The sequence below is a fragment of the Empidonax traillii genome, unplaced genomic scaffold, assembly GCF_003031625.1.
Source record: "Empidonax traillii isolate 1590-97213 ecotype Southwest subspecies unplaced genomic scaffold, ASM303162v1 scaffold1283:size300302, whole genome shotgun sequence".
In the NCBI taxonomy this organism is placed as follows: Eukaryota; Metazoa; Chordata; class Aves; order Passeriformes; family Tyrannidae; genus Empidonax; species Empidonax traillii.
The window spans coordinates 183736-249490 of record NW_020956476.1 but is presented as its reverse complement, the minus strand read 5'-3'; the positions used below and the strand labels follow the sequence as shown (position 1 = coordinate 249490).

General features: G+C 50.1%; 3 protein-coding genes across 5 annotated transcripts; all 3 read left to right on the top strand.

Annotated features, from left to right (window-relative positions):
* Window positions 1–8354: 8354 nt before the first annotated feature.
* HOXB3 (homeobox B3) lies at window positions 8355–16477 on the top strand. Of its 3 annotated transcripts, none has more exons than XM_027906354.1 (3): window positions 8355–8389; window positions 14080–14633; window positions 15656–16477. In XM_027906354.1, exons 2-3 carry the CDS (start codon window positions 14198–14200, stop codon window positions 16417–16419), a joined length of 1200 nt encoding a protein of 399 aa, XP_027762155.1. In that variant the 5' UTR covers window positions 8355–8389; window positions 14080–14197; the 3' UTR covers window positions 16420–16477. The 3 variants fall into 3 exon arrangements, with proteins under 3 accessions (XP_027762155.1, XP_027762157.1, XP_027762156.1); XM_027906356.1 differs by lacking the exon at window positions 8355–8389 and adding an exon at window positions 10931–10976; XM_027906355.1 differs by lacking the exon at window positions 8355–8389 and having other exon boundaries at window positions 13853–14633.
* Window positions 16478–21417: 4940 nt separating this feature from the next.
* HOXB2 (homeobox B2) lies at window positions 21418–23890 on the top strand. Its single transcript, XM_027906357.1, has 2 exons — window positions 21418–22000; window positions 23163–23890. Exons 1-2 carry the CDS (start codon window positions 21607–21609, stop codon window positions 23729–23731), a joined length of 963 nt encoding a protein of 320 aa, XP_027762158.1. The 5' UTR covers window positions 21418–21606; the 3' UTR covers window positions 23732–23890.
* A 7437-nt stretch (window positions 23891–31327) lies between these two features.
* Window positions 31328–32965, top strand: HOXB1 (homeobox B1). The gene is made up of 2 exons (XM_027906353.1): window positions 31328–31943; window positions 32640–32965. Exons 1-2 carry the CDS (start codon window positions 31343–31345, stop codon window positions 32963–32965), a joined length of 927 nt encoding a protein of 308 aa, XP_027762154.1. The 5' UTR covers window positions 31328–31342.
* Window positions 32966–65755: the final 32790 nt, after the last annotated feature.

Here is a 65755-nt window from a genome sequence, read left to right as displayed (position 1 = left end):
TGGGAGAGCACCGTGACCCCCGGAGCGCCTCCTCGCTCCCTCAGATCCTCAGGGCTCTGTCTCCCCACCTCCCGTCAGCTCCATCCTTCCCCAAACCCCAGGTTTGTACCCTCTGGGCTCAGCGGTGACCCGAGGGGAAGGACTTGCTTTGGCTCAGAGCTGGGAAGAGGAGCCCGGAGCAGCAACTCCTGCCCCGCGCAGCGCCCGCGCATCCCCCGCGCAGCCCCCACGGCCTCTCCCAGCTCAGCAGCTTCTCCGCCTGCCCAGACCCGCTACAAACAACGAGCTGAGAGTTCCTTACCATTTCAAGCTGTCTTTCTTTATTAACTCGTTGAAAACGGGTTTTTCTAGAACCAGCTTCTGTGCCTTATGGCCAGAAACGGCAGAAATAACATTCGAGAGGCGGGAGGGGATAATTGGCTACTTCGAGTGGCTCGAGCGAGAGGTATTTCATTGATTTCTGGGCAATAAGCCTTTCTCCTTGCCTGTCACCTCCTCAGAAGGTCCCGGTCCGTCAGCGCTGCGAATCCGTGTTTATCACATCGCATCCCCCAAGAAATCTCCCTCCCTTCCCCTCTCGGCCAGACGTGCCCTATCTTTTCCCAAAGAGGAAGCGATTAACGCTGTAAATATGAGTCAACGGCACCTTAATTCATAATTTATTGCAGGCGGTAGGAGAGAGTTATTTAAGATCAAAGCATCGAGAGCTGCAAGGCGTGGAGAGCAGGGAGAGGAGCAAGGAAGGGGGATAACGGGAAAACCTGTGACTTAGGAGCCAAGAGGAGCCGAGTAGGGCGGGCAGGACAAGGCAGAAGCTGTATCTCGCCCTTTTTTAAAAGTGTTTTCCCCTGGAAAGGGATTGGAGGCAGAGTTTGCCCTGCCCGGCCCCCCAGCATCACCCTCGGGCTCGAGCAAAGCGGTTCGGGGCAGAAGAGCCCCGGTATCACCCCGGTCCCACCCGCTGCAGGCCGAGGAGCAGCCGGGGAGGGCCTCGAGCCAACATTTTCATATTTAAAAAGGGAGTAGAACACAACTCCCGGGCAGCCAAGACAAAAGGGAAGGGCTCGGTCGCTTTTCAGTTAAATAGGAAAAAGTTTGGAAACAGGGACGGTTTGCTTTGAAGTGTTCTCTTTTTTTTTTTTTTTTTTTTTTTTTTGGCGGGGAGGAGTAGAGGAGGGAGACACGAAAGAAATAAAAGGCAACAACCACGTTTCAACACTTCCCTGCGCGTAACCATCCCAAGTTGAAAAGGAGGGCTATAAATCAGAGGCGATGGGGGAGATTTGACTCCCCCTTTTCTTTTTTTTTTTTCTTCTTCTTCTTTGTTTTTAGCGTAGATATGAGGGGAGGGGTTAAGGAGAAATCCCCACTCGTTGCTCTTTCGTCTCCTTTTGATGTCCGTCTCAATGTGAAATATATCAGCGTTTATTGGCAGCGGTATCTCGGGGTCAGGGGAGAAGCCCGAAAAACTTCGGGTCAAATCCTCCCCGAGCATGTCCCGGTGAAATCAATCGGGAATGGCAATCCTCAACCTCGGGGATGGGGGGAGAGGGACCGACCACCCCCTCCCGAGCCCTTCTCCCATCACCTGCCTCGGACTGCGGGGCTCCGGCCTCAGCATCTCCCCAGTTCGGGTTGGGTTTTTTTATGGATGGGGAGGGTTCTCCCCCCCACCCCTTCCATCCCCTCCGGGTTTTGGGGAGCCCACGCCACGCCACGGCCCCTTCCCCGGCACCCAGACTCAGGTTTCCTCTCCCCGCGCTGAGATCAGCTCAGCAAAGCCGGGGCTAAAAATAACCTCGGGATCTGCTTTGTTGCTACCGGTACCTCTCCCTCTCTGGGTTTCAAACGCTAGAATCCAAAATATTCCCTGAAAAAAAGGCGAGATTTAACGGCAGGGCTTTTTACCCGGGACTACTGGGAAGGGTGGGGGGGATGAAAGAAAGTAGGAAACCCGGTGGGCTTTGCATAACTTTTATTTTCCCCCCCTCCCCTTTCTCTCTCTTTCTTCCCTTCTTTCTTTCTTTCCTTCCTTTTTTCGCCTTTCCCCGGACGAGACATATGGAATCAATTTTGAATCCTGACATTGAAGGCTGGCCAATTCCTACTGGCTCTAAAAACCAGAATCCATTTGGTTCTCTTCTCTCCAGCACCCCTTGTCACTCAGTATTATAACCCTCTTGCAACATTTTAAGTCTTTATAAAGAGAAACAGCTTTCCAGATAGATACCGAGGATTCGGGAGTGGGGGAGGTTTTTGGGGGCTTTTTCTTTTTCTTTTTTTTTTTTTTTAACCTCCCTCCCGACACCCCCATCTCGTCCCCCTCGGCTCGGTGTCTCCTCGCAAGGAGCTCCTCATCCTTGCCATGCTTTAAGCTCTTTTGGAGGAATTTCTGGTTTTCTCCACGTTTGAATCGAACGAGTCAAAAAAGAGAAAAAAAAAAAAAGAAACATCTTTGGGGGGAAAAAAAATTCCAAACCATCCGACAAAGCTGCCGGCAAGATCCAGCGGGGTGCAATAAAGTAGTTTCTTCTCCTTAATTTGCCTGCTCCACTTGCGAACTCGCACCACCCCGATCCGGCTTGGCTCCTTCTTCTTGAAGTCCTGGGTCGGACAGTCTCGCAGGTAAGAAGTTAAAAAAAATAAATAAATAAAAGAATGCTGCAGCTCTGCCTTTCCTACCTTGGCAGCTCCGGGGCTGGGAGATGTAATTAATTGCTCCGAAAGCTTTGACAGCCTTCAGCGGTCACCGTGAGCCGTAGCTGACTTTCTCCTGCTAACAAATTAAGAGTGATGCCTCGGGGAAGCTGAAGATGAGCAAAAATCATCTCGCCGGGGTCCATAACCGAGCCCGGCCGCAAACAGCTTCTTTCCAAGCGCGCGTTTCCCCGTGAAGTTTGCCCGGGCCACATTTGGTAAAGGTTTAGCACCTCTGTCTCGTTTGAAAAAGGAACTACAAAAGCCCATTGGAAAAGCGGGGTGTTAAGCTGAAGAATGTATGTGATGGTGATTTATGGCCCTACAAAGTTTTTTGTTTACTTGAAGCAGACCCTAATTACAAGGGCTTCCAAAAAAAAAAAAAAAAGAAAAAAAGAGAGAGAGGGGGAGATTTCCCAAGCTCCGTGTCTGTCTGGAGAGGCTTTTCCCTCCCCAGGTCTGGGTGTAGTGGCCAGATGTGACTAAAAAAAAAAAATCTGGTCACTTGAGCTGCTTTTCCTTTTAGTATTTCAGCGAAATGGGTAAGATCGAGGCTCTCCAAAATTCACCATAAAAGCCACGGCTGTTGAGGGAGTCCCAGCCTGAAAATATCAGGCTTTGAGAAACGTTCAGTGTTTGTTCTGGATGGAAGGGGGGGTTGTCCTCGAAAATGGGTCATTTCGCTCAAATGCTGTTGCAGGGATGGAAAGAGAGGGCGCGATTCCGCGTGGGAATGTGGGACGCGTTGTGTTCTGTGGATCTGTGCTAATAATTTCTGCCTCCCCAAAAAAAAAAAAAAAAAAAAAAAAAAAAAAAAAAAAAAAAAAAAAAAAAAAAAAAAAAAAAAAAAAAAAAAAAAAAAAAAAAAAAAAAAAAAAAAAAAAAAAAAAAAAAAAAAAAAAAAAAAAAAAAAAAAAAAAAAAAAAAAAAAAAAAAAAAAAAAAAAAAAAAAAAAAAGCACCCCCTCCACCGCGAAGGCCCGATGGGTGTTTTAAAAACCAGACAGGAAAATCTTTTTTTGGGGGGAGAAATGGGGGGGAGGAAAGGAAATCTCGAAGAAATCGAATTAAACCAGGAAAGTTTCTCTAAACATATATATACATATTTGTACTCTCTGTTCTCCTCTGGCTCCTTTCCCTTTCGAACGAGATAATAACTCACTCCCCGGGACAGGTTACCAGATCTAAAAATGTCCTCATACGTTGTGAAAGTGGAAAAGTTTTGACTCAGTGTCTAATATTTCCCGAGGTGAAGTGGTGCATGGGCAGAGAGCAGGAGTTCGGATACACGAGCGTCTGTCTTGGTTTTCTTTCCTTTTTATTAAGATTTTTTTCGTTGTTTAGTTTTTCTCCTGAAAATTGCTTTGCATTGCGTTTCCTCGGCTTCAGAATTATCTTTACTCGCCTCCAGCTAAAGCTGAAATTTTTTACCAAGCGCTTGATCTGTTGGCGAATGAAATCTGAGAAGAAACCGCAGGCCCTAAGTGGCCGTAATTTAATTGATTTTATCATAAATCACCAACTTCATGAAGAACCAAAGTTTTCATTGAAGTAAATTGATATTAATGGACACTTTCTGATCTTTAACCGTATAGATCTGTATGGTGGCGGTGCTGTTGCTTCTGCCCTTTTGGGACAGGAGAATTTAAGGGGGGAGTTGGTGTTTTTTCTCACCCTTCCGGTTTGCGTTTCTCCCACCCTCCCTAAAAAAAACCCGAGACTTTTATTTCCAGCGTGTGGAATCTGATTCCCGGTGTGGAGTTGAGGATTTGAAAGCTCAGCTCCTGAGTGGGACTTATTTGGGGGGGGGGGGGGGGAGTGAGCACCGAATTGATGGGTTTCTTCGGGTTGTCCCCCTAGGTAGGTTGTCCCTCTGTCCGGGGGTTCGGTGAGCCTATTTTTGGGTTATTTATGTCAAAAACACGCGTGTCCTGGCGCGGCCACCGCCTCTCTCGCATCCCTGTTAAAAATAGAAATAGGATTTAAATCGCCCCGCTTCCATCTCAGTGCTGCGTTGAACCGCCGCTCCCAAATCTTTCCCGCCTAATTAAAAATTAACGAAGAGCTCGGGGTGGGTGGGAGCCCTTTGATATGGTGATGAGGGTGCCCGAGCGAACACCCTCGGGGTGAGGGAGGGTTTTAACCAAGGGCAGTGGCTCGCGTGGGTGTTTTGGGGGGTGTTTGCAGGGATGCCCCGTGCAGGGAGGATGCAGCTCGCGGTGGTACCCGCACAGGTCTCTACAGGACAGAAATATTCAGTGTAAACATCCCAAACCAGAGAAATATCATCCCTTGACACTCCTTTCTCCCTCTCCCGAGGCTTCCTCCTCCGACCCCGTTAGTCTTTATGAATTATCAGAAGGAAGTAGGTAAAATGGAACTCGTTTCTTCTCCCAGGTCCCTTCTCCCCTATGCCCAGCTCGTTCTGCAGCGCCAGTCGGGTCCCGGATTCAGGCGAGTATCACCAAAAAAAATAACCGAATTCCTTCCTTTCCTCACAGAAACGGCCCCGGCGGTGGCGTGGGTGCCTGGTCCTGCCGGGGGGGCGAAGGAATTGCAGTGGGAGAAAAGCTTTGAATCCTCATTTTCTCACTCCCTCGCTTTTTTTTTTTTTTTTAATTTTTTTTTTTCTTTTTGAGGAGGAGGAGGAGGAGGAGGGTGGGGGTTCCAGTGGGAAGAAACAGAAGCCTGGTTGTGAGAGCAGGAACCTCCTCCTGGGTGCCGGGGCCAGCGGCGGAGCCCGGGGGGCGAGGAGCGCATCCCCAGGGTCTCCAGGGGAGGCAGAGAAACCCCTCTCCGCTTTCCCTGCCCCACAACCCGTTATTTCTCCCTCGTTTTCAGTCTTCTCGGCCTTCTTGCTGGATGCTGAGGCTTCGGGAGCGGTGCTTGCTGCAGGCGCCTTCCTCATGGGCGTCCCCTTCGCCTTCGGGCTCAAAGATAAAAAGCAAAAAGAAAACAAAAAGTCAAAATAATAATAAGAAAGGATAAAGCGGCCCAGAAGGTCCCAAAGGCCAGGGCAACCCCAGCTGCGGCAGCAAGGAGAGAGGGGAATCGCCTGTCCGGCTACCCGGGAAGTTTGGGGAATTTGCTGATGGGGGAATTCGTGGGACTGGAGGGGGGAGCCGCTCATTTACCAATTCTCTATAAAATGGGCAAAAGGTTGACGTGTCTCGGTCACGTGAGCGCATAATTCAGGCTATTATTTTGGCGTTTGGAAAGGCGGGGGGGGAGGAGAAGAAAAGTGGGGCTGGTGATTCCCAGCCCCTCTCCGTGAGCTGCTCCCAAAATAGTTACTTGTGGCTCGCTGATACCGCGATCCGCCGCCTCCTCGCCGCCCCCTCTCCTCCGATGCCCCCCCCCCCAAAGTCTCACCTCACCCTTCTCTGGGGCCAGGAGAGGTTTTGGGCTGCCCCATAGCAGAGGGGTTCTGGAGCGGGGGGCCGATGGGACCCAGCCCGAGGAGGGGGGTGTGTGGGTTTTTCTGGCCCGTTGTTGTTTTTATTTTGGGGTGTTTTGTGGTTTTGAGGTTGTTTGGGTTTTTTTTAAGACAATTCCAAAGCGCTTCCGCTGATTGATCATTAACCTGGTGAGTTATTGCTCTTCCAAGCAAAGGTCAGGGGGAGAAAAAGGTCTAATCTGTCAAGGCAAAGCCACTACTCACTCAGCTTCATTTTGATTTCTTATCCCGGCCGGCTTCTGTTTGGGGTTTCAGGAGGTCCTGGACCCTCCATAAGTCTCTCCTCCTCCTCGCAGCTCTCCCCTCCCTCGTGCTCTCTGGTCGTGGAACAGGAAAACCCAAACTGCTTCTCTTTAGACAAAAAAAAAAGGGCCGAGGGAGGGGGAGCGGCCCCGTGGGAGGAGGCAGTGGGTGCTGCGCCCTGTCCCGGGGGGCTTCAACCCACGGGTGGGTGCGGGAGGAGCGGGGCCAGGCGGGAGCAGCACCGCCCCTGAGAGAAAAATTAATAGAGAAAAAAAAACCAAATCAAAACAAAGAACACGGGGAGGGGGTGGGGGAAACCTCGCTCCATCCCTCTTCTGCCCGCGCTGCGAGGGAATAAATTAAAAACAAAGGAAAACACCCCCCACCCCTTGCCGGAGCCGTTATTTATTCCAGCTCCTTTTAGTTGTTTGATTGTTTCTCTTTTCCCCTCTTCCACTCCAAATAAACGCTTTTTCCCCTCTTTTCTGCACCTCCTCGTGCCTTGCCCACTTCTCCTCTTCCTCCCCGTGCCCGGTGTGGGAGGAACTTGCCAAGCCTCGGTTGGCGTTTGCTGAGTTGGCAGAGCAGAAAGGGTGCTGTGCTTTGCTCTACTTTGCTTTGCTTTGCTCTGCTCTGCTTTGCTTTGCTTTGCTTTGCTTTGCTTTGCTTTGCTCTGCTTTGCTCTGCTTTGCTTTGCTCTGCTCTGCTTTGCTTCATTTCCCCCCCTTCCCTGCACCAATCTCTGTGTGCGCTCAGCAGAGGGACCTGAGAAGCCCCATTTAAGCGGGGAGGGTGGTGATGTAAGTGGAATATTGCCAAAGCTGTGTATTAAAGCGTGCGCGCATGTAATAATAATACTAATAAAAAATACAGCTACAGGCCGCCGACTGGAGAAGGTCACGAAGCATCCGCGGGTGATTTATGGACTCGGGGATGTTGTCACAAGCAGAGCAGGGGTGTGAGGGGAACATTTTTATTTGAGATTAATAACATCAACATACAGAACGGAAACAGGATTATTAAAGCGACTGAATGTTTCCCAAAACGAAAATATTTTTAAATGAGATTGCTTTTTCTTTCTCCCTTCCTTTCTCCCTTCCCGAGTCCTCCGTGCCAAAGTTGCGGTGATAAATCTCGGCGTGGCTTTAAAAATGTTTACGGCTCGAAACCGTTAATTCTGATACCAAATCACTGCTGTGTGGATGGTGTCCTCCAACACTATAAAGCATCCCCGTCCTCCCCTCTCTTCGTGGAGATCCTCCGAGCGCATTGTGGAAACACGAAAAAAAAAAAAAAAAAGAGAGAGAGAGAAACATATTCCGAATCCTCAAGGATTTTCTGCCTTTCAGGAAAACGGCCTCATATTTTCCCTACTGTTTTATTGTTGTTAGCCTCAAACTAATTAACTGCACATATTTAATCTCTTAAACGCCTTTAACTGTGAAAGGACCGGCAGAATTTAACCAAAAGCCTTCATGATATATTTTTTTTTTAAATTGTGCTCAGAGTTCACCCCCAGCCGTGGACAAACCACCCACGGGTCACGCCGAAGTGTTTCCATCCCTAACGCGACCCCCAGGACGGGGGAAGCGTTTCCCTCACCGGGGGGGGGGTTGCACGGAGGGAAGGTGGAAGGAAACCCCGGAGAGAGAGAGAGGGGGGATCTCATCAAATCTGCAGAAATAAGCTGGTGCCCCCCGCCCCCGAGGAGTCTGGTGGGTTATCGGTGGATGGAGAGCGGTACAGTCCCTGGAAATGCGCTGCTTGCTGGGGTGGGAGATAATGCCAGAGGAAATGCTGGGGCTTTTGTTCATTAGAGCCTGTCTGCTCCCCACTTCCACCCAAGGGTCTCCCTCGATGATGACTCCCCTTGGCCACGCTCTTCTGACCCAAGTTTCATACTTTTTTTTTTTTCCTTCCCCCCCCTCAGTCCTTCTCCTTCCTCAAAGTCCACCGCTGCCTCGAGTTTGCTGGACCAGACATCCGAGACTTGGTGAGTTTTGCTGAATATCCTCCCTGGGCCCTGTCTGTGTGTCCCGCTTCTCCCTCCGCACCAGCCTTGGGAGCCATTCCTGCTCCAAAGTCCCACAATGTGACTTTTTTTTTTTTTTTTTCCCCCCTCCCCTCCACCAACCCCAGAATAAGCAAAAGCTGCCCTGGATTTCAGCTGAGTATTTTCCTTTTGCTACTGGCTTGTCTTTAAACTTTGTGATTTATGGCCCTAACTTTGAGGGAGTGTTTTAGATGGAAGATATTTCCTGTACTCCCTTTGAAGGGAAATCCAGTCAGATTGCAACATTTGCTGCTGATTTCGTGACGAGTGCGAGGGAGTTACAGTTTAAAGAAAAATAAGCTGCAACCAAAGCAAAAAAAGGCAATACACTGGGAGCCTAAAATAACTACTTACAGGAGCTCAACATCTAAACGTGCAACGACCTCCTCAACAGGGATTTTTTCAGCTGGTTAAGGTTAAAACAAAATTTTGCACTTCAGAGGAGTTACTTGCAGAATCCGAGGTACTTCTGATTGTCCAAGTACTCTAAATAAGTCAGTGGAGATCCATATTCAGAAATCTAGAGAGCACTTCATCTACAGAGAAGTCTTTAAATAGTCCACTACTGTTTTTCCTCTTTTCTTCCCTGGGATTTCAACGCCGGGGTTCCAAAATGGGAACTGTCTTGTAGCAGAAGATTTATGTTGGAGCAGTTCATAAAAAGCCAGATGAAGGGGGGAAAAAATAATAAAATGGCAATAATGGTGTCCCCTGGTCGAAACCCTCCCATCTGGGATCTGAAGGCTGTAGCCAGAACAATAGCTGGAAACACCGTAATCCTTGGGATAAGAGTTTATCCATCACCTAGAAAACCTTGGCTGTCCGACCCACAGTGAGTCCTCTTAAAAGTCAAATGTTTACTTGGACATCCTTCTTTTCTTTCCAGAGTTCTCAGCCTAAAGGTGCACACTTTAAAAAAAAAAAAAAAAAAAAAAAAAAAAAGGAGTTAAAAAAAGGCGACGGAACCCCCTCGACGGGTCGTACCTTCCCAGCAAAGTCCAAGGAGCATTTGTGGTCCCTCTTTTTCTTGCTTTGCTAAACGCAAATTCCCCCCCACACCCACCCCCGTCAGCACTTAAGGCGGCAGAATTAAAGGAGGGGAGATAATTGAGATGTGAAACAAAAGTAGCACTTAAAAAAAAAAAAAAGTGCAGACACCTAAATTCCTCGCCCTGCCTTCCTCCCACTCGCCGGCCCCTCCTCGTCACGGACTTTCCTCCAAAACGCATCTTGGCGAGTCGGTGCTCTCGGCAGCCGTGTGGGAGCGGGAGAGGCGTAAATCTCCCGTGGCGACAGCGGCAGCGCCTGGCATGGCAATAAGGGCGTTATTAATAACAGCAATAATAATCATCTTTATTGTTAGACACCTCGCTGCCTCGGCCTCCCCCGAGGCCCGTTCGCCTCCCCCCAGACCCCGCACCCAGTGCCCGGCCAGGCCGGGGGGAGCCCCCGGGCGATGGGAGCGCAAAGTTTACACCGAAGTTAAGCGGAGTTGCAGCAACACCGGCCTGTCCTCCCCCCTCATCCCCTCCGCCCCTGCGGATCCCGCGGCTCCCGTCCCACCCCCCCTCGGGCCCCAGAAAAGGGGTTTTAGGCTTTCGGGGGGGCTGCGAGGAGCCAAACGCAGCCGAAGGGCCGGCGAGGGGGGGTGTGGAAGCATCATCAGCTCTTGAAAGAGCCGCGACCGCCGCCGAGGGGAGGGGGGGACACCATGACTATGTTGAAACGGTTTATTAGCATAAATTGACACCTAATTGTTAAACACGTGAATCAAAGGACAGCTTTGCTATCTTTCTGCCTAGGCCTCTGTCCACCACGTCTGCAATTAGCATAATTTTTCACTAGTGACGCTGTTTGGGAGGCTCGTTGGCTTTGCCCGGCAATCCGAACCAAATCTTTATTTTTAAATACCCCCTCGGCTTTATCCCCCCCCACCCCCGCCCACCCCCCAACTCCCCCGTAGCCTGGATTCTTTTCGTTATTATTTTAATCCCAGCCAAGCATTGCATAGTTAAAAGGGGGGTGGGGGGGGTGTTGTGTTCAGCTTTTCTTTCTTTCTTTTTTTTTTTCCCTTCTCCTTTCCCTTCTTCCCCTTTGCTGTGGTAAAGCAGAGGCCATTGTTATCAGTGAGCAGCGCGTACCAGTCCATAGGGCAACTAGAATCTCAGGGTTTGTCCATTCAAAGCCAGCAGCTTTTCTGCACATCTTGGAAGCTGGAAAGCATCTTGATTTTTTTTTTTTTTTCCCTCCCCCAAACGGAGACCGAGAGACAATTTGAGCTGCCGTAACCGAAAGCTCCACTGGCTGAGCCCCCTCCCCCTCTGTTTTGGCTTTTTTCTTTTTTTTTTTTTTTTTTTTTTTTTTTTTTAATACACATATCCATGCCTATGCCGGATTTTTTTCCTCTCTCGAGTATATTCCTTTAACGTTTTTAAAGGAAGGGGGTCATTCCTTGCTTATTGATTGCGTGGATGCTGGATGTGAAAATATATTATGTCTGCCTGGGCTTTGCTCGTCAGAGACTAAGGTAAGCCGGACTCAAATAGGCTATCACTTTGTGAATGGCGGAGTATATGTCCCAATGATTTATGACCATATGACTCCAATCTCGGTTCAAGAAGAGTTCACAAGCTTTAAGCTTCCTTCCACGCAGAGACTCTTTTGCAGCCCTCATCCAGGGCCCTTTTCCACCCCCCTATTCCCCCCCCCCCCCCCCCCCCCCCCCCCCCGCTTTACAACTGGGGAGTTCTGGTTGGGGTGAAGCTCGCCGGTGGGGGAGGGAAGAGGGAAATTTTAGGAATGTCTCTCTATTTTTCAGGCAGAACCCAGCGCGAGGCGGTCGCTGCGATTTGAGCTCTTTCTGAGCGGCCGACCTATTGTTAAGGGCACGTTTAGAATATTTCTTATTAATAATAATTGAAATTAAAAGCGGGGCTATGCCTGGCTTCTCCGGCTCTGGGAAACGTACCTTAGGTGGGGGCGGGGGAGGGGAAAGACGCTGCTCTTCTTCACAGACACACTCAGGTCGTGAATTTAGGATTTCCAACATGGAGGGGACGGCTTCCCAGCAGAATACCTCTGCCTCAGCTTCCTTTTATCTTTTTCCCCCGGCCGCCTGATTTTTTCCCCCTCCGAGCATCCTCGTGCCCGCAGCCCTTTCCGTCTCGCACCTTCCCCCGATATCTATTTGTTTGGGTGGTTTTTTTTTTTTTTAATCCTAAATCCTGGTACTCCAAAGTTGCAGGCGAAAGAGTTTGTGGTTAAATGTTACCGCTCGCGAAGTGAAACTTGGAGCGTGGTGGAGCAGCCGGCGCGGCTCCTGCCCGGCTTTAATTGGAACGGGAGATCATCGAATATTTATTATTCCGCTTGAGATTTTTTTTTTTTTAAGCAATTCCTTGGAGTAAATAATTAGGATTGCGGCCGTCCTGGGCGAAGATAAATGAGCGGCATTTGTGAGGCGCAGAGAGATGAGGTACAAAGCAAATCTGTGGAAGCCACAAGCCAGGGAGCTTTTGGGCGAAAGGGATTGTAAATTTATTTTATGGACATGAAAAAAAAAAAAAAGAAAACAAATCCAAAAATCGTCGCTGTTATTTTTAGCTGCTTTAGCTGAGCCTCACAGCTCTGGTTTGGGTTTGTTTTGTTGTTTCGTTTTTTTTTTTTTTAAAAGAAACCTTTGCCAGACAGGAAGGCCTTGGAGAAATTCCCACCTCTGCCCTCGTAGATATTTTCAGCAAACCTATTCATAATAAAGGCGCTGCTGTTTGTTAATTAATTCACAGCTCCTCGGCTCGGGCCGGCGGAATCTACTTTTTAATAAGACATATTTATCACGGCGAGGAAACCAAACGAGAGTAACTCCCAGCAAGGGCATCATCCTCTCTGTAGACAATAATACATCTCCGTGGAAGAGACAACACAGATCTGGGAATGCAGCAAGGATTTAATCAGTGTGAAAAAGCCAAGCAGTCCCTTCGTGGACGCGTTGTCTGAGGCTGTGGTGGAAGTAAACGAAGGGTTCACATGACGTGCCATAAGAACACAGCAGTCAGGGAAGGGGGGGAAAAAAAAAAAGATGTTATTTATTGTCGAGCTGTGGCTTCTGTTAAACCCCGGTACTTAGAAATATCGCATTAGACTTTATCTCCAAGGAGTTTATTTTATTTTATTTTCCAGAATGAAAGAGCCCAGATAAAATTAAATATACAAGAGACACAATTAAATATACAGTGGATATCAATTGCCAAACAAAATGCACAGTGGCTCCTCACAAACTCCTGGCTGCCTTTTTAAAATCCGTGTGCTGCTCCATTGAGCCTCACCCATCAGATTATTTTCAGGTCAAGATAGTTTTACTGGTTTTGAGGGTATTTCTGTGCTGTCTTTGTGGTAGAGAAAGTTTATGCTTTGAGGAAAGAAAAAAAAAGAGAAAGGAAGAGAGAAAAGAAACATAAAAAAGATCAGAGAGAGAAGGGAAAAAAGGAAGGTTTCATTTTGTAATTTTAGGGTTTGGAATGGGGTTTTTGGACTTTTTTTAGAGCTTGGATTGAGAGAGGGAGGAACGATGAAAAATCAAAGGAGTAGAAAGTTAAGAGCAAATGGCCTGGTGACGTGTTTGTTTTCCAAGGGGAGGAAAAAAAAAATAACAACAGCAATTGAACTGGTTTTGGAATCAACATCTCGCCAATGGTAGTTCCAGATTCAGGACTGATGAGCACAAAGCCATGCAGGCAGTGAAGGGGTTTGTTTTCTAAATACAACCTGTGCTTCCAGGGGCAGAGAGAGACAGACACTCAGAGCAGGCCAAAGGCAGCACGTTCTTGAATTCATGCCCCTGCTTCAATCTGCTGAAAATATTTGCACTGAATTCCAAAGACATTGTGAGTTCCTGTGTAAACAGCAGAGGAAGCCAACTGTGCCAGGACACTGTTACCTGGATAAAACATATTGACTGTTTGCTGTTTTCAGTTTAAAAACAAACAGACCAGACAGAGGCCCTGTAATAACCCTACCAGACTTCTAATTTCGGAAGGTACAACATCTCGCTGCTTGTTATGTGTGTGAATGGCTGATTTGAATAGGTCAGGGGTAAGAAAGCAAGACTTTCATTCCTTTCATGCTTGTGGCCAGCAATTATCTGTTCTGTATCCCAAAATCCGTGTTATTTTCTGTGTTTTCTGACCGGGGATGGGGATATGTGCACATGACACACGTCTCCATGGATATCCACCCACGTCTGATGGGGAGTATGTGTAGGGATATAGAATTGTGTAGTATAAATACAGGAGGAAATAGATGTGTGCAGATGAAACCACGTGTACCTTTGGAGCATGTTGTACAACCTGGCTGGAGAAAAAAAAAAAAATAAATAAAAAAAGATGCAACCAACAACCCACCAAACCAACCAGGAAAACTGTCCCTGTCCTCCCCCCCCCTCCAAAATCAGCTCAGCACTTTTGCACTGTAACATTTGTTGAGCCTCCTTGGGCTGCACACAGGACGAAATCTGCTCCAAGCATCTGTTCCTCCTGTTCTGCGGGACCCTATTCATGTCATGGGCCTTTCAGGCCCCAAGATGGATTCATAGGCCGGGTACTATTATTGTGTGTTTTCTCCTAACCTTTCAGGTCAGCTTCCAATAGACAGCTGGAAACGGCCTGTCACGTGGCCTCGGGGTGCCAATGTTCTGCCATAGGGGTGGCAAGACCCCGGTAGCCGGAAAAATCCTTTTGGGGAGCCCCAGAGATGCAGAAGACGACGTACTACGACGGCTCCACGCTCTTCGGGGGCTACTCCTACGGCAGTGCCAATGGCTTCGGCTACGAGGGTCCCCAGCAGCCCTTCCAGGCGGCCTCTCACATGGAGAACGACTTCCAGAGGTCTGCCTGCTCCCTGCAGTCTCTTGGCAACACGGCCCCGCACGCCAAAAGTAAAGAGCTGAACGGGAGCTGCATGAGGCCCAGTTTGCCCCAGGAGCACCCCCCGCCTCCCCCCGTGTCGCCGCCCCCCAACCCCGCCACCAACAGCACCGGTGGCAACAGCAATAACCAGTCTGGGGGCGGCAAAAGCGCCCCCGGCAAAGCCAACCTCAGTGCAAACGCCAGCCTCGCCAAGCAGATCTTCCCCTGGATGAAAGAGTCGAGGCAAAACTCCAAGCAGAAAAACAGCTCCCCCAGCACAGGTACTTCGTTGTGCTCTCGTGACCCTCTCCGGTTTCCCCTGTGTGAGGTGGGGAAGCCACCGGTCAGGGTGACCTGGTTTGGAGGGAGGGGAGGATCCAGGGAGGATCCAGAGAGGATCCTGGCGCCGGGCAGGAGGCAGCCCTGGCCCATCCTGCAGCTCTGGCTGTGCACACGTGGTTTGTTTTAGGTATAACGGGAGCACCGCAGGGAAATAACGAGCAGGTGGTTGTACACAGGTGATGTCCCACTGTGTGGACACAGATACATGGAAATGTGCACCCAACTGCTCAGCCTGGTGCTGCTGAAGCTGTTTGTTCTCTTCCCACCTCCCTGCCCCCAGACACGGCAGTGAACACGGTGTAGGTGTGCATATGCATAAACACATGCACCTCCTTGCACAAAGACACACCCAAGCCCAACATGATCCAAAAAAACCCCCAAATCACGTTGGGAATATCACTGTTTTGACAAATACATTCGTGTCAACTTTGTGGCACATGCTCCATCCTACATTAATTTAATTTATCTGTTACATCATGTTTCTCTCACAAAAAAGGTAGGTACAAGTGCAGTCTGGTGTTTACCAGATTACATGAAAATATTTGTGTTGCACAAATATGAGACACACAAGATGTGTTTGTGTGTGTGTGTGCATTCACACCTCAGCAAACAAAACACCTCCCAACACCACCCTGTGTTAGTATTAATTGGCTTTGCAGCGACTGCCCCCCTGCCAAATATTATTTTCTCAAAATTATCTGCTGGAAATAATCGACTCCTAAATAAATGGCCCTGGAATCCTTTTCTACATGACATGATCAAATTTTCATAAACCAGGGGCAGCTTTGGAGAACAGAACTCTTAATAAATGACATGATTATGGAGTGCAGGCTAATGCAGAGGGGTGAGGGAAGGGGGGGTGGGGTCGAACTCTTGTGCCTGTTCCAGGATTTATTAAGAAACGATGCATTCAATTTCTGCATGTAAGTAATTATCTTTTATTTCATTTTGGGGCCGGCAGAAACCTGCAGCGGCGAGAAAAGCCCCCCAGGCTCCTCGGCCTCCAAGAGGGCCCGCACAGCCTACACCAGCGCTCAGCTGGTGGAGCTGGAGAAGGAATTCCACTTCAACCGCTACCTGTGCCGGCCCCGGCGCGTGGAGATGGCCAACCTGCTGAACCTCAGCGAGAGGCAGATCAAGATCTGGTTCCAGAACAGGAGGATGAAGTACAAGAAAGACCAGAAGTCGAAAGGCATGGGGTCTTCCTCCGGAGGGCCGTCCCCCACGGGCAGCCCCCCCCAGCCCATGCAGTCCTCGGCCGGCTTCCTGAACGCCTTGCACACCATGAGCAGTAACTACGACGCCCCCTCGCCGCCCTCCTTCAACAAACCCCACCAGAATGCCTATGCCATGTCGAGTAACTACCAAAACCCCATCAAAGGCTGCCCCTCCCAACAGAAATACGCCAACACGGCCCCCGAGTACGAGCCGCACGTCCTGCCGGGGAGCGGGGTGGCCTACGGGACCCCCAGCATGCAGGGCAGCCCCGTCTACGTCGGAGGTAACTATGTGGATTCTATGCCCGCCTCTGGCCCGTCCCTCTACGGCCTCAATCACCTGCCACACCACCAGGCTGCCAGCATGGACTACAGCGGGCCCCCCCAGATGCCCCCCAGCCAGCACCACGGACCGTGCGAGAGCCACCCCACCTACACAGACCTTTCCACCCACCACGCTTCTTCTCAGGGCAGAATCCAAGAGGCGCCCAAGCTCACCCACCTGTGACAGGGAGCCAGGGACAGGCTCAGGTGAAGCAGATGGGACCCCTCCATGGGGGAGAGGGGAAGAGGGCAGGCTCAGCTTCAGGAACATTTGTGTTGAGCTGTTTCCTTTCCTCCTTTGACAGGGATGTTTCCACCGGGTTGTTGTTGTGCTCGCTGTTATTGTTTCTGGGTTTTATCAGGCACCCTTTCGGTGTTCACTGCCTAAAGCAGCTCTCTCTCTCTCTCTCTGAAGAGATATACCTCCTGTGTTTCAACACAAATGCTTCTGAAATGGGTTTGGGGTAGTTTTGTGGGAATCTGGCAGATCCGAAGCAGCAGCACCCCTCATTTCCATCCCAGGCACAGATCATCACTGGCAATTCTCGGACAACTGGAAAGGAGAAGAGTCCACCAGCCAAGTCTTTGCAGTTGGTGTCTCTGCACCCACATAAACATGCACACAATTAGAAGAGATTCACAAGGAAACTACCCACTCCTCTGACTCCTCCTCAAGATCAACCTGTGCTTTCCTTTCCAGCCTTCAGAGCAGGGGGGTCCTTTCTCACCGAGTAACTTCCCACTGGCCCCCCACACAAACTGCAAATATACACACCTGCCAACGCGTGGGATTCACACTCTTCCCCTCTGCTCCCTGCTTCCCCTCTCAAAAATAATAATACTAAAAAAAAAAAAAAAAAATTAGAATAAAAGAGCTCTGAGAATTACAAATGTTTCAGGAAATAAGTTTCTGAAATGCCTAAACCCCCTCCCAACAATAAGAGCAGTCCAAAGAGAGGAAGAAAGAGTTGACAGGTCTGAATATTTTCCCACCTTTGCCTCCGATGACGTGAAGTTTGTAGTTTTGGGGGGGGTATTTTTTTCTTAGGGGTTTGTTAACAGAAAAGCAATCTTGAGACTTAGAAGTCCTACGCTTCTTTCCTCCTCTTCTCTTTGACCTTACGTGAAAACAGGGTATATTTGAACAAATGGAATGTCCTCCAATCGAAGCAGAAGTGAATGGATCACTAGTATTTGCTAATGCTTTCTTGTCTGGACATCTTTGTTGCACTTAGAGTTTACATATAATGGGTATTAAAACAACTTTGAAGGGCTTTCGTCCACCTCAGTCGAGACGCCCTTCAATAGGTGTGTGTTCTGGTGAACATTCATATATATTTATTGGTTATAGCCAGTTTAAAATATTTTCCCCTTTTTTGTATTATTTATCCCCGATATTATGTATTTATATGAGGGAAAAAAAAAAAAAGAATCAAATTGTACTTTTTTAGTATTTACTTGTTATAAAGGACATTGTGTTTCCTTGTCATTGTACAACAAGCTTATTTTAGTTATTGTAATTTAGACAGACCAGTAGTTTTATGTTACCTTCGTACTTATGAATAATGTAATTAGTTCTACTGGAGGCATGAGAGCAGAACCAGACTGTAATTGTATAGTCCTGAATTAGAAGAACTATAGCTAATCCCTCCCTCCCACCTCACCCCTCCTCTTTGGAGATCTTTCTTTGTTCTTACAGTAGTTATTTTATTTCCTCGCTTAAGGGTTGTCTGTTGAACAATTCTTGAATAAACTTTCTGTTATCAATTTTTACCTTGTCCTCTCAGTCGGATTGAAAGGCAAAAAAACAACAACAACAACAAAAATAGATTGTTTGTCTGTGAAAAAAACAGCGAAGGGAAGGCGAGGAAGGGGTGGATCGAGCGCAGGCTCCGGGTTTGGGCTCTTCGTCCCCTGGTTGGGGTGAAACCCTGGGAATTGGGGCCATGAGCGGCCCCAGAGCCCCCTCCGCGCCCCTTCCGCGCCCCCTCCGCGCCCCCTCCGCGGCCACAAAGAGGGAATCACGTGGAGCCGGGGCCGGCCTTCCATTGGGCCGCAAATGAAAACAAAGGAAAAGGATTAATTCCAAAAAAAAAGGGGGGGGGATAAAGGGAAGAAATTAAAAAAAAAAAAAAAAGCCCAGAGTTTCCATGCGGGGACCTCGGAAGTGAAGAGAAATTAAATCTCTTAATGAATTAATAAATTAATGTGCTATTTCATTATTAATAAAGAACGAGGATGTGTGATGCACACGCGGGTACACACAGGCACACGCACACACATGTGCAGAGGCAAACACACCCCCCCCTCAGACCCCACACTCATCCAAAAATTGTTATTAAAAGGGGGGGAAAAGCCTCTGCCAAATGTTACATTATCGGTGAGAGCAAAAGGGAGAACAACCCTTTGCCAGCAGCGAAAGCAGATGGGATAATACCGTGAATAATTTGCCTTTTATGCTCCAAAGCCCTAAGAAAACTTATATTAAAGCAGCGAGGAGCAATAAAAGTTTTATGGTCCTGGAAAAGGGGTGAAGCGCTTGTCAGGCTGGAAACGCTCCGTTTGTGCGGCTGAGGAGGAGGGGATTGTCCCCTACAGAGGAGAGGAGAGGGGGATTGGATTGCTGCCGGCAGAAAAAGGCTGCAAAAGGTACCCAAAATTAGGGGTGGGCTGTGGAAACGATGTGTGTGTGTGTGTTTGAGGCACCTGCGTGCACAGTCGGGACCATCCAGAGGTGTCTGCACAAACCCCCAGGTAGGAAAAGGGCCAGAGGAGAAAGGATCACATGAGGAATGATGCCGTTCCTCCTGCCGGCTCCGCTCCCTCCTAATAAATGAAGTTCCAGGTTAATAATTATAACCTTCCCACAATAATAAATAACGGGAGCACGGAGAGACAGGGCTTGTTTTTCTCCCCAGGACCGGGGCTGGGTTCTGCCCGTCCATGCAAGGAGCAATTTACCATCCGGGGTTACTATAATTTAAAAGCATAAAAGCGTGCAGGCTCTGATTGGGATCGCCTCAAAGAACAAGGGTTTGGCGCTGCCTTCCCCCTCCCACCCTCCTGGAATGTATTTTTCCCGTCGCCATGTTGCTGGGTTTGTGGCAGGGATTCCCAGGAACTGGTTAAAATCGGGGGAAAAGGGGAAAAAAAGCGCCAATTCTGGGGCTCCAGCCATGACACCTCCACGGGCTCCATCTCCTCCAACTCCTCACATCCCCGGGTTAATTTGGGCCTCTGCATTAAAGCAGCAGGCCCGGGTTTGTCCTACAGTTCTTGCATTTCTCTGTCGTTCACGGGCCCTGTGAATTTATTCCTGTGATGTGAGGCCTTTCCCCTTGAGCAGGGAGATTTTTTTTTCCCCTTGTGCCTCCGTGTGATGCGTGGGAAAAAAAATTCCCCCTTTCCCCAGGAAGTTCTTTTTGTTTTTATTTTTTTTTTCTCTCTCTCTTTTCTTCTTTTTTCCCGTCTCCTCTTTTTATTTCCCCCCCTTCTCTTCTTGTTGTTTTTTTTTTTTTTTCTTGCAACTCAGTGTGAGCAAAAAGCAAGAGACAACTGTTGGGAGCAGCTGGAAGGAGTTTCCTTTTGCACCCCAAACTCTTCCACTTCATCCCAGCTCCTCAGTGACCCCTTAAAAAGAAGGAGCTTTTGGCCTTATGGCAAAGCCCGAGACCCCCAAAATTCCACTTTCATCCAAACAAGAAAGAAATGATGTGAAACCCACCTATTCTTTTTCCACTGATCTGCTGAGATTGAGTAGATTTGTGGTGATTTTGATAAGGGCATTCACTACACAAAATACTTCAGGAAAATCTTCCCTTGATTCAGCTGGTTTGTAATTTTTAAAATTATTATTATTATTATTTTCTTTGCCCCTTTGCTAAACTGCGCTTCGGCCTCGGCTTCAGCTGCAGCTTTAGATTTATTATGTGTGCCTCAGAACCCCTCACCACCCACACAGATGCTTGAAGTGACAAAAGTTTCCAGGCTTCTCCCTGCGTGAATGCAGCCGGTCCCTCCCGGCTGCAAAATGGGAGAAATGGAGCTTGAACAAACCAGCTCCAAACCAGCCCCTTTCCCATTCGGCACCAGGAGACTTCTTTTTGCTCTCCCTCCCGAAATTTTTACTCTCTGCCTTTGGATTGGACTTTATAAATCCCCCTTGGGTTAAGGAACTCTTCGGCAAAAGCCAAATTTCTGTGCTGAGGGAGTCAGGCCGAGCTGTCAAAAGTCTTTGGAGAAAAAGATTGATCGTTTCTCTCTGATTTTCCGTTTGTGTTCCCGGGCACTTTAAAGAGGGGAGGGGTGGTGGAAAAGTCTTCCTGGGAAATGACTTCTCATTTTATTTATTTATTTTGTAAACTCTGGAAGTGGCACTGTTTATTGGAAATGAGGGGGGGGGGGGGGGGGGGGGGGAAGAGATGGGAAGGAAGAAATGTGATTTCAAAGATATCTGTGACCTTAAAACATGTTTGGCCTTTAAGGAAAGTGCAAAAGGTCCATTAAGTCTGGCTTTGGAAGGAGAAGGATTATGCTGTTCTTTAAAAGTAATTTAACCTGGTAAATCGGGCTGGTCTAACTACCCTTGACCTAAAAGCTCACTTGATTTCCCAAGTGCTCATATCCAGCCTCGGACACAAATCCCTGGACCAAACCCTCACATTGGCTTCATTTTTCCGAGTTTCACAGTGTAAGGATGAGATGGAAACATCCCCCAGCCAGAGCCCGGATCCATCCGGGCATCCCGGGGGGGCAAAGCCCCCTTTCCCAGGCCTGGATCCCCCACCTGGGGCTACAAACTCTGGGGAACTCAGAGGCTGGAGGAACCTGCTGCAGGCAGGGCAGGAAGGACAGGCAGGGCAGGAAGGACAGGCAGGGAAGGCAGAACAGGCAGCGCACACAGGACAGGCAGGGCTGGTAGGGAAAGCAGGGAAGGCAGGGCAGGAAAGACAGGCAGGGATGGCAGGACAGGCAGGGCAGACAGGGGCCATCCAAGGAAGCCTGGCAGCATCGGGGTGGTGGGGCCCGGCTGTGCCTTTTCGGGGGGTTCTTCTCTGGCCTTTTTTCTCCCTGTTTTTAAATCAATTAAAGAAAATAATGCTCTGTGTTTGCCACCAGGCCCCTCCTGCCATTGGCCGGGGCTCTCCACGTGACCAGGAATTGGCTGCAATTTCGCCCCAGTCTCGAGTTTAGCAGAGCAAGGTCCCCCCTCCGCCTGTATTATCAGCAATATAACAATTATAAAAAGCCCGAGAACCACCATCATCACCGCCATAAAAAAAACGAGGCCCTCAGTTTTCTTTCCCTCTCCCCCTCCTCCTCCTCCCTCTCCCCCCTCCCGCTTTTTTAAACGCTGGGCCCTGGAAAAGCCATGAATTTTGAATTTGAGAGGGAGATCGGGTTTATAAATAGCCAGCCTTCGCTCGCAGAGTGCCTGACGTCTCTTCCCGCTGTCCTGGAGACATTTCAAACTTCATCAATCAAGGACTCGACATTAATTCCTCCTCCTTTTGAGCAAGCCGTCCTCAGCCTGAATCCTTGTTCCAGCAGCCAGGCAAGACCGAGGAGCCAAAAAAGAGCATCTCATGGCCTGCTCCAGCCCCAGCCCCCGGCTCCGGCACAGCCCGGCCCCTTGGCAGCCGAATTCCCTTGGATGAAGGAGAAGAAGTCGTCCAAGAAAGCTACCCAGGCTCCATCCTCTTCTTCCTCTTCTTCCCCCCCATCATCTTCCTCGGTGCCGGTCCCTGCCGCGGGATCTCCTGCAGGTTCGTATCATGAGGGGGTGAGGGGGGATTTGCTGAAATCCGAGAGGATCCGAATATGAAAAAATCCTCCCCTCCCACCCCCTCCCCAAAAAACCCCCCTACCCCCCCTCCCCAAACAGACTTTGCCCCGCACCTCCCCCGAAACTGTGTCACACAATAAAATACACCGAGCGAGGTACCCGGCCGGGGGGACACGGGGGGGTTCTCCTGCCCTCTCCCCCCAGAAAATAAAAGAGCAAATTGCTGGAACTTCAAGCCAAGAGGGAGAGAGAGAGGGGGCCGGGGGAGCTGCGCTCCAGTGAGGGGATTTTGCAGCTCCTTTCACTTGTCTTTCTCTCCTACCCCCGTGGCTTTTTACAGACCAAGGGAAAAAAATAAATTAAAAAAAAATTAAAAGAAAAAAAAAAAGAAAAAAAGAAAAAAAGAAAAAAAGAAGAGAAAACAAAACCTTAAAGAAGTGCAAAGTGGGGGGGTAAGAAAGACGAAAGACGGGTGGGAAACGCGGGGGCTGCTACCAGCACGATGGGGAGGTGAAAAAGCGAGGGACGGGCTCTCAGGGTTAATTGCAAAATTAAATAATTGCACCTCCAAATTCTCCCCGAGCTCCCCAATAAAGGAGCAGCTTCTCTCCGAGGCGCTCCTTGGCCAGGGAGCTCGGTGTCCCCGGCCAGGGACCCTCTTTCCCTCGGGATGAAGCGTTAGAGACACAATTCACCCTTCCAGTATTTTAATGGCACGGTTCAGGTGAACGCTCGGGCAGGAGAAGGGCGGACACCGGAGCTCATTGGCCGGATAACACAGGAATAATGAAATCAAAGCGTCCGTCCCGAACTACCGGGAAAGGGAAAGAAAAAAAAAGGGAGGAATGGTTCGAAATTCCACTTATCCGCGAGGGTGGAAGGGAAGGAAGGTCTCTAAAGAGAGAGGCCGGGGAGCAAAATCCCTTCTCCTCACTGAGGCGAAGGGAGCTGGGGGTGATTTCCAATCCTCTTCCACGGTGGGAAGAGTTTAATGAAACATTTATTTCCTCACGTAGCGGCTCCCCCGCACCCACCCCGTGCTCGGTAGTGCCGGGCACGGCTCTGCCCTGCCCGCGGCAGGGACGGGACGGCTCCAGCCCCTCCACCTGCCCCCCGCTCCTCGCTTTTTGTGTGTGTTTAAGACACCCAGGGGCTGGGAGACACCAGCGGCTCCAGGAGGCTCCGCACCGCCTACACCAACACGCAGCTGCTGGAGCTGGAGAAGGAATTCCACTTCAACAAATACCTCTGCAGGCCGCGGCGAGTGGAGATCGCGGCTCTGCTCGACCTCACCGAGCGCCAGGTCAAGGTGTGGTTCCAGAACCGGCGCATGAAGCACAAGAGGCAAACGCAGTACAAAGAACCCCCCGACGGGGATCTCGCCTACCCCGGCCTGGACGAGGGCAGTGACCCCGCGGAGGAGGCCGAGGGGAGCCCCGGGCTGGGGCCGGTGCAGGAGCCCGGAGGGCCCCCCGGGAACGCGGAGCCGGTGGCGGGGGGCGAGCCCAGCGCCTGCCCCGGCAGCCGAGAGTCGCCTCTGCTGCCCGAGCTGAGCATCTTCTCGGCAGAGTCCTGCCTGCAGCTCGCCGAGGGGCTCTCCCCCACTCTCCACGGCTCCCTCGAGAGCCCCGTCCACTTCTCCGAGGAAGACCTGGACTTTTTTACGAGCGCACTTTGTACCATAGATCTGCAACATTTAAATTTCCAATAGCGGGCCCCTCTCTCCCCACACACCTCGTTTCTGGACGTTTCTCCCCCTTCCAGGGGCACCAGCCCCAACCGAGTCACTGCCAGATCCCCCCCACTCGTCTGTGAGAGAAGGGGGGCACCCCCAAAACAAACCTCAAGCCATTTCTCATTCAATCACCCCATCCCGAGCTCCTTGAGACCCAAATCACATCCCTAACCCACCCCCCAATATTTATTCTAGGAGGCTCACACGAAAGAACAGCCCGAGTTCTGCTAAAATGCAGGTATTTAACGATAGTTTTATTTTGACTTTATTTATTTGAAGGAAAGCAGCCGGTAGTTCTCACGCACATCAGAGATGTCAGCCCTCAAGAGAGAAATATTTGTAAATCCTTCAAGCGACTTTCTCAGGAATCAGAACGAGACTTTTAGATTTCTTAATAAAACTAAATTTAAATAAAAATCAGGGGAATTTTCCTTCCTATTTTTAAGTTTTAGATGTAGACTATTTATTCAAATCCTTTAATAGCAAAGGGCAAATTATTTATTGTATATTATTTTCATAGAGTAAATAAATGTCTTTATAAAACCAAGAATCCTGTGTTTCGAATTTCGTTGGAAAATGTGCTTTTTTTTTTTCCCCTAAATCATTCGCCTTCCTCTTTCCTGCTTCTCAGTAATGAGGATCTAATAATGTGTGCATTGAGAGGAAACAAAAGAAATTGCTCCCAACTAACATTGCAAGAGGCTTCGGGAGTCAGAAATATTTGCTGCCTTCTGCTCTGTTTGCCTTTTCCTCGGGCTTGGTTTTTATTTATTTCGGTTTTAATTTCTACTAAATGAAGGCTGGACTTTTCTGTCTAATTTTAACCTTTGTGGTTCTATTTTTGCGATTGGAAAAAAAAAAAAAAAAAAAAAAAAAAGAAAAAAAGAATAAAAAATCCCTCCCCTAAGAATAAAGGGCTGGAAAGCAACACAAAGGCAGCTCTGGGAGAGGCGCGGAGCCCACGCACATTCCGCGGCGGTGCTGGAGGCCTCGGCCATTCCCTCTCTCCCACATCCCGGCCTTCATCCCACTCCTCCTCCTCCTCTTTCTCCCTTTCTCTTGCAGCAGAGAATCCGGCCTGGCCACATGGCAATTTCTGGCTTTTGAAACGTCCCGGATTACAAAAAAAAAATAAGCGAAAAGGAGGATTTTGAGTAAACGCTAAAAATCCACACTGGGAGGGTGGTGGGAACAGGCATTTTAGTCAAAAACCAAACGTTAGAGGAGCACGAGAGGAACGAGATGGGCCTGACAGAGCCCTTTCTTTTTTCCACCCCTCTTTTCCAGCAGTGCAAACCAGAACTCCCTCGGTCTTATAAATCCGTGATCTCCTTCCAGGGCCGCCTGTGCTGCTCTCCCGGCTCGGGGATCCCTTTAAAACCTTTCTCTCAACATACAATTTTAAATATAAAACTCGTACATCAGGGAGGCCGAGGTGCAGGGTGAGGGTGAGGGGACTGGGGAGGCTTATGAATGAAGAGGGGTCAGCGCAGGAATCAATCGCGGTGACACCCAAAATAAATCATGTTGCGTCTTTGCTAAGTCATCGGTGTTTGCTCAGACACGGCCCAAATTTGGGACGCTTTTGGGAGGGGTTTGTGAGAAAATAAAGCGGAAAGGGGAGCCCAGGGGAGGGGGGGACACACCTTAAAATGCTCCGAGGGAGGATGGAGCATCCACAGGGAGAGATGCTCCCATCGTGCCCTTTCTTTGGGGTTAAGGAAAGCCCAGGCCGCCCGTCCCGCTCCTCCGGCTGCCCCGGGGACCCACAGAGAGCTGGGATCTGGTGTGTTCGGTGCCTGGGGAGTGTCATCCCCCCTCCCCAGGGACAGCCTAGGGGCCGGGGAACTCCCGCGGGGGCGCCTGATATTTGGGTTGGGATTCAAAGCGTCAGAGCTGGGCTTGCTCTGCACTCCGGGCTGTAAAAAGAAATAAAGAGAAATAAGGAAAGCAAACCCTCGACAGATGTTTTCGAAATTGCTGTTCAAAGATCTGGATTATCTCTTTCCTCTCTAACAAAGGGGTAGGGGGGGGTGATTTTACGGCCACCTTTTCATTCTCAATAATATCGCCAGGCTTTTTCCTCGCCAGACGAGCAGACAATTCAAACCTCCCAGCATCTCACTCCGGGAAGGTGTGGGTTCCTATTGAAAATCGAAGTAGATCGCAATTAAAATATGCAAGTGAACATTACTTAACACCTTCCCATAAATAAAAGGCAGAGTCTGGTGCGTGGCTGGCGGTGCCTGCAGACGAGCTGCCTTCTCATCCCCGTCTGGGAGCCATCACCCACCCCCCATCGCCCTGCCCTCTCTCACCGATTCCTCTCGGCTCTGAAAGTCCCAGAGTCACGAGTTCTGGGGGGAAGGAAAGCCCAGGCACAGCCCAAGTACCACAGAAGGCTATTCATTATCTTTAAGTTTATTTAATATCTCCAGCTTCTGGAACATACTCAGCGGCGGCGTTGTCTGTCAAAGCGCCATTTGTTCCAGTGCTTTACATATTTCCCCTCCTCCCCCTCGCCATCCTGAATCCAGCCCTGCTGGGAGCGGCAGGAGCAGGGAATCGGAGGGTCGGGACTGGCCCGGGCCGGGGTTCGCAGCAGAGGGGGCCACTCGGCCCTGCCCGGTGCCCGGGGCTGGATCTGGGATCTGCACATCCCCTTCTCTTCTCCGGAGCTGGATCTGGGATCTGCACATCCCCTTCTCCTCTCTGGAGCTGGATCTGGGATCTGCACATCCCCTCCGCCTCTCCGGAGCTGGATCTGGGATCTGCACATCCCCTCCGCCTCTCCGGAGCAGGCACCTCCTCACTCCACTTCAAAAGAGGTGCGCGTGGATAACATCTCCCTCCGCAAATCCATCTCCATCGGATTTCCACAAACACACCCGCCCTTTCCGTGGGGAAGGGAGGAGGGGAAGGGCGAGGCGGAGGGAGGGGACAAGAGGGACACCGAGCTCCGCAGGGCCCCCCCTGCACGGGGCTGGGAGGGGGCGGCCCCCCCGCCAGTGGAGGAGGTGACACCGGCTGGGACAGGGGCGGGGAAGGGGATTCCACGAGCCCCTCAACGTAAACCTTGAGCCCTTATCGATAGAAATCCCTAACGAGGGCCCTCGTGCAGCCCGTAATGACTTCTGGAAGTTGCTGCAGGTCTAGAAAGCATGCCAGTCACAGCCACAGATCAATTCTACACCCACGGAAAGTGACTTAATAAATGGAACCTCGCCAGTTATTATCCTTGCTAACAGCAGGCCCCTTCTTATTTGTCCTAATTAGCAAGACTGAAATGTCGGAGGAAAGAAGGGGAATATTCAATAAAATCTAAATTATTGAATGACTGTAAGATTTCGCCATTAGTTCAGCCATTCTTTACCTTCTTCAAAATGTCAAACAAATGGGGAATGCATATTTGCAACCCTGCCCTTCTGTTCTGTGCAACTGCAGGGCATATATTAAGCATATTAAGCATATTCAGCTCCTGATCGTTGTCAAAACACCTCAATTGCCTCGCGATTATTAACCCAGGAATATGCAAATGAGCTAGGCTGGCACGTGTTGTGGGGATGCTAAGGTAATATTTATCTTGTGCTGATCTAGTCTGGGGATGTGTTTGCTAAAGAGCTACTCGAAGCCCTGAAGATGTTGGACCAGGCTATTAGAGCCATGAAAACCTTCTGGTGGGTGAGACAGCGAGGCAGGAGTGGGGTCTTTGGGGCGGGAACAGTCAGCTTCTCCCGGGGAGTCACCCCGACCTTCCCCCCGAGGAGGGAATATCCCTCCCCTGACTGCTCTCTCAGCATCCTTTTCCAGCACTTCCCAGTCCTCAGTTGCTGGGATTTGAGGAGCTCTCCCAGTCTCCACCCCCACCAAAGGAAGGAGTTGGCAGAGGGAACCTTCCCTTGCTCACCATCCTGGAGCCTCCTGTGCCGATCCCGGTTATTTTTTTCCCCTCTCTTTATTATTCAGGGAAGGGGAAAACACAGAGAAAGCAGAAACTATCTGAAGGAAGTAACCGGATTCACTGTGACTCGTCCAGTTGGATCCAGTTCTCATCCCCGGTGGGATCCTGCTTACAGGATACCAATAATTGATAATGTCGGCCTAGTAATATTAGCAATAGTGATGAAGATGTTAATAAATTCATGGTCTTGTTAAGGGGAGGGTAAAGGAGCGACTCCACCCGGGCCTGCGAGTGCAGGATCTGAAAGAAACTCGAGGGCTTTGGGACTCCCCCCAGTCCCTGCTGCACTTACAAACCTCTCCCCTCCACTCTCACCCAGCAGAAAGGCTTAACTGAACCTCATTAATGGGCCGACCCGGGTGGCAGCCACACTTCTGCCCTGGGGACCGCACAGAAACAGCCGATGCGATTAACAGGGAGACAGGACAGGTTTCCCCGAGCCACCGGACCAGGGATTTGATCTCGCTTTTATCCTCCTCAATGCCCAGATATTTTGTTTTATTCCTGCTGGGGGAAAGGCAGCAGCATCCCCCAAAGTGTGTGGGAATGATTACTGTCTCCCTCAAGAAAAAAAGTGAAAATCAAGTAAAAAATAAACGAAAGGCTTAGTAGGGGACGGGACAGAGTTCTAATAATTAGAGAATCTCCATCTACACCTTTTCTTTGACCGTCTCAACTCCCCATAAAGAGGGATTTTTAAAAAAATGTGTAAAAGCCATAATGAGGCTCAGTCAGCGTTTGATTGTTATCAATAACCTGATGTTTCTTTCTCCGGTGGGTTATGAAGATCTGAACCAAAGACAGACCTCACACTTTTCCCGCAAGGGGAGTTGAGACCAATGGTAATAACTACCATAACAACATCAGTAATTTGCTGTTGGATCCAGGGCAAGGGACTACGAAGGAAATTTGGGGAGGCGGTTCCTGAGCGATTCCCGGTGTCTCTGCACGCCCTTGGATGCTGCGGCTTCCCAAAATCCCGCCCAGCCATCACAAGCCCTGCGTTTTGGGGAAGGACAGGTGGGAAAGGGAGCGAGGGGGTGCAAACCAGGAGTCTGCAAGCCCTGGGAAGGGGTTCCACGGGGGGGAGTTGGGAAGTCGGCACCTTCCATCCCGCTGCCCCCCTGGAATCTGCCCGGTTTGGCTGCCCGGGGTCCCTCGGCAGGTGAGACCCGAGGGGTCTGAGAGGCTGCTGGGAGGAGCAGATGGCAGGGGCCCCGCAGCGCCGGGGGCAGCCAGGGGGGAGAAGGTGGAGGCCCCGTTCTGGGAAGAAATCCTCTCCAAGATCCCCTCTTTCGTCATCCCCCCGCAGAGGGACCAAAAAAGCCTTTCCCGGGGTGACTCCAGCTCCGCACATCCCTCCTCAGCTCCAGCTCCGCTTCCACCCCCCTATCTCGTTGTCCCCAAAGTCGGGGCTGGAGGTTCCAGAGGAGGAGCCCGGGGAGCTTTGCTGGCTAAAATTTTGACCCCATCAGACCCAACCTTTCCATTTACCAAGGAAACTCTGTTTTCACCTCAGGTCTAAACCCTGGTTTTGGCTTTGCTGAGAGGATGCACAGCCAAACTTTCTCCTCCCCAACTCCCGAGCTGTCTCGGGGCTAATCCAGCAGCTCCAGGAGGCAGCTGTATTTTAATGCCATAAAGCATCCCCTTGATGGAACGGTGGAGGGAAATCATGGTGGAAAATTATCAGACAATACGAAACAATTGATTCAAGGGCGAAATAAACATCTATCCTTTTCTTTTTTCATTTTACAGCCATAAATCATCCATTGTAAGCATTATATTATTAAATATAATACCTTCATTTGAACGAGAGTGCAACAGAATATAAAAAGCACTCCTGGAATCAAATTAGAAATCGATTTCTCTTGCAAAGGGAACAACATGAGAGTTGCTTTGAATCTTTATATTCACTTTGGGTTGTTTTATGCAAAGAAGGAGGCAGAGAGTTTCAGAGATCATTTGTAACCTAAGATATTCTCTTTCTGAGTCTCTCAGCATCAGCAAAGTCGGCAGAATAAATGAATAAATAGACACGCAGCTCTGGGAAGAGTTTTCTTATCCTTTATATTGAAAGGCGAGAGTTGTAACTGGATAAAACTCAAGTTTTCTCTCGGGGGGATTTAAAGGAGGGAGGAAGTTTGATGCCATGGCTGTCTGTGTTGCAGTTTTGCAGTTTCTTAACAAATATTACCCCAACGTGTTGCATCAGCCAAACCTTCCCGCTGAAGGACGTGGTTTTGCCTTTCAAAGTGAACTTTTGGCCTGGGGTAAAAAAAAAAAAAAAAAAAAAAGAGAGAGAGAAGGAGAGAAAGAGCCCTCCTGGTTCTTCTTGGAGGCTGAATAACCAGTAAATATCCTGACAAGTAACAAATGACTGTGGGCGTCATATTGTTGGGTGCTCTTGTCTCCCTTCTGCTAACAAGTAAATAAATGTTGCCTACCTATGTTTCCATTCTCTGAGCAGTGGAGTGGCCGGGCTGAAGGCAGTGCCTTCCCACCTACTCCTCAGCTGGACCCCGCCAGGGGAAAGCTCCAATCTGACAACAAATTCGGGGCAAGATCAAACCAGGCTTGCCACGGAAAAGCAGAACTTGCTGTTCCAGAATTGCTTAAACCCTTAAAACCCTGATTTTAGCAGTGTAGGTGAATGGGTGAATGGATGGATGGGAAGATCCGTGGATAGGCACACGGATCATTTTTAGTTCCATTCCTTAATTGCTAAGCTGGGCATGGTATTTCTCCAACAAAAGACATTCTGTCTTCCTAACTTTATTTCATCGCCTCATTAGAATATTGATCTAATTACACTGCTTTTACCCACACTGGCCCGAGACACAAAGCTGGTGCTGCAAAATTAAAACGCATGGGGAGTATTTGTTTTAGGAGCCTTTCCTGGGCTCCTCATCCCAGAAGACGCCAAACCACTTTTTAGGGAGAAGTTTCCAAGCGAATAAAAGAGTATCCTTTTGTGCTTGGGGGGACAAAGTCCTCGCACCTCCCCTATCCCCTTTCCCTCTTCTTTTTTTTTTTCTTTTTTTTTTTTTTTTTTTTTTTTTTTTTTTTTTTTTTTTTTTTTTTTTTTTTTTTTTTTTTTTTTTTTTTTTTTGTTTCTCACATGAAGCTGGGATTGGGTGGAAACCTTTATTAGTTGGGGCAAGGGGAAGTTCTGCTGAAATTAGCTCATCGCACAACTCGAGGGCCTTTTTAGCACTTAAAACAGTTGCAGATGATTCTAATTCTTCCCCCAGCCCCTCTTGCCCTCCACCTCCCCACACCCCACCTCCCTCCTCTCTTTTAAAGTCTTTGAGGAAAGATTTTGACGTATTCGTGTTGTTATCAGATTGATGGGCAGGGTTTGATTGAAACCCCTTTGTCATGCAAATGTCAGGCCCTTGATGGATGAGCTCCGAGATGTGACAAACTTCGGGAGCCCCTCGCTCATTGGGCTGGGCCCACGCCGTGCCCGCCCCCGCGGCTCCCCCCGGCCCCGCCGAAGGCTGAGGGCTTCGAGGGCCAGCGATCCATGGAAGGAAGTTTTACAGCTTTGACATACTATCTAAAGGTTGTAGGGCAGGCGGAATCCCCCCCAAAACAGGTTGACCCTCCTCCATCAGTGGCAGATGGACAATACCAGGATGAACTCCTTCTTAGAGTATGCAATTTGTAACCGTGGGACGGGCGCCTACCACCACTTAGAGCCGAGCTCCCCTTCCTTCCCCTCGTGCTCAGGTAGCCCCGCCAGTGACACTTTGAACGGAGACGGCCGCTTTGGCGCGGGAGGGAGCGCCCACCTCCCCCAGCAGACCCCCGGCTACCACCCTCCCTCCTCCGGCCGCGCCGGGCCCTTCGCGGGCGCTGCCCCGGCCAGCGGGTACCCGGCCCCGAGCGGCGGCCCCGGCTACGGCCCTCACCAGCTCTTCCTCGGCCAGCAGGACGCGGACGGGCTGTACTTCCAAGCGGCCGGGTACCCCCCCGGCGCGGCCCCCAACCTCAGCTCGCTGGCAGACACCTACTGCGGGGCGGTGGCGAGCGCGGGGCAGTACCAGCAGCATCACCTTTACGGGCAGGAGCAGCCCAGCTACTTGCCCGGCGTTTACAGCAACTTCTCGCCTTCTTTAAACGAGGAGCAAGACCCCGCCTGCCCCTCCGAGCCGTGTCCCGGCGCCAGCGCCACGCAGACCTTCGACTGGATGAGGGTGAAGAGGAACCCGCCCAAGACAGGTGAGTTTGGGGGGAGCGGAGAGCAGAGAAGGGGTCCCCACCCGAGGGAGGTGGGGGGCAGTTCCTCAGCCCTGCCAGGGAAGGTTGCCTTTCCCGGGATCTGTACCCAAGGTCACTGGGCTAGTCTTCCACGAGAACGTGGATTTGTTTGGGTTTGGAAGTGTTTGGTTTTGTGGTTTGTTGTTTTTCTTTTTCTTTTTTTTTTTTTTTTTAAATCCCAGCCAGAGATTTCCCAGACACGTCTGATGGAGGGTCCCTGAGCTCAGTTTCCTGCAGGCCCAGTGCGATTTAAGCCCAGCTCGGAATGGGAAGGGCTCTGGGCTTCCTGCTTCTTCCACAGTCGTGGCTTCCATCTCCCCTATTGTTCAACTTCCTTCTCCACGATCTCCCTTAAATCACAGTCTTCCCTCCTCCTCTCCCATCATCACCTTCACCCTCCCCTTCCACCCCTTCCCACTCAGTCTAGTCTCACGCAGTTTTCAGGGAGATGGAGGGGATGGTTACAAGGGAAGAGCAGAGCCCGAGGATTTCGGTCCCTCCGGGTCAGGCGCTGTGAGGAGCCGGGAGGGAGCACGAAGCTCCGGGCGGTGGAGGGACCAAACGCCCAGGAGAGGAGGGGAGCGGGGGAGAGCCCCCCCGCCCCAGAGAGGGGGTTCCTCTGGCTGCTCCTGCCCTGTTGTTGTTTGTCGTTCACAGCCAAAGTGTCGGAGTACGGACTGCTGGGCCAGCCCAACACCATCCGCACCAACTTCACCACCAAGCAGCTGACGGAGCTGGAGAAGGAGTTCCACTTCAACAAGTACCTCACCCGGGCCCGCAGGGTGGAGATCGCCGCTACCCTGGAGCTCAACGAAACCCAGGTCAAGATCTGGTTCCAAAACAGGCGGATGAAGCAGAAGAAGAGGGAAAAGGAAGGTCTTGCCCCGGCTGCTGCCTCCAGGTCTGCGAAGGAAGCGGGTGAAGCCTCGGATCAATCCAACTGCACCTCACCTGAGGCCTCCCCCAGCTCCGTGTCCTCCTGAGACCTGTCCCGAGGGGGCACACAGCTCTGCCCACGAGGGTCTGCAGAGCCCAGCAGACCCACAGGCAGGAACACGAGCATCCCACGCACACACGCGTGCCAGTGAAGCCACGCGTCCCTCCGAGCATCCCTTTGGCCCCCCACGCGTGTGATACCGATTTTCCCACTCGCATTTCTCTCTCTTAATTTATAGACCCTCTGTAAGACGCTGGACTCCAAAGGAGCGGCCGTGTCCTCCTGTATCCTTAGCAATATGATTCTATGATTCTATGATTCAATAGGCGTTGGTCTCAGGGACGTTTCTCCCTCTCCCTTCTCCCCTCCACCCTTTAGGAACTGCACTTTCAACCACAGGAAATCTAAAACGAATTTAGTTTTCTCCCGTCTTAAAAAACGTGCACAACGAGTTCTCCCTGCACGAGCCTTGATGTGTTTTTTCCTCCTCGCGAGATCGTAAAAAAAAAAAAAAGAAAAAAAAGAGAAAAAAAAAGAAAAAGAAAAAGAAAAAAAAAGTTTGGGGGTACTCTTACTTTTTTTTCTCTCTCTGTTATTTTCTGTATGTATATCTTGGAATGAGATCTGAGGCGCCCAAGATGCTCGAGGCCTGTGCAAAGACCCAAACACCAGGCAAAAAAAAAAGATGCAGCTCCTCTGCTACCATTTTGCACTATTTCTGCTTTACAGGGTTTTCCACACGCTCTGCGACGGTGACTGCTGCTGCTCCTGGGGGAGGGAGGGTTGGGTTACCAGAGAAAACGAGGTGAGGCGCGGGCTGACCTCGGGGGGCTTTGGTCACTGTCTCAGGAGGTGTGAAGGTGGATGGGGACAAGGTTGTGGGGGGCCCGCGGGGCTCGGCCCCCCCGCGCTGATGCACTGGCTGCTATTTATTGTAGCTCCCGATAGCCTGAAGTCTCGGAGCGGAGCAGCACGTTCCTCGCACCCCCGCCCTCTTAGGCTTATCGGAGTCAGATAAACCCGCTATTTAACCGTGGCTAAATGTTCTCCCTCCCCCGTGAGAAATTTTAGGGTAGGACGGAGTGTAAAACCAGGGCAACTGTTTTGTTAAAAATTGTTTTAAAGGGAAAAAACGTCATCGAGAAAAAAAAAATAGCGGTTTCTTAATCGGAATCTCCCATTTCCCCTCCACTCCCTTCCCCGTGCTCTGTATCTCGAAATGAAACTACCTCAGCCTAATAAAGTTTACTTTTTCCACATGGAAGTCCTCCCGACTTTAAACGAAATGGAAATCTCTCCCGTCCAGGGAAGTGCGGGACACGGGGCGGGGGGAGCCCGGGCTTGCAGGGAGGAGGAGGAAGGAAAAAGTCTCCGGTTGCTGCCAAAGCTTCCAAAGAAAGGGCCCGATCCTGCTTCCCGCGGGTACCCCCGGACCCCCCGCCCTGGCACCGGCAGGATCGGGCCCGGCGCTGCGGGAGTTTCAAAGCCAGTTCGCCCCGACGGGACCCGATGGAAACTCGGCTTCTCCCGGAGTTATTTCCCAGCGCAACGAGGCCTGATGAGAAGGGAAAAATCATCCTCATCCTCAGTGCGAGGGACGCGGCACTGAAGGAAATCTGCAGCGCTGCAGCAGCAACAGCAACAGGGACGGACTCGGGGTCCGGGGTGGGGGCAGAGCGAGTTTCTCGTTTATACAGAACGTTTATACAGCTCCAAGCCCAAACGAAGTGTCGGTGTGGGTTCTTGCCTTCAGCTTCCCCGGAAAGGGTGTTTTCCCCGGCTCGAAGAACACCCGAGAGCAGCTCGCGTGGGGACGGAGCCCGGCGCGGGGGGGAGGAGGCAGCGGGCCCGGTATAGCTCTGACCTTTTTACCTCGAAACGCCTCTGGGATTTCTAAACAAGTAAACAGAGGGGCTGCCAGGAGAAACTATTGTTCTGGCTTCGCCAAATTTGCAAACCTTTTCGGCGGGGGCAGGAGGGGGGCCAGGAATGAGCAGAGTACCTGCTGAGGCTGCGGCCCCGCGTCCCGGCTGCTCTGGAGGGCCCTGGGCCATGGGACATCGCTCTGCCCCCCAGATAAAATCTTCCCCCCTCTAATACACTTCTTTTGCTCCAAAGAAAAGGTTTCTGAGTGTCCAATTAGCTCAGAGATAAGGTTGGGGGGAAAAAAAAAAAAGTGTAGGGGGGAAAGGTGAAACGAGGATTTTGTGCAAAATGTCAGGAGAGAAAAAACCCAAAACAACAGAAACCCCCAAGCAGCTAAACCTGGCTTTAAAAGCTGTTGGGGGTGGGCCAGCTTGGATTAACCTGAAGATTTCGTTGACCCTGTGTGATTTCAGCTGGCTCATGGAAACAAGGAGGGCGTCGTGCCTCAGAAACCTCGTGCCTTTCCACTGAGACGATTTTCACCCCGCTGCGTGTCTGTCCCTGCTCTGCTCCCACAGGGACTGGGAGTGGGTCTGGGACCGGGATCAGCTCGCTCCCAGGTGAGCCGGGCAGTGCAGGCCTCGGAAGGGCCGGGGGAGAGCGGAAAGGCCGGGATAAAAAGGAGGGGAATGCTGTGGCAGTGTGTCGGGCACAACAAAGGCTCCCGGCTCCCATTCGAAACTCAAAGGGACGCTCCGGAAGAGCCCTCCGAGCCCTCAGAACCCTTACATATGTAACCCCCCCCGGGGTCCCCCTCAGGCCGGTCCCTCGCCCCCCCTCGCTGCCCAGCCGTGTTTCTCTAACAACGATCACCTCACACAGCTAATCTCTTTCCCCCCCTTGCTCTCCCTCCAAGTTTCTCACGCTCCCTTTTGTCTCAGGAGCCCAAACCCACCGTTGGGAAGCAGGAGCAGGCTGGAAAGGCCACGCCAGGACACCCGGGGTCCCTCGGCCGGGGGTTGATGTTCCTGTGAGGGGCTGAGGGACACTCGTGTCTGTCCCACACCCGGGGATGATGGAGAGAGGGCCCCGGGACTTCAGTCCCCACACAGAGAGATTGTGCAGAAGCCTCTAATCGAGACTTGGCCCTATTGCCATAGTTGGGCTTTATCACAAATGTGAGGTCTACACACAGTCTTTTTTTTTTAATATATAAATGATGCACAACACCGTGGCTGTTTATGATCCACATGTTCCCCTGTCTCCACGTGTCTGTCCGTGGGTCCCTGGTGTTGCATTTTTCATGAGCAGGAAAATTAGCCAAGTCCCCCCCTTACACTCACACACAAAGCCACGTCTTAATGGAGATTTATTCTTTTAATATCCCCAAGGAAGGGGAAATTCCCAGTTACAGAAATGTAGCCGTGTAAATGATTAACGGCAGTCACCGTGTTGGAGCTGCTGTCCCTCTGCAGGAGGAGGGGATGGCGAAGGGACACTGAGAGTCCCTCTCCTCTGGCCCTGTCCCCGGAGCAGAGACCCGAGGAGCTCCTCCAGGGCCATCTGTTCCTTACCCCTCGGTGTGAAATGTTTCTCTTCTCCCTAAAGCATTTGTTCTCACAATGTGAGGCCCTTTTGATCTGGGGAGAGGACATTCTATTAAAAAATAATAATAATAATACCCGGAAGGCCTCCTCGCTTTCAACTCCCCTTTGCTGGCTGCTTTTAACTGTTCCCCCAGCCCCTTTGCACTGGAGGTGTGAAGCCTTCCTGGGGGGCTGGGGACAGAGTCTGGGGACAAAACCTCCCCCTCAGGGACTCAGCTGTGGCAGGGTTGGGCTGGCACTGGCCCCCAAAGCCTTTGAAGCCTCGAAGTGGAGGAGAAGAGGGGAGGGAGGTTTTTGGGTTTCTCCAGAATCGTTTCACACTCCAAAATGAGTCAGAGGCCACCCCTTCACCAGCTCTCAGCGAAACCAGAGCGAGATGAGCGTGGTCAGAACTGAAGCAAGGCTTTGATCCATCTTCTGCAAGTGGTACCAAGGCAGGAAGGTGCCCACGCACCTGCTCCCACACCAACACTGCCAAGGGATTCACCCTAAACCAGGTAAACCAGGAAGAGTTTTCATGCCTGCTAAATTTTTTGCAATAACTTGACACGAACATATTACTATCACTAAAATCGCTGGAGAACCAGGCAAAAGACCTGCAGCTGTGGGAGATGCTGGGTGAGTGCAGCTGCCCTCAGATCCTGACTGGCACACCCAACAGCCCTTCCTCATCCCCAGGGACCTCCCCTGCCCAGCACCATTGGGCTTCATCGTAGGAGCTGGGCATATATTTGGATTATATACATGTTTATTTGGATTATATGTGTTTATAGACAATACATTTCACTTGTATGTGTATCGAATATAGAGTGTATTTATTCTTCAGGATTAATGCTGCATAGGTCACCTGGATTTGAGCTGGGGACCCTGGACCTGCTGCCTCAAGTCTGACCCCAGCTGTAGGGTCCTGTTTGGCTCCACTGAAGGGGCCACCCCGCAGTGCTGTCCCCTTGCTCACCCCTCTGCCCTCAGCCCTCTGCTTCCCCCAACACAGATATTTCAGCACTGAGCAGCTTCAGGGCTGTTTTAGCCTTTCAGGCAGGTGAAATGAGGTCTGGGGCAAAGGGCTGGGGTGGAGGGAACAATCGCTGAGGTGAGTGTACAGAGTGTCTCCGTGCTCTTCAGAGGCCTCACCTATCCTTTCGGTTTACACTGCCCTGACAGCTCCATTTCAACCCCAGCCTTCACGTGGACTCGTTCAATATTTACTCAGCCTGATGGGTTTGCTCAGAACTTGCCTCCATCAGCCCTGCTCTGTCGGGTTCCCTTCCCCTCGGGCCCAGGTTCACACAGAGTTCAGCCTGCAATGAATTCCCCCAAAGATGGGCCCGGCTGGGCCCGGCGAGCAGGGCTGGGGTCACGCCTGGGGCTCCCAGCCCAGCCAGCCCTCCCCACGGCCAGCACTCAGCACTCCAGCCAGGGGGCTGCTCTGGGGTTAAAACTAGCTGGGGTTAAAAAGGAAAAAACTCTGGGCTGGGGAGGACACACCAAGAGGGGCAGGAGCTGCTTTGCTCAGCCCTTCAGGAGGGTGTAGAGTTCACAGACGTTTCTCTGCCCGGGGGTCTGTGGGACAAGGGACGATCCTGCAGCCATAAAAACTGCAGCACGAGAGAAAAGGGAGGGATTTTATACATCTGTAAGGTTTATATGAAGTGCACACATGCACTGCTTACTGCGTGTCTTAGAAATATAGATTTTAACCTGCACAAATATGGCTGATGGGATTAAAACCTAAAATGAACGAAATTAGGGGTTGTTTGGTTCTGCTCGGAAGCAAGAAAAAGGAGGTGATTTTAGGTAGCAGCAAGCTGAAATCTGCCTCAACAACAATAACAAAAGCCTTTCATCAGAGGGGCAAACCTAAATTTGATGGAAATCAGAATTATTGAAAGGGATTGGTGCCAAATCGGTACTTGCTCCCATGAGAAAAAGAAGACAGAACCACAAGGTAAATCCAAAGCGGTTCCAAAGGAGGTAACGGCTGGGTTGTTCACTGGGAAGAACCAGTGAGTTGATTTAGGGAATTTTGTCCCCAGAGTCCTCGGCAAGAACTTCTGCTTGAGCCTCTCCAGCCTTGCAGAGCATCCCCGAGAAGCAGGGGATGTGAGGGCTGTGTCGTGGCTCTCCAGCCCTTTCACAAGGGTTCCCAAAAAACCTGAGAGGAATCCCTTTAAAATCAGACACGAGCTCCCTTTCAGTGGCCATAACACTAATCCGATGGGATTTAACGGATTTGTTAACAGCTATAAAATCCTGGAGGTTATCACAGTCCCTGGTGAGGAAACACCCTGGGGAGGGGGCAAAACTCAAGAGTTTTGGTAAAAAAAAAAAAAAAAAAAAAAAAAAAAAAAGGGGGTGAGGAATCTCACAAATTCTCCCGGTCTTTCCCCTGGAGTTAATTCAGGGAAATATTACCTCAGTCTGTCTTGACTTATTCTCTCCCTTCATCAGCTTTGCCCGAATAATTTTCTTTCCCTGTCCCAGATCAGCAGCGGATGCTTGGAGTCCCCCCGTGGTTTTTTTTTCCCCACATCTTCCCAGTTTTTTCCTCCTCAGACAGCAAGACACGTGGGAAAGACAGCAAAGAGCATCATTACCAGAGGAAAACAACACCCGGCTTCTTTCACCGGCAAAAAGGCTGCAAAGCCGAACTGTTTCTGGGCTAAAAACGAAGTCTCGCTACTTTTACTAAGGGTTCAAAGAGTCCCTTGCTCTTGTCAAGCTAAAAGATCAAAGCCACCAACAAAAAGCCTTTCCTAAAGAATTCCCGTGATTTAGGTCACAAAATTTTCCCCGCAAACAAACAAACAAAAAGTGGCTTTAACCTCGGTTCTATTATTAATTTGTCTGGGAGAAAGAAGGGAAGGATTATGTTTTTCAACAAAATATTTCTCTGCGCGAGTTGCTCTGAACGCGACACACCTGAAAATATTGGCACTGCTGGCACGAAAAGCAGCAGTGCCTGGAATCCACCTCCCGATTTCAATCCCTTTTGCTCCAGTTAGGGTGTCAAATATCCACGGGTTTACCGAGTGTTCCAGCGCGGGAACACCGAGCCCAACTCGTTTATTATAGGAAAGGGTAGGAGAAAAATGCTTTCTTAATGACACTTGAATTGTGTTTCCTACGGAAGGATTCGAGACAGTTCACATTTAAACGCCGGTTGACAGAGGGAAGAAAATAGAAGCTCCTTCCAGCAGCCGGGGAGGTCTCAAAGCTCTCTCGTTTCAAAGGAGATGCTGAGTTTTGGAGGGGGAAAACACTCCCAGAAGGGTTTTGGAGCAATGCTGATGACACACCCAGTGCTGATGAAGGAGAACACGGACTCCCCTCCCCGCCGGTCCCGCCGCGCAGGTCCCGGGAATCTCCCGGCCGGCAGCAACGATTCCTGCGGCTCCACAGAAACCAAGGGAAAAGCGGGAAAAGAGAGGGATCTTTCCCTCCGCATCACTTTTCCAAGGGATAGATAATTTCCCGGATTTCCCCAGGGAAAAGGTCGCCTTTGCCACCTTCAACATTTTCCCCCCTACTTTTTCCCTCAGAGCCCCATGGAAAAAAAAAAAAAAAAAAGAAAAAAGAAAACAACAAACAACCCCAAACAAAACAACCCAAACGTGTTATTTCCGTGTATTAAAAATTGTCCTAAATCATTCTTCAGTAAGAGACCCAAAGTGGCAGCAGCATCTGTCTCCCATAATTATTTTGGACTCGATGATCTCAGAGGTTTTTTCCAACCTAGTTGGTTCTGTGAGCCTGTGATTTTTGGAGGGGATCTTGTGAAGAAAAAAAGAAGTTTATGAGACTCATTTCCCTCTTCCCTCTGTCCATTTGCTCTGTGAGAGCTTCTTCTCTTTATTATTGATGGATCTGGCGAAGCTTTTCCCGCAGTTTGGAGAAATACGCTCGCCAGTGAAAGCACCTCCTTGATGGATGAGGAGCTGGGCTTTAAATCAGCCCCTACTGATACAAATTATTTTAATATGCCTCTTTTATGATTGATTTCAAATTTATGAAGTAGTGAGCTGTGTTGTAAGACTTGATTACAGAGGCTGCTTGCCTACAAAGTTATAAAGACTTCTAGGAGAGGGGTTTGGGTTTTTTTTTTTGTTGTTGAATGGTTTGTTACAAATTCAGTAGATTCAAAACTGTGTTGCCAAGGCTGTGCTTATCAAGGAAAAGTAAATCTTTTTTTTTCCCTTGACCCACACCCTGCCTCTCCTCCACGCCAGAGAGGAAATTTGGCAGTGCCATGAAAACCAGCAGCAATTCTGGGTGCATTTCAAATTGTTGCTGCTGCTGCATCAAAAAAAGAAACCACCCTCACAAATAATGCAGTCTAAAAGCAGAATCCTTGTTTTCCCTCAGGATAATAAGGGGAAGAAGGCAGGGGAAGGCTGAGATAAGGGTTTGGGGCCTCTTTCAGTGTTCCTGACCCATTCCCAGGTGGATGTGGCCAGGCTGGAGCAGGGAGGGTGAGCTGAGCACTGCCCGGGCAGGTTGGAGGGAGGTCTGGCAGATGAAGGACGTGGGCAGAGCCCCAGGACAGGGATCTGCAGCTCACAGGCAGTGCCAAGATCCCCAGGGTGACCCCTCTGCACAGGGGGGCGTTTGGGAAGGCCCTACATTTCTGCAGTGTCTTTGAGCTGCTGTGCTGAGCTGCATCCACACACACACCTGAGGTACACCCAGAGCCTGCTTTAACCAGCCTGCACTTTTCTGTCACCATCAGCACTGGCCATAAATCAAGTGCACAGTCCTGGCCATGCAAGGTCTGACTGGAAGCTCATCTGGCCCAGGGAGCTGTCCCTGTGCCAAGGCCCGTGTGCCCTGCTGGGCTGGGCTGTGCTCCAGATGCAGCACGTTGTAGTCCCTGGCTTTGGTGGGCATCACCTCCCACTGAGGGGAAGCACAGCAAGGAAAGCACGTGGAGAGGGGTCAAGGCACTGAGCTGACACCATTTGGTGCCTGCAAAGCACCTGAGCCCCTTTTGGGCTCTGCCTCTGCAAGACCAGAGCATTTCAGGTCAGTACCATCATGGTCCCAACAGCTTAAAAGTCGAAATTTTGTATCTTCTGAAGGCCTTTGGATGAGTTTAAAACTCAGTCAGTAAAATTGGCCTTGGACCAGCTCCTTGAACATAAAAACTTAGTGTAGTGATCAGAGGTCAATGGCACTGAGCAGAAACTGCTGGTGCTTCTGTCAGGAAATTCTCTGTAAATCCCTCAAGTTTCCTCACTCTTGCTCCCTAAACAGAGACCTCGTGGAAGGTGCCAGTGAGAAGGCCTGGGAGAACAAGTCCTTTTGTTTATTCATAAGGTGGGGGAATGGCAGGGGAAAGTTTTACCCTGCCAAGGGTCCTTCCCTCCCTGATCCCAAGGAATGGGAATCCAGCACCAGCAGTTCACTGGCTCTCCAGCCTGTGCTAGAAAGTGTCGCCTGGGGTGGGTCCTGCTTATTTATTTGTTAGGTTTTTTTACAGCAAAGCCACGCTTCTGCTTGTCCTTAGATCTACTGGACTCATTTCATGTGACATCAAAGGAAGTTTACTCCCAACATCCACCAGCTCGGTGCAAGTCAAGCAAGATGAGCTTTCCCAGCTTTCCTGCTGCCAGATATGTCCAGCCCTCCTAAAAGTTCCACTTTTTGGCTAAATCCTCTTCTTAGATGTGGCCACATTTCTGCATAAAAGGAGGAGTGGGGGGGAAGCATTCCAAGGACATTTACTCACCAGCATATTCAAACCATCAAAACAAGGAGGTTTTTTTTTTTTTTTTGTCTGCTCAGTTCCTTCCAGTCAGAGCAGCCAGAGATGGTTACAAAACTTCTCCTGATATTACTGCAAAAGGATTTTAATAACAAATAACAGCAAACTCGCAGTGTCTCCCAGCAAGATAAAAATTCTTCTTGATCTGCTGATAGGGAGGAATCTCTGAGAGTGGCAGATCAAAGGGAGAACAAAGGCCAAACCTTTGAATAACAAAAGCAGTTGTGTCTCCTCTTCTCCATCAGCCCTCAAAGCTGCATCTCCTTCCTACTTCCTTTGGGGGCAAAAAATTCCCTACCTTAAATAATTTCCAGAAATTCAGCGCTTCGAGTGGCACAGCCAGCCCTGGAAGTCGGGGAAAAGCAGTGGGATTGTTTTTCATAACGTTTCTTGGAGGCTCCACATCTTTCAGTGTCTTATCAGTTCTGAAATACGAGGCACGGAGTCTCTTGCACCGCTGGGACCAAGAGGTTATCAGCCTGCAAATACCTGAGCTGGAAAGACATGTTTGAGAAAGTCCAGATAACATTTTATACATACTTATAGCCCACATCCTTTCCAGCTTTTATCCCAATTTCACCTGGACTTTCACAGGTAAAGGTGTGCTTCCAATAACCCAGCAGATAAAAGCGGGTTTATCTCGGATCAAGAGCAGTGGAACCAGCGCTGGGATCACCTCTGTTATTTGCTTTTTGCTGGAAAGTGATAGGCAGCTCTTTGCTTTAATAAAGAGGTTTTTAAACATGAATCTGAGGGATGTGAAACCACTGGGTCAGTGGTACCAGGGCACCCTCTCTAACAGGGGTTCTGCAGTGTCTCTAACAAGGGAATTGAGGCAAAAGACACCACTGTGGCTTTCTTTCCTCCACAGGGGCAAAATGAGAAAGAAACCGCAGGATTTCTGGTTCTCAGAAGTAACTGTTGGACAATGTTAGCCCTCAGGTGGCCAAGGTTTCTGCCTGGAAAGGAAACACGTGAGCCCAGAGGCCAAGACTTCTTGTCAAAATAGGTAAGGGACAGCTCAAAAGGTCAAAGAATGTTTTCAGGTGAGGGAGAGAAAGAAAGCAGCTCACACAGTGTTTTCTCCTTCTGTGTGTGGTAAATGCCTTGATAATAAAAACTGGAGGAGAGGGGGCTTGGTTTATAAAGGAACATAAAAGAGAAGGTTGTGCTGGGTAGGTGATGTAGGACCCAGGGGAGCCTGAGGAGTCCCTGCTGCCCAAACTGGTCTGGGGGCTGGGGGGGTGACAGAGCCACCAGCAACTGGTCCACAAAGGCCTCTTGAGTAAAGGACTAATCAAATCACAAACCCACTGGCAAAGCCATCCCCTGCACTCCTCCAGAAGGCTCTGACAGCAGGAGCAGGGCTTGCTGTGGTCAGGGGGGTGTTTGGAACAGCATCACCTCTGTCTGGGCTGGTTTCCCTCTCCAGTCACTGGAACTGTGGTGTGGAGAGAGGAGAGGGGCCAGGGCACCCCTCCTCTTTCTGGAGAGGGTCAGGTCTGGTCGGGGGAATCACCCCCTGGACTTCACTGCCCGTGCTGGGCAGATCCCTGCAGGATGGGAAGGGTTTCTGGACAACCACTTGGATGGAGGGGCTACAACCCAGGAGCAGTTCCCTTTTGGGAAGCGGGGTGTCCCGATCCTTGGTGGGAGTTGGATCACCCAAAAACCCCCAGACTCACACATGGAGAGAGCAGAGTGTTCACAGACCACCCAGGGCTGCATCACAACTGTTTTAACTTATGGTGGAGCAGTGAGGGGGTGCAGAACTAACTCAGCTACAGGGATGAGGGACTGACTTTAATTCCCCTTTTCCCCCGCCCCTTCCATCCCTGCAGAAGTGGAGGAACTGATACCCAGACGAGGTCCATCACAATCCTGGTCCTAAATCACGACTCAGCTGAGTGTGTCCTGATCTGCACACGTTTCCTATAAAGGGAAAACCCAGGGGATCACGTGCTGCTGATGGCCTTTAGACCAATGCAGAACTGTGGCAAAACCCCTACTTTTTTTTTTTTTTTTCTCTTTTTGCCCAGTCAGCTTCAGAGAACGTCCCATAAATCTCAGCTCACAGAGCTCACACGCTGGGGGTTTATCTCTGGTATGTGCTACCCCATGTTTTCCCCACTCCCAGCGCAGGACCCTCACGCAGGTGGGGAGAAAGCAAAATAAACACTATCAAACAAGGCCATCAAATATTTAGTGTAGAGGTTTCTGAGTGCTTCAGGACGAGGGGGACTGTTTAGATATCAGATGTTCTCCTGCCAGGTCAAATGAACCACTGTTGAGTAATGGCCAAAGCCCCCCAGCCACCTCTGGCCATCAGTGCATTATCACCCCTGCCCTTTAACTCCATGTCCAGGGCAAGAAGCACTTTCTTAATCCAGCAGCTCAGCCTAAAGCTGTTCCAGCCAGGCCAGGGGATTGTTTACAGAAGGTGCTGGCTCCCTCCCTCCCCTCCACCTGGTTTCTGTCTGGGCCACACTGTTAGGGATGAGGGCAATACATCATTTATCTTGGCCTCATTTCACAGGCAGGTCCTGCTGTCATTGTGCTGGTGGTGTCTGGAGGTGCAGCATCCTGATAAGAGGCTCTGCTCTCCCCAGCAGTCAGCACATGATCTGTGCTTTTCCTGATACCCCCTGGTGCACAGAGTGCTGCAGGACATGGAGCCAGCTGGCAGGGGCTAACAGGAGTTTATGCAAAAGGGTCAAGTGGTTCTTGTGTTCAAGGGACCAATAGATACTAAAGAGGGGGGATTCCTTCTTCTTCTTCTTCCCCCCCTGCACTCAGCCCAGGAAAAAAAGGCTGGAGAGAATGAAGGCAAATTGTTCGTGTCTTAAGGCTGGTTTAAAGATGTAAACCCTGGTGTAAACCCAGTGGAAGGTGGAAGGGGTCCTCTGCCTTTTGCAGCTCAGGGTTTTGAAAGCAAAAGGGTAAACATGGGACTACTTTTTAATATGGACACTGAAAGTGGCTGCTGTTTGAAATACTCCAAGTGAGAAACACCATCCACAGCTGATAACACAGAGAAGGAGGGAGAGAGGGAAAGCCTCCAGCTACAAAGCTTTGTGATGTTTATAAACCCTCACTCTGAAGGGTATAAACTCACCTTTAACTAATGGGTGTCAAGGAGAAAGTTCCTTTGTGGGTAAGTGACTTGGTAATTGCATTTACAGAGGTTCCTTCTACCTTTCCAGCAGAGCAGCTGGTGCTGTGTCTCCTGGGGAGGGTCTCAAAGCAGAGGAAACAAGGGTTTGATCCAGTTCCAGTGTTTTGACACTGTAAATACTGTTCTCCACTCCAGACAAGGCATTTGCTCCTCTCTGTGCTCTGTCATAAGAAAGCCAGGGAAGGGATGGTGGTGGAAAAGCTCAGTTTAAGGCTTGTTCTGTGGGATATTTTCCAGGGCACTGAATCTGCAGCCAGGCAGTTTGGTGCTGGCCTCAGAAACATTTATTTAGAATTCTTGGGAGTTCACTGCTGTGGGACAGGGGCAGTGGCACAGTGTTACAAGGGACAATTATCCAAAGCCAGCAATAAAAAAAACCACCCCAATACATCTCAGGATTCATCCCCCTGCTCTCTTTCCATCCCTGACAGCGTTTTTACCCCTACAACTCCCACTCACCACTGGGAAAACAGGTCCCACAGAAAGGACAAGGCAGCAGAGGCTGGATGCCTTTAAGATGCTCTATTTTAAATCACACATCTCTGCTCCTCTCATCATATTGATCTCCCTTTTCTCCACAAGTGCTCTTGGCTGCTGAGAAGCTTTGAACGCCCCGAGTAACTAATACATTGTGTCAGTTTGTGGCATTTCACAGGGAGAAAAATGGCAAATCAGGAAAGCAAGCCCAGGCTGTTTGTTTAGATGGAGAAAAAGGAGCTGTGTCAGGGGGATGACAAACATGGTCATCTTTCCACCCCCAAAAATGCAGGCTCATCTCGTTCATAAAGATGAATGTTATGGCTTTGACCAGCTGTTGGGTCACTTCACAAAGCACTGAACAGTCAGCTCAGTTGTAGGAAGAGGCAGAGCAGGGGTTAGAAGGGTTGGGAGAGCTGGAAAAGAGAAAGGCTGGATCAGAGAGGAGTTCCTGGTGTGAGGAAGGGCTGGAGAGCTGGAGGGCCTGGCTGTGGGCACAGATGATGATCAGCAGGGGGTTCTGCAGGAAAAGGTCACTGTCACTGTCAGATGTGGGGTTGGGAAGTGGCTGGAGGGGCTGGAATTGCTGCAGGGAAAACCTGGGAGCCTCGGGAGCAGCAGCCCCAGCCCGAGGGCTGCACGGGGCTCTCACCTGGCTGCAGGAAAAGCACTGACCATTCTGAATATCCTGAGTATTCACAGCTACAAAATGGAGTTTTGTGGAGGCCAAATCCGATCCCTATTTTTAGTGTGAGCTCATTTCTGCAAGTAAACAACATAATTTAAAAGACTAAAAGGAAATCATTTAGCCATGGGGCTGTTTGCTCCACCTGCTGCTCTATTTTTAGTGCCAACTTTCTCCTTCCATGGCATCTCTAAAGAGGGAAAAGCAACAGGACCATCATGGATTGGGGTAGGATTTTAAATTGCTGCCTATCACAGTAATAGCTGGATGCCTTTTACATAAGAACAAGCAGCAATGGCAAATTGACCAGCAGATTTCACCAGAGGGACTCATCTCTGAGAACTTTAAATGCTTACAAAGTGTATGTTTTCATCCAAACCAGCCATCCAGACTCCTTTTATTGCTGGTGGGGAGCAAAAGGCACTTTGCCTGCACAGTTTAGCTAAACTTTGGCCCAGGAGGAGATGAGCTGCACCTTAAAAGTGCCTCTTTCCCTCGAGTTATTATAAAGAAAGCAAAAATCACCAGCTCAGAGACCCCCACGATGACTCACCTGTGGCACTGCTCATTTTGATGACTGCGTGGATGTACCAGCCTAAATTCATATTTTACGAGGTTCCATGAGGCTTTAAACATTTCCTGATTGTTTCCTGGGTGGAGTTTGGGGTGGAAAAGGAAAGTTGGGATGGTTTCCCTTGCACCACCAAAGGGTCTGCAGAGAGGAGCAGCATCTCCCCAAAACAGCCTCCCCCTCTCCACCCCAACACCACAGCATGCTGACAACGCTGAGAATTTGCTTTCTGAACACCTGAATTCGCAGACAAGGCGCAGATAAACAGCAACAGCTCCTCTTAATGAGCACAGCAGCATCTCCAGATAAACTGTCAGCACTCCTGTCGTGCCCGGCGTCGGTATCGCCAGTGGAGGAAACGCCTCAGAACTTGTAAAAACACATTCCCCTCCCTTCCCAAAGTTAGGAAGAGTGGAAATAATTCCCTCTGATGTTTTCTGAATGAACCAGAGATGGGTTGCTCCCACTTCATCCACCCATGCACGATTAGGATGTACAAGGTTTAAAATCATCCAGATTTTGGAAGTGTGGGTTGGTTGGAAAATCCACCGAGAGGTTCCTGGTGGGATCCCTGGACATCAGACTGTACATGCAAGGATGTGGTGCTGGAATTGTACTCTCACAAGCACCTACAAAGAGAATTGTTATGCCTCAGGTAAGAGAGACACTTCAGAACCAACCCCAGAAGCCTGAGAGCAACAGATGTAAAAACGTGCTCGAATCGCTGTTTACACCCCAGAAAAGACAAGATGGGGTGGGAAATATCCCCCCCTCCTGCCCCCTGGGTCCCAGAGCTTGTAGCTGTGACTGTCTCACCACAGAGCAGAGGGGAAGATGAAAATCCCAACCCTGGGCTGGGGGTGACAAAGTTGTGCTGACCCACAGGAGAGGAAACCTCCTGAATTACACGTATTTTTGCTCCTCTGTGCCTGAACATCAGGTCCTGACTCAGCAAAACAGCTCCCAGATTCTCTCACAGCACACATTGATAATCAGGAATCTGGAGACAGAGCCTGTGACTGCCACAAGGGTTATTGGTGGAAGAATTTGACATTTATACCAGACTGATCCAGATAAGTTCGTATCAGAGCTTTTGGACTGCAATCAAGACAGCAAAGCCTGCTGTATTTATAGTTCTCATCTGCCTGGGGGAGACTGGCAGCCTGATTTTCATCCCTGCTAAGGTCCCTTTACATAAATTGCTTTCACACACACACTTTAGAGGCACTTTTTCCCAGGCCAGAGAACTGCAAAGGCAGCCTCATGTAAATGAGAATCAGCCCATCAGTAGATGAACATTATCCATGTCTGGGAATGTTTGCCAAGCTCCAGTCCCCCTCATAACATCTGCTGGGGAGAAAAAATCCGTGAGCCTCAGCAGTTGAGGATCTGGGGTTTTTTAAAAGCCACATCAAGGTCCTGTTAAGCTTTGTGGTGACTGTTGAGCTCATTGGCAACGAGAGCATTTCTTTGGACAGCCTCACAGGGAAATGTGAAAGGGAGCAGAGATTAAAGCCTGGGTGGATTTTGAAAAATGTAGACACTGGTTTAATGCAACCAGGTGGAGACTGTCCAGGGCTTGGGGCTTTTCTAGGCCCCTTTGTTAAACATCTCAGTCTACCCACTTCTTCTTTGAAAAGCAACTTTTCCTCATTATTCTCTGTGGTTTACAAGGGGCTGATGGAGTTGGGCCAGTTTTCTCAGCGATGGTGTGACCTGCACCTGAGATTCACAGTTTTACAGCCTCTGAAGATCTGTCTAAAAGCTGTGTGTGTGCCTTTGTTTCCCCTTTACACAATTCCCTTCTCCTTCTGCTTCTTCCTCTTGTCCCTGCTGCATTTCTGTTGCTCTGCAGCCAGAGCTCCTGGATGCTCCGTTCAGGGTGAGGTTCAGATGCCCAGAGAAACACCTTTGAAAAAGGAGGGACATTCCCCACAGCCACAGTGGGTTTACCATCCATCTGCAAAGAAATCTGCAGTCCCTTTTAGCAGGAGATATCTATCCCAGGCAGACTGTTCATTCCCTCTCCTTGTCCCCACCCAGATGTCCATCAGACTAACCCAGGCCCTCAGCCACAGTTTGGGGTGACAGGACAAGGGGGAATGGCTTCACCCTGACAGAAAGTAGATTGGATTTGGGGAAGAAATCCTTCCCTGGGAGGGTGGGCAGGCCCTGGCACAGGCTGTCCAGAGAAGCTGTGGCTGCCCCAGCCCTGGGAGTGTCCAAGGTCGGGTTGGATGGGTTTTGGAGCAACCTGGGCTGGTGGAAGGTGTCCCTGGGGTGGCACTGGATGAGCTTTCAGCTCCCTTCCCACCCAAGCTATTCTATTCTATTCTATTCTATTCTATTCTATTCTATTCTATTCTATTCTATTCTATTCTATTCTATTCTATTCTATTCTATTCTATCCTATCCTATCCCATCCCATCCCATCCCATCCCATCCCATCCCATCCCATTCCATTCCATTCCATCCCATTCCATTCCCTGATAATCCAGGGTCATGTTTTGCAACTTATCCCACCCTCATATGGAGACAAAACGTGATTCCAGGCTTGGCCAAAGGCTGGAGAACAGTTCAGAGCCTTTCTCAGAGTGCTTGGTGGTGGAGTTCAAGCGCTGCCCACAGGGACTGCAGGGCTGTCAGCAGCCTCTGGGCAGGAATTTCCCCCCATTCCAGGGAAAGGAGGTGCTGGGGGCCTTTGGCACAAACAATCCCACGAGCTGGGCAGGAATCAGAGTGACTCAGCTCGGGGAAAAGAGCCCCAGTAAATCTCGGGATGTGCTGAGTGAGACAGCAACAAGAGGCAGTAAATGAAATCAGAAAAATGCCTGTCATGGCAGCTGAGGATGTGTCAGTCAGGCTGCTGGGCGCCCTTTGGAAATTCCCAGGGAAGTTGCCTTCTCACAGCTTGCAGTTCAGAATTTGGAACGAGGTGACAAGGGTGGGATCTCCACCCTTTCGAGTCCTTCAAGAATGAAGTCATTTTCCCTGCCCCCCTCCCCAAATGCACGTATTCCTCAGCACAGTTATTCCTCCGTAAGATTTTTCTTTTTTCCTTTTGGATAGACAATCTTTCCAAAGTTGGGAGGGAAAAAAAAAAAAAAAAAAGAGGAGAAAAAAGAGAAAAGGCAAAGAAAAAAAGCAGGAGACGTTTCAGAGGTGAAACTGGCCAGCTGGCAGTTGATTTATGAAGTGCTGAAAAGCATCTTCGGAGCTGTCATTTATCTTAAAGCTCTCAGCCTAAATAAACAAAGAGCCCCCCTTCCTAATTATAGTTACAGTAGAAACAAGTCCAGAGCCTCCCGGCTGGCATCTCCAAACAGCCCCCTCCAGCCAGCCAGCCCACAGATGCTCCCTAGTGGATCGGTGCTTCCAGCCCTTCCTGGGATCCACAGGACCTTCTCCCCCCACCTTCCCGCAGGGAAAGCAGAGCAGGAGCCCCAGGGAGAGCAAAGGGAAAGCCCCGGGGCCATCCCAGTCCTGCTGGGGAACTGCAGAGCCCCGAGGAGAAGCTGCCCCTGCACACCCTGCCCGGCAGCAAAAGGGGCTCCCCGTTCTGGGTTAGTTTTCTGTCTGTACAGATGGAGTCAAAGCCCACTCTGGAAGGATCTCTACCCACTGCCCAGGAGTAAAGGGGGTATGGGAACCTCGTGGCAGCTGATGACTCAGTGGCAGAAAAGCTCCAGCTGTTGGACATCAGTGTGAGCAGAAACCTCCTTCAGAATTCCTTCTGGGACCTGAATTTCCTCTTGCTCTGGTAGCAAGAGTTCACAGGAGGAGCTGGACTCTCCTCTCAGCCATTGCAAATAATCAGAATTCCACCGGAGGAAACAAATTTGGCCCAGCTGCCCCAGCTGAAGATGTGCCAGGACAGAAACATGCCACAATCAAAATAGTGCCGTAACAAAACTCTGCTGTGTCCACGCTCATCATCCCTCTACCTTCCGTCCTGTCACTTCCTTACATTCCCTGCCGCTCCCCAAAGCCCTTTCTCACATGACACTGGTCATAAATAATATTTACTTAACAACCCTTATCAGCAAATACCACTTCATACACAGATCAAATGCAATCAGAAGATAAGCCACAGGCCAGCCCTGGTTTTCCCTGATTTCAGAACTGATATCAGCGTTTTTATGGCTTTATAATTAGTAATGTAGGGTGGGGTTAGAGCGAGTTGCTCATAACTCTCCAGTAAATTGACCTGGGAATAAAATTTGGATGAGCTGAGTCCCAGCCCGGTGCTCGATCCATCAGGGTTGTCAGCACAGCCCGCAGTGACAGCACTGCAGGACACAAAATGAGATGATGTGGTGAGAAACCACCTCGTCCTGGAGACCCTCTGGGTTTGGCTGGAGGTGCCAGAGAACTTGGACGCTGTTTGGATGTGCTTGGAGAAGCAGCCTGGAAGGAAGGAGGCCGGGAACGGTGGGAGAGCAGGAAAATTCGGCATCATCAGAACTAGTGCCCAGAAGAGCAATAAAGGAAAGGTTCGTGGAGCTGCTCGGAAAACTCTTCCCATCAAGAGCAATCTAATTCAAATTAAAGCCAGGCTGGTTCCATTTCCCAACTATCTGAAGCACCTCTGTGCCAATATCCCTAATCCCTCCCTGTCAGGGCTCCCCAAAGCAACAGCTAACACGGGAGATGTTCCCAGCAGAGAGGCCAGGAAAAAGGGGGCTCATAAATCCTGGGTTTTCTTCCTGGATAAAGAGAAGCTGTTTATCCATAAGGACAGGGATTCTGGAAGACAGATCCAACTCCCAGGAGCAAGTGCTGGAAGAAAGGCTTTCTCTCCTCTCTTGTCTTGGGGTTCTTGTGGCACTACCAGGGGAGAGCCCAGGCTGTCAGATCTTCCTTTAAGCAACAAAATAAACTATTCAATCATGGATTTTTTTGAGGCAGAGAGGTTGTTCTCACCAGATCTGCTTTCGGGGAGAGCAAGAAGAGCCTTTTCTGCCCCATTTCTTTCCCTACAGCCAACGTCCCAGCCTGTAATCTGTGTTTCTCCAACCTGCACGGGACTCACCCCTCGGGTCCATCAGCATTGCCCAACCCCTCCAGACCTTTGATCAATTTATAGCTCTTCTTTGTACCTTCTCCAGAATCTGCAAATCAGATAATTCCTCCTATCTAACAGATGAGTCAGTCCAGATGCACCAGGAAAGCACAGGAGGTAATTCCAGGGATTCCACAGGCATGAAATCTGGATCCTTGTCTAGTGGAAGATACCAGTGGTTTTGGGACTTGTTAATGTTGTTTTTTAAACACAGCACCCTGGATCAGATTGCTTCTGACCAGAAGCCACAATTGCAAAGCTGCTGGGGAAAAATCAAGGGAAGGGGAGAAGGGAGACAGACATGAAAAGGAGGAATGGGAAGCATTTCCTGGAGACAGGATAAACTGAGGTTGTCAGCATTCTGAGAGGGATTTGTTGCACAACTCACTTCAGGATAGGTGGAGCTCTGCAAGGACTGAATTGCACCTGCTCTTCGTGGGTGCAAAAATGGGAAAGGGAAGACTAAAAGAAAGCCAAAAGAGGTATCCTATTGTGCAAAGTCATTCTGGCTTTTGCTGATTGCTTCAGTCTGTTGCTGGTTTTGCACCAATTCAGCCTACCTATTCCTGCTTATGGGAAGGGAAAGAGCTGCATCTCTTCACCCAGAAGAAACAGAAGGAGGGAATTATCCTGGGCTCAATTGGAACTGCAGCCAGCAGAAATTTGTGCCTGTTTTTCCCTCCAGCTGTGAGCCATCTGTAGTTATCCCTGATTTTTTTTTTTTTTTTTTTTTAAATCTGTAATAAATTGATAGCTCTGAGGGGCGAGCACACTGCAAGGCAGGGAAACAGATTTCCAGGTTGCCATCCAGAAGGGGTTCAGATGGATCAGATGAGAAAGGAGGAAGCTGGTTTAGCCCTCCCAGCCATGGGAACAAGTGGTACAGGCAGTGACATTGTCGTGTCCTGGTAGCAAGATGAGCTGTGGGGAGGGGGACAGGAAAAGGGATACATTTGGGAGCAGTGTCTGCAAGTCTGGAGCCAGCAGACTCCAGAGAATGTTTGCACAGGCAGGGTGTGAAGAGGAGGGCACAGGAGAAACATCTGCCCACTGGAAGGTTCCACATTCTCCTCCAGGCATCCCCTCCTGGCTCCTGCAGCAGGTGGGCTCAAATCCAGCCAGGGTCAGATGGGTTCTCATGTGGCCCTGCAGTCCTGCTCCTTGGATGCTGATGCTCCAGGACTGGTGCAAATAAAGGATTTGCACCAGTGTGGACGTGGGAATTAATATCCAAGCCATGGATGGGAAAGGAACTGGGCACAGGAGGTTCTGTGTCCCACTGGGTGGACAGCCAGTACAACTCCAAGCATTTCTCATTCCTCGAGGTCCTGCCTGAACCTACAGCTCGTGGGAAGAGGGATCACAGCTCAGCAGGGATCCAGGGTCATGGAGCACAAAGGGAGCAGGTCCCTCAGACACAGCCCACATCCCATCAGCAGAAAGCCCAAGCTCAGCTCTCTCTGGGCACTCTGCAGCCCTCAGAGCAAGCTGGCCTGGCAGATGGCTGTGTGGACAGAAAGCAGGTGTCACATCTGCTCTCAAGCCCAGCCTTCCCTTCCCACAGGAGATGAGGCCAGTTCTGCCTCACCCCATCAGCAGGGAATGCTGAGGCTGCAGGTCCTGCCTGGCCTGGCACCCACAGCCCCCTGTGCAGGACCCTGACCCTGCAGCACCTTCCCTCAGCATCACACAGGTCCTGCCTGGCACCCACAGCCCCCTGTGCAGGACCCTGACCCTGCAGCACCTTCCCTCAGCATCACACAGGTCCTGCCTGGCACCCACAGCCCCCTGTGCAGGACCCTGACCCTGCAGCACCTTCCCTCAGCATCAACTGGGCTGTCACAGCCAGGTCTGCAGCTCTGCTCTGGTGCCTGGGAGCAGTGACCCCCAGATCCCTGCTCCAAGCTGTGGACACCCTCAGAAATGGGCTCCTGCTTTTCCCCTCCGAGGGAATGCTGAGCATTTCTGAACCTGAGGCCGCAGCAGCTTCCCTTGAGATCAAATGATTGCTGAGCCTTTCCAGGAGGCTGACTCAGTAACTCTGTGAAATCACTAATACCGAGCCCTCCTGTGTTGACAGGCAGAGGAATAACAGTTTATGGCCTTCCTTGTTCACCAAAAGAAACCTTATCTCTGATCCTACAGTCACCCTGAGCAAACGCAAGGCCTTGCTGGGCGAGATGTGTGTGTTGTGTTAATTGCATATTTTACTGAGATGAAAGGTCTCAGCATCTCTCAGTAACTTCCTCTGCTTCCTTTTGTTCTCTGGAAGCCTCATTTTTTCCCCTCCTAATATTTATTCATGAGGATTTTTGCTTTCAGAAGCTTTAGAGCAGCTGCTCCTGGTCTGATGGAATTCACTCAGCAGCAGAGATGTCTTTTCATCTGTTCGGCGCAGCAGCTTCACCATCGACAAGCATCTGCTTCTCTGGACAGGGCTCCAGCTCCAGCACCATTAATATGCATTTTATGGAGTGCAATGGAACACATGTGCAATCTGCAGGCTGAAGCCTCTGCGTAGTTTTGCACATGTGCACACCTGCGTGCAAAGGGAGCCCGGGCGAGCCAGCATCTCGCTCCCGGGGGATGGACCTGGATTCCTGTGGCAGATGATGTGGGATACACAGGAACACGTCCTAATATCCATATTTGGATTCCTGACTCTTTTTTTTTTTGGTAATTTTTTTTTTTTTTAATTACAACTGGCCAAGCTGAGCTTTGGTGCAGCTCCAGAGTTCAGGTTTTGGTGTGAGCTGAATTTTGATGGCTCAGTCACAGCAGGTGGAACAAGGCAAGGCAAAAAGGGCTTCACCCAAAATTCCATAGGCTCACAGATTACCCTGAGCTGGAAGGGTCACACGAGGATCATCGAAGTCCAACTGCATGGGACACCCCAAAGATCCCCCCCTGTCCCTGGTAGGAACTTTTCTCCCAGGCAGGGACAGGTTCTGTTCTCCTTGCAGTGTCAGTGATGCAACACCAGAAGGTTTCACCCTCTGCACTGCTGGGTTGAAGATTCCCTGGACTCATCCCTGCACCGTGGGTGTGCAGCTGACTCCCAGCACACACAACATCTGGTCTCGTGGGCACATCTGGCAACTGGAGGACCAAACACCTGCCCTGCAATGAGGCAGCTGCCTGTGGGGAACGGGGAGGAACAGCCTCAGGAGGAGTCAGGGCACCTGGAAAAGCAGGGGTGGGTGGACTCAGGGTCACTCTGTGCCACCTCCCACTCACCTTGCTCTGCAGATCTGAGCACATCTCCTCAGCTCAGGGAAACGTCAGTGATTCCCCCATTGAACCTCCTTCATTCCCACCTTCAACCTCCCAAATGAAAGGGGCCAAAAATTAGGAAATGCAGAGTTAGAAAACAAGAAACTTTCCTGAATCCCCTCTACCCCCCAAAAATGGTGTAGGGATGAGGTTGGAGTTGTGTCAGTACCAGTAGCCACAAATGCTTGATCCAGTATATGACCTGTGTGAAACACATCTTTACCTTGCTATGTCTCCAAATATCCCAAGCCTCTTTCTTCCTTTTCCTTTCCCCTTTTAATTTGCCTTTTCTTTTAATTTTTCCTTTTATATTGCTCCCCCCCATTTCCATTTCCTTTCTCTTCTTTATATTTTCAGAGCTGAGATTCTTAAAATAGTGTCCAAGGGAAAAGGGAAAAAAAATGGAAAGGAAAAGAAAAGGAAATAGGAAAAAAAAGGATAAGAGAAAAAAAAGAAAGTAAAAAAAAAAGGAAAAAGAATAAAAGGAAGAAGGAGGGTAAGAGTGAAACATATGGAAGAGGTTCTGCTCTGGGGCAGAGTTAATCTCATGGAGATGAGTGAAACTGGTGTAATTGCTGCTTTCTCCTCCCACTCTCCCCATTAGCTTGAGCAGAGGAACCTCCAGGTGGTACCTACAGTGGGATGACTTTATCAGTTGCCCCTTTCAGAAAAGCAACGCCCAAATGCCTCTGTGCTTTGCTGGTACTAAAAGGAGATAAAACCTCTGGTCTCCCCACCCTCCCCAAAATTTGTAGATCCTCAGGTGAGTCCCCCTGGGAAGTGTCAATGGCTGCTCTTTAATGACTCTGTTAGAGTGTCCCTGCAGTCTGCAGAGCCAGGGTGGGGCTCCCACATCCCTGCCAGCACGGGAACATCCCCAGGGAATGTCCAGCATGGAGCACTGGCAGAAGGGACCTGCAGGGCCTGCACTGGGGCAGTGGCCAGAGGCTCTGCCTCGCTGCCAGCCCTTCCATCTGGATGTGGCAGGGAGCACTGGGAGCCACCGAGCCAGAGACAGATGCAGGGAAGAGGGAGCAATGTTTCACTGCTCTGTCAACGTGTCATTAGGCTCTCCTGAGGGAACAGAGAGCAGAGGGGTGCGGGGAGGAGGGGGGAGAGAAAGGGAGAGGAAGAGGGGCAGAGGGAATGACAGAGCATTGGAGAGATGGAGAGCTCGGTGCCAATGCCATGTAAATCACTGCCAAGGGGAGAGCTCCATCAAACACGAGGCCAGCACTATAAATCAGCCCATAATTAGGTGCAAAGAGGAAGCTTTAACATCCTCATCAAATTGATTAATACATCTCGTGGCTCAGGACAGATGTAGATGGTGTTTATGAACAACTGCAAGGCAGCCAAGGCTGTGTCTGGGGCAGGAGGAGAAAGGGCTGGAGGAAGGAATGATGGATCTGAAAACAGAAGCTCCCCTTCCCTTCGTCACCACACTCCCCTAGGCCAGAGCTGAGGGGCTCCTCTGCCTCCTCTCTGCCTCTGAGCTGTGTGGAAATGAAGGAGTTAATGCTAGCACCATAAAAGCCTTTATTTCAGGGGCTGCTGCAGAACAGTCAGTGCTGATGGGCATCTTCCCATGGATTTCAGTGCAGTTTGGGTTGGATTGGTAATAAGCACAATCACAGGTGGGTTTGGGTGAAGGAAATAACAGCAAACTGCTGGCTAGGAGGACACAGAGGGATGAAGGAACAGAAGATGAGAGGTCTGAGCTCTGCTTGCATTCAACTCAGCAAATCTAGCAGGGATTTGGCCAAGAGTTCAGCCCAGGCTGCACATCCCGGGGTGGGTAAATGGCAGGAGGGGCAAGAAAGGTTGGGAAGGATGTTCCCAGCACAGAGATCCTCCTGCCAGAGGTGGCTGTGAGGCAAAGCCAGAAATCGAGAGCCCCAAGCCACCCTCAGTCCCTCACCCTGCAATTTTTTAGTTTCCAGGAGTAAAACCTGCCAGGGAAGGAATCTGGCTTTGGTGCTTGTCCCATGATCAGCCTGAAAACACTCAAAAGTTTGGGGCAATGAATGTTCTGTGAATTAGGTGCCATTTTTCTCACTGTTGACTATTCCAAACCCCAGTCTGTGAACTGTTATGAGCTGCTAAAGCTCATTTCATTCAAGCACAGAGAGTTCCCACCCCAAAACAGGGGCGGGGAAGGAGAAGAAGGGCAGCAGGTGGATATGGATGGGTGGGAGAACCTCAGAAAATGATGAGGCAAGATCCCAACAGAGAGGCTCCTAAACCCACTCCAGGAGACCACAGACTCCAGAAATCCCAGCAAGAGCATCCATCCCCCCGGGGCGAGCCACCAGAGGGGTTTTGTCACCTTGGAGGGGAGTTCGAGGGAGACACAGAGAATTATTCCACCTCATATCACCCCCCACAAAACGTCAGGAGCAAGTCTGTGATGAGAAGCACTTGGCTCTAAACTTCAGAAGTCTTCAGGTTCAGAGGAAAAGGTTCCACTTGGAGCTCACTTGTTTGTTCTCTGCTTTTTCTGCTGGAATTAAATACTCCCCAAACACAGGAAACATTAAAAAAAAAAGCAGAATATCCTTTTCAGCTGCCAAACCTCTCCCATCCACTTCGGCTCCCTGCCCACACCAAAAGATAAACATCTAATCCTTGGCTAGAGCAAGTCATCCCTGCTGCAGAAAATAAATGCTTCCAAGGAAAAATAAATCAATGGAAATTAGCAAAGCTCAGGATAAAAAAAAAAAAAAAATCCATGCCCTGCCAGAGTGATACTTGAGACAACATTTTTTTGCATGATTTAATGTCATATAATTACAGATATCAGTTCCCAGTTCTTAATTGATTCTTTCCCTCCATTTATTAAAGTTTTTGGGGGCTGAACCTGCTCTTCTTGTAGTCAGTGGCAAAAGGCATTTCATTTAGGAAGGAGAGAATCTGCCCACACTGCAAACTCCATGGACAGAGATGGTTCTTCCTCCTGTATTTCCAAGGGTTCCTTGTGACAAAGGCCAATTTCCAGCAGGATTTCTCAGGTTCTATCAGGACACATTCAAATGGCTATATTCCTTTTTTTCTTTTAACATGTACATGTGGGGGTTTTTTTTAAATAAAAACAGCCTGTAAATATCCCAACCTGATCTTTTTCTTGCCTGGGGAAATACTGAATAGCTTTTTACAGTCTGCAGAATTGCACTAAGAAAAATAAAAGACTCAAAGCTTGGGGTGCCACTGTTGGCTCACTGCAGGATCCACTGTAATTGCCATGGGAGTTCTGCTTGGATCAAGGTCTGAATGTGAATTTTGGGATTTATCTCTACGTACATTTTAGGATTTAACTCCATACACATTTATACAGGATGATATAAAATTACTCTTCAGGATTCTGACCTGTTTTTCCCACCTCCATCCTGATTTTCCTTGAGTTACTTTTGATTTTTCCTTTCTTGAAGCCGTGAAAGACCTGGGATTTTAGAAGCACAGCTTCGAAGTTGCTGCCAAATTGACTCTCCCACAGAGCAGACACTGAAACTTCCTTGTCTCAGTTGTTGTATTGAACTGGACATTGAAGATTATGACATTTCCCAGGTTAACTGACTCTTCCAATACCAGCTTTCAAAGCTCTTAATGAACAAAAATTGTGTGTGTTCTCCCCTCTTGCCCAGCTCTGAGTTCAGCACAGAGTTCTCAGTGCAGTTACTGCTCACACCACGGAGCCAGGCAGGAGCAGGGACTGCTCAAAGGAAGAAAGGGAGGGTTTGGGTGGGAACTTTGGGTGCTTAAAAGAAGAAAGGGAGGGTTTGGGTGGGAACTTTGGGTGCTCAAAGGAAGAAAGGGAGGTTTTGGGTGGGACCTGCAGGAGGAATTTGTCACCTCATCCTCCTGCAGAGCTCTGGATGCAGGTGGTGGTCAGGAGCTCTGGTGCCCAGCTCTTTAGATGGTGTAAATAAACATCCACTGACCCCAAGGGAGCCCCAGACCTTCCTCTTCAGGCTCTGAGCCCACATTTCATCTGAGCCTGCCCATGCCCCCTGCTCCAGGGGTGCAAATCATCCCAGCAAACCCCCAAAGGGCACTGGCAGCATCCTGAGCCCCCCGGGACACCCCCCTGAGGAGTAGATGGGTTGGAACACTGGCAAGAGGAGTGAAAAGGCTTCCCTGGGGCTGGGGACAGCAAAGTGCAGCCTGCAAGGGCCCTGCTGTGGCTGTGCCCCGGCTGGACTGACAGCACAACAGGCAGGTCACTTTGGGCATCCCTCAGCCTGTCAGGGAGCAGTTATTGATGAGCAAAGGCCTTTCTAAAGGGCTCTGCCCCAGCCCCTTCCTCTGGCTCAGGCCCCATTGTGGGTCCAGCCCAGGGAACAGTTCACGAACTCTGAGAAGAGAAAAAGGAGGGAAAAAAAAAAAAAAAAGGCCTGTTTAGTGCAAGGAGAAACCATTCCCAGTGGTCCCACTGGAAGCAGGAAAATGCACATCATGCACAAGGCAGAGACAGGAGCTCCAGGAGCAAAGCACATTCAGCAATTCAACAGCCTCTGTAAACACTTGTGTGATCACAACACAAGGCTCGAGCCTGCTACTGGTCCTCAGTTTGCATCCCAAACCCTGCTCCTGAATTCAGCACTGTGCAGTGTTCCCATTAATAACACAGGCAATGGATCAGAGCCCGTGTGGAGATGATTTCAAGATGGGGAGGAGGGACAGAGCTGGAAATCCTTCAGAGAGCGGGGCTGGAATTCGGGAAGAGCAACAAAGTGAAAGCAGCAAGATAATAGGGGTGAGTGTTACATTCCAAACCTGTGAAGGAATAGTCAACCACACGCATGGGAGCTGGGGAAGAAGTGCCAAGAAAGCAGATCTGCAGGAAAAAGGTCTGGGACAATACTGAGCCAAAACTGAAGAGGTATGAGGAGAATTGTGCTGGGCTGCAGAAAAGGGATGTCAGATTTAAGATACACAAGGAAACCTCCTCACCCTCCTCAGCCCTAGGAAGGGCCTCAGCTGGCCCAGTTTTGGACACCACAAGACTCCAGAGGGAGAGAAACAAAATAAATTCAGGTCTAGAAAACACAACCTACATGAAGAGACCGAAAGTAGTGGCTGAGTGTAGGGAGGAGACCGAGAGGAGATTTATCAGTCTTCAGGCATGTCAAAAACTGCCACAAAAAGGAAGATGATAAACTCTGCTCCGTGTTCAGCGAGTCTTTGACAAGGGAGGATGAGCTTAAATTGCACCAAGGGAGGTTTGGAGGCATCAGGGAGAGCTTTGTGGGGCAGCACTACACCAGCAGAGCCTGAGGGGGCTGTGGGATCCCCACTACTGGATGTTTTTCGACCTAAGACAATTCAGATGTCTGACTGAAGCACCTGTTCCCATATTTGAAGGAGAAATTGGCTGATAAACCTCTCTCTTGCTTCTACACCTATGGCTTCCAAGTGCCCTTGAAATACAAGTATTAGCATGTACATAAGGATGAAGCAGCACGAACTCTGCCTGCTGTAAAGGCAGAGGATAGCAAGGCACTGAGTTTGCCAGTGAAACTTTCACCAGTGATTTGCTTAATGTTCCTGTCACAGCCAGGTAATAAAAGCAGAGCAGTCCCTGTGGCAGCTCAGAGCCAGCCACCCTCACCCATGTGTTCCCCTCTTCAGTTTTCCCCTTGCTCCCAAATCCTGTCGACTTGAACAATAATAAATCAAAGGGAGTGGCTGCAGGTCCTACAACACAGGCAAAATCACCAGGCTCTAACCTTCACCTTCAAGATTTGCCTACAAGGGTTTCAACATCTGGAGCCCATTCAGCTTGAAGTGATGACAATTCCCAATAAGCGTTAATGGGGGATCCTGCCCGGTCTCTACTCTGCGACCATAATTCAGGCTGTCTGTCCATCTGTCAGGCTTTCTGACAGCCAGAGCTCACACACACAGCAACAAACTACAGCTACAGATTTCTTAATGAGCACATAATGAACTCAACCTGCTTCAGGGGTTTTTTTTCAGCTTGGCTGGCTGTTTCCACCGGGCAGATTTTCCTTTGCTCTACCAGCTGGCGGTGCCAGGAGAGCTGTTGGGCTGTGGATGAGTCCATGGAACCATGGAATCATGGAATGGTTTGGGTTGGAAGGCACACCTTCCACTCGACCAAGTTGCTCCAAGCCTCCTCCAGCCTGGCCTTGGACACTTGCAGGGTTGGAGCAGCCACAGCTTCTCTGGGCAGGCTGTGCCAGGCCCTCCCCACCCTCACAGGGAGGGGCTGAGGGGGTAAAAAGCCATTCCTGGGAATCTTGGGAGCACAAAGCTCTCACACAGGCAGCTCCCAAGCCCATGTAAACCCTCAGGATGACTTTTCCTGCTTTTGGATCAGTCCCATAAGAAGGGAGGCTCCATCTCCCCTGGTTTTAGTTGTCACCTGCTTTGGGATCTCAGTGGATCTATAAAAGGCCTCTCTCATTTCTGCTGGGCAATGTCTTTTTATTCTGATTGCAGAGAGGTCTGGAGCATCCTCCAGGAATCTCTGTGCCCACCTAAGGGGCCTGTCTGGCAGGTGTAACAGAGCAAGGCTTTCTGCTTCCGAATTCAACTTCCCGCACCTGAGCTGCGGAGTTCAGCGGGAGTTTCTTTCCTGCCCAGTTAAAATGACAAATTGGTACATGAGTGTTTAATGAAAGATGCTGGAAACGTCTGTGAAGATCAGAAAAATCACCTCTTGGAATTGACAGGCAGGCCATCTGCATTCCTGCCTTCCTATTAATTCCCTAACAATAAACGACAGGAGAGCCTAGAGGGTTAAAAGCTTAATTCAATCTCCTCCATCCCTTCCAGGGGCCTGTCTGCATATGGAATGAGAAAGGCATTTATAAAAGTGTTCTTTGCGGGCTGGATTTTGCACAGGGCTGCCTGGCCCAGGTATCAATCACGCCCCTCTCAGCCGAGGTGTCACCACACATCACACGGCCCCGCGGAGACTGATGATGCGCCCGCCTGTGACATCTGCCACCCAGATTGATGACATCACAGCCCCTGCTCCCCATGTGACTGCTGCCATGGCTGAGCTCGACCCGGCTCAAGGTTTAACAGCGCTCCTTCCCAGCTTTTGAGCGGGTTTTTCCACTAAAATTCACTCAGAATTTGAATTTTTGAAATGGTTCGTGAAGTGACTCACGTTTAGGGGAGGTTCAGAGACAGGTTAGGGGTGATTTTCTGATCATTGTTTCAGGGTTTGTTTTTTTTTTTTCCCATCAGGGAAGGGCAGCCACTCAGTCACGTGTTCTGTAATCTCTGTATGGATCAGGCTTTGATGGGAGCTTAATTAAAACAACAGTCAAGTTCATTCCGTTACACACCGAGCTTCGAGGAAGCCTCAGACACAGATTTTCTTTGTGCTTCACTGAAGGATGACAGTTCTCTCAGTTCTCTTTGCTGTGTGTTTGTCTCTTCTACTGAAATTGTAAATTCACAGGCAGCTGAAAAGCCAAAAATGCCCTGTTTGAATGGATGCTCAGCTCTGCTGTCCCTCCCTGTGTCACACGGGCACATCCACATCCCCACCTGTGGGAACACTCAGCTCTGGTGCTCTTCACAGCCTAAAGTTCACAACATGGGTCAAACTCTAATTTCAATACGAAAAACGACTTTTCCACTTCCTTCTCTCCTTCTCAATTCACTTCCCTCCAGCTTGACCCAAGTCAGTGCAACCCTCCTGCAGATCCTGTGGGCTCTGGGATATGGTCAGAAAACACCCAGGAGCTAAACTTTATCAAATTGTTCCCCCAAAGACACGATGATCTTACAAAGGGAGGTTTGCCCACACGTGAAACTTATCCTGCAATAGAACAAGGTGCAAATTTCAAGCAGAACGGGGATAACTCATGTGCAGACAAGCCCTTCCAGAGTGGCATTCATTTCTGTGCAGGAGCATTGCAGGCATTGATCCTCCAGGCTCTTCTGGGAGAGAGGAGAGAAGATTCATATTAAAGCATCTTGCCTCCCAGGGCTGGCCCTTGAAAAAGCAGTCTCTGGCAGCAGTAGGATAAATAGTTAACCCATGGAAAAACCTTTTTTCCATTGCTGTATTAGTCAAACTGTCCCTCAGGAGGAGGGAGCCTGAGCAGGAACCCCAGGACTTGGTCACTTGAGGGGAGCTGCTGGAAGGAGCTGGCACGTTTGGGATACCCAGCTGGATGCCACGAGGCAGAGCTGCTGCTCAGAGCTTTGTGTCTGACTCGGGTTCCTGGCTGAGGTTTTGTTCCTGCTGCAGTGCAAGGAACAGGGGGGGAATCACAGAATCAGAGGATCCTTTAGGTCGGAAAAGCAAAAAAAAAAACCCAATGGAATAGGTTTTTGCCAAGTCTCAGATTCTAAGTACTGATGGAAAGACTCTGCTGGTGCAAACAAAGCTCTGCCTCCCGTTGGAAGGAAGGACCTCTGACAGAAGTTACCCCTGAGCAGGAGACTTAAAATCTTTCAGTGAACCCGTTACTGCTTGTCCTGTCCCTGCAGTTCCTGATGAGGAGCTCCTTTCCAGCTTCCCTGCAGGCCCCTCCAGAGGGACCCTGTGGTCACCACCACCACCTCTCCCCAGGCCTTCTCACAGGGACTGCAGTGGCCCAGCTTCTGCAGCCAAGACTCCCCCCATCAGCAAACCTCAGCCCGCCAGCCCCAGTGAGAGTCTCAGCTGAGAGAGCTTTGGGTCCCTCCCAAGCAGCCCAGACCACCCCAGCAAGCTTTGCCAGGTTCTGTCACTGCAGTCCCTGAGGATGGAGGGAGTTCTCTGTGCTGGGAGTTCCCCAGCCACGCAGGGAAGGCACAGCTGTGCATTTAAAGCAAGCCTGGGAGGTAGATCTTAGCCTGGGGCTGCCTCCCCACCTTCACAGCCCCTTCTTCTCCTAAACTGCACACTCAGACGGTTTCCAAGCTGTGATTGGCATATGGGAATATAGAAATCAGCTCCATAAAGGGCCATGCTGGCTAACACTTCCCACTGGTGAGGAAGATGGATGAGATCCTGCAGTGCTAACATGTGGAAAGTGCTAATATTTCATCCAATTGTTCAGTCTGCAGGAAGGTGAGACACAGGCCCAGAGCTTCCCACTCATGGACATCTTGAATAAAGCTTTTCTTAAATTATTTCCATTGGAACTAATTCTCCTGCCCCTTTTGTCAGTGGCCCATCCATCTCTCCTTGCAGCTCTGCAACACCTACCAAAGCTTCTGGGACACAGAATACAAAGTATTTCCAGGAAAAACAGCGTGTGTAGGGCTGGGATCAGGCTGAGAACAGCTTAGGAAGTCTCAGCTGAAACGCTGTGGCAGAGCTGTTTGTGCAGGTAGGATCCTGGCACTGGGTGAGCCTTGACAAAACAGATTTTCCTCCAGGTACCGACAGAATTACAGCAGACATTAATTTAATCAAAGTGGATTGGACCTGACCACCAGCTGGGTTACTTAGTGTGGAGTGATCCTGATTTACATGAGCAAATACTGGTGAATTCTCTGTGTGTGTTTGTGTGTGTCCTCCTTTCCTGAATAAACAAAGGAGGAGAGCAATTCTTGTCCTCCAAAATCTTGGCTCCCTTCAGCCTAAGCCGAGTTTTGGTCATGTATTAACAATTAGAGACCTCAGAACGTTGTCCCCAGTTAATACCAGACATGAGGCCACTGGGTATCAGCAAAAACATACAGACACCCAGGGGATGAGGACCAGCTTGTGAGGAAACAGGAGAAACAGGCTCCAGAGGGAGTTGAGGACAGAGGTGATGTTGGCTCTGCAGGACCAAAATGTGGGCTGGGAAGCAGGAGTATAATTATAGAAAGAGAAAGGGAAAGATCTGAAAGGAGAGAAGAGATATCAGAAAACAGGGATGATGTGAAAGCACAGGAAGAGCAGGTCCATGGAAATTCTGGGTGAGGAGAAAGGCCAAGCGACCCAGGCTGGTTTTTGAGGGAATGATGAGACAGAAAACACGGTCCCAGAGTGGTATCAGCAGGGCTGGAACGGACATCAGAGGCTGGGAATACTGTTTGGATCAAACAGGTGGGACACACACACCTCCCCCTGCAGAGCTGTGGGGAGGCAGGCTCAGCTCACACCACCTGAGGTGTTTTTGCACCGCTGGTCTCCCTCAGATCTGTCTCTGAGCCCGGACATTGCTGCCTTCCCACCCCCAGCCCTGCCAATCCATCTCCATCCCGATTTCCAGCACAGCTGTCAGGGCAGGGCTCAGCTTCCCCTGACTCCTCAGAGGCTGCCAAGCACACCAAATGGTGCTGAAGTGTGCAGCAGGTTCTGCTTTGGGTCTGGGATGTGGACAGATGCCTGTTCGGGCTCGGTGACCGGAATAAGCGTCCTCTGGAGCCGGCACTGCTTCGGAACAGCAGCTC

Excerpts from the sequence above, each read along its gene's own strand:
- HOXB3 (XM_027906354.1), top strand. The coding sequence starts at position 14,198 with ATGCAGAAGACGACGTACTACGACGGCTCCACGCTCTTCGGGGGCTAC. Across the intron at positions 14,634-15,655 it reads AAACAGCTCCCCCAGCACAG|AAACCTGCAGCGGCGAGAAA; the intron begins GTACTTCGTTGT and ends TGGGGCCGGCAG.
- HOXB2 (XM_027906357.1), top strand. The coding sequence starts at position 21,607 with ATGAATTTTGAATTTGAGAGGGAGATCGGGTTTATAAATAGCCAGCCT. Across the intron at positions 22,001-23,162 it reads TGCCGCGGGATCTCCTGCAG|ACACCCAGGGGCTGGGAGAC; the intron begins GTTCGTATCATG and ends TGTGTGTTTAAG.
- HOXB1 (XM_027906353.1), top strand. The coding sequence starts at position 31,343 with ATGGACAATACCAGGATGAACTCCTTCTTAGAGTATGCAATTTGTAAC. Across the intron at positions 31,944-32,639 it reads GAGGAACCCGCCCAAGACAG|CCAAAGTGTCGGAGTACGGA; the intron begins GTGAGTTTGGGG and ends TGTCGTTCACAG.